The sequence below is a fragment of the Oncorhynchus keta genome, chromosome 31 (assembly GCF_023373465.1).
Source record: "Oncorhynchus keta strain PuntledgeMale-10-30-2019 chromosome 31, Oket_V2, whole genome shotgun sequence".
NCBI lineage: Eukaryota > Metazoa > Chordata > Actinopteri > Salmoniformes > Salmonidae > Oncorhynchus > Oncorhynchus keta.
Genome location: NC_068451.1, coordinates 649,757 through 714,762, shown reverse-complemented (window position 1 = coordinate 714,762; position 65,006 = coordinate 649,757). Strand labels below are relative to the sequence as shown.

General features: G+C 43.3%; 1 protein-coding gene across 6 annotated transcripts; it reads right to left on the bottom strand.

The window, feature by feature from the left end:
• Positions 1–4,534: 4,534 nt before the first annotated feature.
• Positions 4,535–62,416, bottom strand: LOC118364166 (transcription factor HIVEP3-like). Of its 6 annotated transcripts, none has more exons than XM_035745422.1 (8): positions 62,151–62,416; positions 50,520–50,608; positions 19,074–23,807; positions 18,679–18,818; positions 13,072–13,247; positions 9,066–9,167; positions 6,717–7,453; positions 4,535–6,303 (listed from the first exon to the last, which is right to left on the bottom strand). In XM_035745422.1, exons 3-8 carry the CDS (start codon positions 23,379–23,381, stop codon positions 5,734–5,736), a joined length of 6,033 nt encoding a protein of 2,010 aa, XP_035601315.1. In that variant the 5' UTR covers positions 23,382–23,807; positions 50,520–50,608; positions 62,151–62,416; the 3' UTR covers positions 4,535–5,733. The 6 variants fall into 6 exon arrangements, with proteins under 6 accessions (XP_035601315.1, XP_035601313.1, XP_035601312.1 ...); XM_035745420.1 differs by lacking the exon at positions 50,520–50,608 and adding an exon at positions 33,417–33,516; XM_035745419.1 differs by lacking the exon at positions 50,520–50,608.
• Between the last annotated feature and the right edge of the window lie 2,590 nt (positions 62,417–65,006).

Below are 65,006 nucleotides of genomic sequence, written 5' to 3'. Positions count from 1 at the left end.
AGTAAATGGTGTTTCTCTGCTAAAATCTGGGTAAAAGATTTAAAGGAATGCAAGTCTTATTCAAAACATGTAGTTATTGCCTGCTTTTCTAAAGTCTAGCAACCTTGCCAGCAGGCTTGTCAGCTATGATAGTTAGACAAGCTATTCTAACTTGATTGATAGCCTGAAATTACTTGCTAGTCATGGGGTTGATTGATTGGGAATTTATCTAGCTGGATACCTAAAAGCCAACTTTATAAAATTGCTAGGTGACTCGTTTTATAGAGAAACAAAACATTGTTCACATTTCTTCATCAAGAAGGAATGAATAGGCTTAATAGCTTAATCAAATTAATTTGCAAACATACCTCCTGCCCATCACCAGGAGCTAAAATCAAATTAGACACCGAGTGTCACGCCCTGACCTTAGAGAGCCATTTTATTTCTCTATTTGGTTAGGTCAGGGTGTGATGTGGGGTGGGCATTCTATGTTTTGTTTTTCTATGATTTTGTATTTCTATGTTTTGGCCAGGTATGGTTCTCAATCTGGGACAGCTGCCTATTGATGTCTCTGATTGGGAACCATACTTAGGCAGCCCTTTTTCCCCATCTGTGATTGTGGGTAGTTAACTTTGTTTGTTGGCACTATAGCCTTTAGCTTGTTTTGGATTGTTTATTGTTTTTGTCGGCATCATATAAATAAAGGAATATGTACACTCACCACGCCGAACCTTGGTCCTCTTCATTCGACGGCCGTGACAGAACTACCCACCACCAAAGGACCAAGCAGTGTGGTAAGGGGGACTCATGGACTGGGGAGGAAATCCTGGACGGTAAAGGACCCTGGAGGCAGGCTGGGGAACATCACCGTCCCAAGGAGGAGTATGAGACAACCTGGGAGGAGGTAGAGAGGTGGTCGGTCGACCCAGGGAGAGTGCCAGAGCCTGTCTGGGATTCAATTGAGCAGTGCGAAGAGGGATACCGGAGAATGGAGCCGGCATAATCGCGCAACCTACTGGAGACTATTCTTCTTGTTTTTAGCTGATAGAAGTGGAACCCGGTGTGGTCATCTGCTGCAATAGTCCATACATACGTGACAAGGGCCGACGACTTGCGCATTCCAAAATGGCGTTCTGCACACTGCAGTTGGACTGCGCCGTCATTTCCCTATTTGTTTCCATCTGTTAGCTTGCAAGATTCTTGCCATTCTCCTCTGACCTCTCATCAACGAGCTGTTAGCGCCCACAGACTTTTGTTTGTCGCGCCATTCTTGGTGAACCCTAGACACTGTCCTGCGTGAAAAGCTCATTTTGCCCATTCTAATGTTCAACCGAACAGTAACTGAATACCTCAATGCCTGTCTGCCTGCTTTATATAGCAAGCCACAGTCACGTGACTCACCATTTGTGAACAGGGTGGTGTACCTAATAAACTGGCCTCTGTTTATTAGGTACATTGACTCAGTATTAGTACCCCGTGTATATACAGTGTCTTGCGAAAGTATTCACCCCCCTTCGCATTTTTTTACAATTTTGTTGCATTGCAACCTGAAATATTTTTTTTTGGGGGGTTAGTATCAGTTGATTTACACAACATACCTACCACTTTGAAGTAATATTTTCTCTTGTGTAACAAGAAATAAGACCCCCCAAAAACTTGAGGGTGCATAACTATCCCCCCCAAAGTCAATACTTTGTAGAGCCACCTTTTGCAGCAATTATAGCTGCAAGACAAACAGGTTTCCCTCAAGAATATCCTTGTATTTAGCACCATCCAACATTCCTTCAATTCTGACCAGTATCTCAGTCCCTGCTGATGAAAAACATCCCCACAGAAAAACATCCCCATGGTAATTCTCGGGGTGATGTGAGGTGTTGGGTTTGCGCCAGACAGTGTTTTCCTTGATGGCCAAAACAGTCAATTTTAGTCTCATCTGACCAGAGTACCTTCTACCATATGTTTGGGGGAGTCTCCCACATGCTTTAATTCCCTCCTTGCCTGGTCCCTGAGTTTTGGTGGACGGCCCTCTCTTGGCAGGTTTGTTGTGGTGCCATATTCTTTCCATTTTTAAACCATGGATTTAGTGGCGCTCTGTGGGCTGTTTAAAGTTTCTGATATTTTTTTATAACCCAAACCTCACCTGTTTGGAGAGCTCCTTGATCTTCGTGGTGCCACTTGCTTAGTGGTGTTGCAGACTCTGGGGCCTTATACCACCCACAACTGCAACCTGTATGCTCTAGTCGGCTGGCCCTCGCTACATATTCGTCGCCAGACCCACTGGCTCCAGGTCATCTACAAGTCCATGCTAGGTAAAGCTCCGCCTTATCTCAGTTCACTGGTCACGATGGCAACACCCATCCGTAGCACACGCTCCAGCAGGTGTATCTCACTGATCATCCCTAAAGCAAACACCTCATTTGGCCGCCTTTCGTTCCAGTTCTCTGCTGCCTGTGACTGGAACGAATTGCAAAAATCACTGAAGTTGGAGACTTTTATCTCCCTCACCAACTTCAAACATCTGCTATCTGAGCAGCTAACCGATCGCTGCAGCTGTACATAGTCTATCGGTAAATAGCCCACCCATTTTTACCTACCTCATCCCCATACTGTTTTTATTTATTTACTTTTCTGCTCTTTTGCACACCAATATCTCTACCTGTACATGCCCATCTGATCATTTATCACTCCAGTGTTAATCTGCAAAATTGTAATTATTCGCCTACCTCCTCATGCCTTTTGCACACAATGTATATAGACTCCCCTTTTTTTTCTACTGTGTTATTGACTTGTTAATTGTTTACTCCATGTGTAACTCTGTGTTCACACTGCTATGCTTTATCTTGGCCAGGTCGCAGTTGCAAATGAGAACTTGTTCTCAACTAGCCTACCTGGTTAAATAAAGGTGTTCTCAACTAGCCTACCTGGTTAAATAAAGGTGTTCTCAACGAGCCTACCTGGTTAAATAAAGGTGTTCTCAACGAGCCTACCTGGTTAAATAAAGGTGTTCTCAACGAGCCTACCTGGTTAAATAAAGGTGTTCTCAACTAGCCTACCTGGTTAAATAAAGGTGTTCTCAACTAGCCTACCTGGTTAAATAAAGGTGTTCTCAACTAGCCTACCTGGTTAAATAAAGGTGTTCTCAACTAGCCTACCTGGTTAAATAAAGGTGTTCTCAACTAGCCTACCTGGTTAAATAAAGGTGTTCTCAACTAGCCTACCTGGTTAAATAAAGGTGTTCTCAACTAGCCTACCTGGTTAAATAAAGGAGTTCTCAACTAGCCTACCTGGTTAAATAAAGGTGTTCTCAACTAGCCTACCTGGTTAAATAAAGGTGTTCTCAACTAGCCTACCTGGTTAAATAAAGGTGTTCTCAACTAGCCTACCTGGTTAAATAAAGGTGTTCTCAACTAGCCTACCTGGTTAAATAAAGGTGTTCTCAACTAGCCTACCTGGTTAAATAAAGGTGTTCTCAACTAGCCTACCTGGTTAAATAAAGGTGTTCTCAACTAGCCTACCTGGTTAAATAAAGGTGTTCTCAACTAGCCTACCTGGTTAAATAAAGGTGTTCTCAACTAGCCTACCTGGTTAAATAAAGGTGTTCTCAACTAGCCTACCTGGTTAAATAAAGGTGTTCTCAACGAGCCTACCTGGTTAAATAAAGGTGTTCTCAACTAGCCTACCTGGTTAAATAAAGGTGTTCTCAACTAGCCTACCTGGTTAAATAAAGGTGTTCTCAACTAGCCTACCTGGTTAAATAAAGGTGTTCTCAACTAGCCTACCTGGTTAAATAAAGGTGTTCTCAACTAGCCTACCTGGTTAAATAAAGGTGTTCTCAACTAGCCTACCTGGTTAAATAAAGGTGTTCTCAACTAGCCTACCTGGTTAAATAAAGGTGACAAAAACAACAACAACAAAAAAACTAATTCAGAACAGGTGTATATATACTGAGGTCATGTTCATGTGACACTTGCACACAGGTGGACTTTATTTAACTAATTGTGTGACTTCTGAAGGTAATTGTTTGCACCAGATCTGATTTAGGGGCTTCCTAGCAAAGGGGGTGAATACATATGCATGCACCACTTTTCAATTTTGTATTTATTTTTTGAAACAAGTAATTTTTTTCATTTCACTTCACCAATTTACTATTTTGTGTATGTCCATCACATGAAACCCAAATAAAAATCTATTTATATTACAGGTGGAAACGCAACGAAATAGGAAAAACGACAAGGGGGAATGAATACTTCTGCAAGGCACTGTAACCAAGTAATCGTTACACATTGTGTATTTATTCCTCGTGTTAGAATTTTATTATATTATTTTAAATATTTTGTCTGCATTGTTGGGATTGTTGTTCTCTGCATTGTTAACTAAGCATTTCACTGTTAGTTTACAAAGCAAGTAACAAATGTTTGTTTTTGTTGATTTTAACTCCAATTGTTATTGTGTGGAATTCAAACAGAAGCATTCTATATGTATTAATCAATTGTTATTTTAGTTTATCTATAAAAAAAAAAAACATTTTTCAAAAACAAGAACCAGTAAAACAGCCTCAAAGAAGTATGGTGCACTTTTTATTGGTTCAGAGACAAAACATTTGCTGTGTGTGGAAATCTTTAGGGCACTTGTTCCTCCTTGTACCATATCCAATCTTAAAGAGACCTTCCTGTCCATCTCCATTTCAAGTTGTGAGAACATTATGAAAAAGACAGACATGTTTTTTTCCCTCCAAAATTAAAGTAAAAGAACTTAAACAAGGATCACTTTCATAGTTAAACAAAATAATAAATATGGAGCACTTCTCTGTTCATAGGCATTACATTGACAAATCTTGTTTTATAAAAAAATATGACTTCAGTGCATTTTCTTTGCAAAGCGCTCACTGTTCCTTCTATATACCACCTCATATACCATATTTTAAAATACCCTGACATCAATGCAATGGCCTTAAAGGGATAGTTTGGGGTTTTGGCAATTAATTTTCATGTCTCTGCATCCAGTATGAATGAAGGTAGAGGTGCTGTAGTTTCGCAAGCCAATGCTAACTAGCTTAGTGCAAAGACTGGAAGTCTTCGGGTACAGCTGGTTAGCATTGGCTCGCAAAACTACCTCTAATCCTTAACTATCCCTTTAATAAGGATACAAACAGTCATCACGTCACACAGGAACACCCTTCCTGGAAACACAGAGTGCATATCACAGCCTTTTATCTTTGTCATCATCTCAAGACACAAACCCAGACAGAAAAGGCACAAGTAACTACAGTTTGAGTATTACTGGACAAAGAGACAAAACAACATGTGCATTTATTGTTGATTAAAGATTTTGGTCATTTACAAATGTATTCATATTTATTTTACATATATTCAAATATATATTAAGATAGCAGTATCAATAGAGATACAGAAGGTAAGATCGAGAGATTTAAAGAAATCGTCAAAAAGTAAAAAGTGCATTTTATACCAAACCTGAATATTGCAGAACTAACATTTAAGTTAACAATTGTATTGAAAACTGTATAAAAACAAAGCAATACAAAACCCAAAAACAAGAGTAGCAACAAAAAGCGTAAAGGACGCATGACGTATCAAAGGGTGGAGACTAAGTGCTCTGGCCTTGATTGGTTGAGTCTCCGCCTTTAGCTCCTCCCTCTACCAATTCTGAACCAGTCGCTCTGGACCCCAACCCTGGTGGCTCCTGCCTCTCAAACAGCTGTCCAATCCTATGTGTGGGAGGGGGGGGACTGGCTGACTAGGGGGATGGTCCTGCCTGGCCATGTGAGGGCCATCGTTCTCTGGTCTCTGCCTCAGACCTGTGTGAGTGGGAGGAGCTGTGTGAGCTGTCGTATTGCTTTGTGTTTATCATCCTTGGGTCCATCCTACCTTGCTGCGAGGTGGAGGGTTTGGAACGTATGGGTGGGGTTAAACTGGGAATGCACAGCCCTGATTGGCTGGCTCCTACTACTTCCTGGCTGTCTGACCAGTGGTCCTCAGGAGTTCTGAGCCCTTGAGTACTGGGGGTCCTGCACCAGGGGGCTTCCCTCCTGATCTGGCCCAGTAGAAGCCCCTCCATCGGGGGAGAGGAGGCCGAGGTGGGGGTAGTGGGGTGGGAGCGGGGACGAGCCTGCACCATCTGAATGCCCCCAATGGGGATCATCAGGTAGGGCACCCTGGCCTGCTGTGAGTGCAGTGGCAGGTGGCTGAAGATGCGGTCCATGGACTGGGCTTTAGGGCTGTCACTGGGGGACAGACGGAAAGCTGGGGGGAATGACAGGCAGGGCTCTGGACCAATCTGCCCTTCACTTGGTGTTCCTATCCTCTCCTGTTGGGGGAGCAAGGACCACATCATTACTTCACACAGTAGAACAAAACACTGAACTTGTTTTCACATTGCCTTTGGCTAAACTGGGCTTCCAATGCAGGTTTTAAAATGCAGGGGAGGGAAGCAACAAGACGCAACCACAGGCATTAAACACCATCAGCCATCAAAAGTACAAAGTATAGCATAGTTATGTATTTAGGCCTCTGCTATTTTCATATAGTGAGTGTTAGCTTAGTACCAAAAGGGAAATGAGTCTGCAATAAGATTTACGTTTACTACTGACCATTACTGACAATGTAGTTACGTGGAGGGATGGCTAATTACATCTCATTTTGTAACTGACAAGAATAACTGTGGATTAAAATAACATGAAAAACTACAGGATCAGAAAGTGAATTAAATACATAACTTACCATTGAACCCACCTGTCTGCGATCGCTGGCCATCATACTGGGGATGTCCCATGGCAAACGACTGGGTGAGCATCGAGGTCTATGCTGAAGCCCCAGGGGCGAGGGAGAGGCCCGGGCCCACAACACCCGATACTGGCTAGGGGACATTGGCCGGAGAGGGGAGAGAGGCCGCATAGGGTTCAGGGGGGATAGAGCTCTGATGGGGGATGGTCCTCTCTTGGGGGAAGGCGAGAGGTGTCGGTTGTGGGAGGCCAGCTCCCGTCTGGGGGAAAGGCTTCGGATGAGAGAGCAGCTTTCACTGCTAGGGGAGAATGCCCTGGGGGAGGCGTCCCAGCCCCGGCGGGAGAACAGTGCTCTCCGGCTTTTTGGAGAGGAAGCATGCCCGCCGGGCCACAGTCTGCGGGTGGGAGAGAGCTCCTGGCTGGGACAGGGGCTGGGATCTGGCTGGGGTTCTGGGGCTGAGGGGTCAGGCGTGCCCTGCTGGGACTGTCTTCCGCTGCTGGAGTGCCCCCTTGCAGACAGACTGCAGTTGGAGGAGCAGGATGAGGGCGGCTCATCGTGAGATGAGGACTCTTCTTCTTCCTCATCATCGTCCTCCTCTGAATCATCCACGTCAGAGAACTGGTGCTCATCCTGGTCCTCGGAGCCAGACAAATGCTCTTCAATACCTCCTGATGAGAAGAGGGGGAAACTTACACAAAGCCCAATTCTCCAAACTTCAGTCCTCCAGGCTACACCTAAATTAACACAGTTGTGTTCAGTAGTCACAAAATGGAAGAAAGCAGTCAGAAACAGAGTGAAACGGGAGGGTACTATCAGAACTTGTCCAATACGAAACACTTGGTCTAAACTAGTTCCAGATTGAATGGCAAGACTGAAAACCAGCAGACAATTCAGCTCTCCAGATGCGGTGTTCATCTAAGTCACTCTGGACTTACAGTGAGGCTCCAAAAGTATTGGGACAGTGACACATGTGTTGTTGTTTTGGCTCTGTACTCCAGCACTTTGGATTTGACTATGAGCTTCAATAAAAATACAATATGTTTCTAAACTCTTCTACATTAATGTGGACGCTACCATGATTACAGATAGTACTGAATGAATCGTGAAAAATGATGAGTGAGAAAGTTAGACGCACAAATACGCTAACCTCCCCTTCCATTGTAATGGTGAGAGGTTAGCATGTCTTGGGGGCATAATTGTTGTGTCTAACTTTCGCACTCATCATTATTCACGATTCATTCAGGAATATCCATAATCATGGTAGAATCCACATTTACGTAGAAGTGTTTAGAAAATTATATTCTTATTTACAATAAAAGTGACTCCAAAATGACAATACATTATTTACCATTCATTACTATTGGGAAAAAACATTTTGTTAACACAATCAAAAACTTAAAATGCATTCAACAAGTTTGTAGAGTGATGTAATCATTGCATGCTAGGAATATGGGACCAAATTCTAAAACTTTGACTACTTTAAAAAACACATAACTAAATGTGTCCCAATACTTTTGGTCCCTGAAAATGAGGGGACTACGTACAAAATGTGCTGTAATTTCTAAACGTTTCCCCAGATTTGGATGAAATTACCCTCAAATTAAAGCTGACAGTCTGCACTTTAACCTCCCAGTCATTATATCATTTCAAACCCAAATTGGTGGAGTGCAGAACCAAAACATAAAAACAATTGGGCACTACCACAATACTTGGAGCTCACTGTATATAAACACACATTCATACACACAAACACATGAAATGGGCACAAGGACCAGGACAGGCTGGCTTCCTATCCAACATAACATTCTATCAACCTGATGTTATAAATAGCAAGCAGACGGACAAGGTTTGATTTAATGGAATCGTGCTGCCGTTTCCATTCATGAAGTCTAACAGCTGGCTTTTGAATGGAAGGGTTATTTGAATGGGCTGTCCTCGGCTCAGTGTTGACTGCAGTCTGCTACCGGGAGGGATTGAGAGAGGGATGGGTGGCATTGAGCCTGCACAGAGAGGGGGTGGATGTGAATGTCTGGAATGCTGTTCTTTAAAGGCCAGGACTGCAAGCCTTGAAAACAACACTGTACATCTCTCCCATCCTGCACCAGAAACAGACTCTATGGAATGTATTTGGCCATGTATTTTTTATGTATTAATTTAATATTTTTAATGTCTCTTTAGCACGACAGAGGAACGAGAATAGCAACATATTGCCTTACATATCCAACATACATGTCATGCCCAGTTCCAGTTTCTTTAGAGGAGCAGATATAGCTACGAGGCTAGCTATCGAGTCAGGTTTGAGGAAAGATGTTTGATGGGTGAAGTTTCCTCCCTATGTTATTGTACCTGCTTCCTCGGTCTCTGGCTCGTCCAGTGAAGACCCAGACGTTTCCATTGACTGGCACTTCTTCCCATGAGCCTTGGACTTCATGTGCTTGGTAAGGTTCCCTATGAAGACAAGGAAAACAAGAACAGCAAAGCCACATTTGACTGAACCGGAGCAGGGTAGATGAGAAATAATTGATGGTGCAGGGAGAGACCAGAGTACAACCAAATAGTCGAGCATAGCTAGGTTTGCAAAATTCTGGGAACTTTCAATAAATTCCCTGTTTTTTCCAGAATCCCAGTTGGAAGATTCCTGGAATCAGGAGAGAATCCAGAAACCTCCAACCAAAATTTCTGTAATACCAGGGAATTCATTGAAAGTTCCCTGAATTTTGCAACCCTAAGCCATTTCCCAGTCATTTTTAGATGGAATGTCACAGCCCGCCCGTGAGGAAAACCACCTCTTGTTATCTAGGTTACCCCATTGGCTCACAGCAAAAACGTGACCTTTTTAAAACGGAATTTTCTTGTCTGCTTGTTTTAGTCAACTACAAAATGACACTTAAGTACAACATGTCTAAAGATTACTTTTCAAAAATTCTCATTACTAAAAGTAATATTGTAGGGCTTCCCTCATGCCCCTTTTCGTGACGCATGAGGCCTTCTGTCTTCTGGTAGGCCATCATTGTAAATAAGAATTTGTTCTTCAATAAGGTTCATATGTTTTTATACATTTGCAAAAAAAAAACAACTATTAACTAAATTATTGGGTATTGTGTGTAGATTGATGAGGGATAAAAATAAAAAAAACAATTTTAGAATATGGCTGTAATGTAATAAAATGTGGAAAAAGGCAAAAGGGTCTGAATACTTTCCGAATGCACTGTGGCTATGTGTGTGTTAAACTTTTCATCACAGTTAAGACATTTAACATGTTTAGTGTAGACCGTTTATAACTCCACTCACTACTGGTATAGTCTGTTTGTTTATGTTGTTGGTTTTGGCTAATGTTCCAGTCGGTAGGTAGCTTGCACTCACGTGGCTGCTAGCACTGTCATTTTTTTTTTTTAACTAGGCAAGTCAGTTAAAAGACCATTAGCTATACGACTTGAAACTGAGCTCAGGTGCATTCTGTTTACGTTCATCATCCTTGACATGTTTCTACAACTTGAACTAATTAAATTGATTGGACATGGTTTTGAAAGGCACACAACTGTCTATATAAGGTCCTACAGTTGACAGTGCATGTCAGAGAAAAACCAAGCCATGAAGGTCGAACGAATTGTCCGTAGAGCTCCGAGACAGGATTGTTTCAAGGCACAGATCTGGGGAAGGGTACAAAAACATTTCTGCAGCATTGAAGATCTCCAAGAACACAGTGGCCTCCATTCTTAAATGGAAGAATTTTGGAACCACCAAGACTTTCTAGAGCTGGCCACCCAGCCAAACTGAGCAATCGGGAGAGAAGGGCTTTGGTCAGGGAGGTGACCAAAAACCCGATGGTCACTCTGACAGAGCTCCTGAGTTCCTCTGTTGAGATGGGAGAATCTTCCAGAAGGACAACCATGCAGCACTCCACCAATCAGGCCTTAATGATAGAGTGGCCAGACAGAAGACACTCCTCAGTAAAAGGCACATTACAGCCTGCTTGGAGTTAGTCAAAAGGCACCTAAAGACTCTCAGACCATGAGAAACAAGATTCTCTGGGCTGATGAAACCAATAATGAACTATTTAGCCTGAATGCCAAGTGTCACATCTGGAGGAAACCGGACACCATCCCTACAGTAAAGTATGGTGGTGGCAGCATCATGCTGTGGGGATGTTGTTCAGCAGACAATGCAGGAGTAGATTTGAGACAAGTCTTTGAATGTCCTTGAGTGGCCCAGCCAAAGCCCGGACTTGAACCCAATCGAACATCTCTGGAGAGACCTGAAAATTGCTGACAAGAGCTTGAGAGGATCTGCAGAGAAGAATGGGCGAAACTCCCCAAATACAAGTGTGCCAAGTTTGTAGCGTCATACCAAAGAAGACTTAAGGCTATTATCGCTGCCAAAGGTGCGAGTACCAAGTACTGAGTAAAGGGTCTGAATACTTATGTAAATGTGAAGTCAGTTTTTATATTTATTTTATTAATTCGCAACAATTTCTAAAAACCTGTTTTTGCTTTGTCATAATGGGGTATTGTGTGTAGATTGAGGGGATTTTTGATTTTTTTTAATCCATTTTAGAATAAGACTAATGTAACAAAATGTGTAAAAAGTCAAATGGTTTGAATACTTTCTGAATGCACTTTACGTGTAGCCTACTTGGGAACCGGATCCCATATTTTCCATGTCGAATAGCCTGAAGCCACATGTCTCTTCTCGCAGGCTCTATTTCCTTATGTTGTTTTTACCTGGTTATATGTTCATTGAACAACACAGCAGTTTTTTAAATGTATTTTTTATTTCACCTTTATTTAACCAGGAAGGCAAGTTGAGAACAAGTTCTCATTTACAATTGCGCCCTGGCCAAGATAAAGAAAAATAAGTCTATATACAATGTGAGCAAATGAGGTGAGATAAGGGAGGTAAAGGCAAAAAAGGCCATGGTGGCAAAGTAAATACAATATAGCAAGTAAAACACTGGAATGGTAGATTTGCAGTGGAAGAATGTGCAAAGTAGAAATAGAAACAATGGGGTGCAAAGGAACTAAATAAATAAATAAATACAGTAGGGGAAGAGGTAGTTGTTTGGGCTAAATTATAGATGGGCTATGTACAGGTGCAGTAATCTGTGAGCTGCTCTGACAGCTGGTGCTTTAAGCTAGTGAGGGAGATAAGCGTTTTTGTAGTTCGTTCCAGTCATTGGCAGCAGAGAACTGGAAGGAGAGGCAGCCAAAGGACGAATTGGTTTTGGGGGTGACCAGAGAGATATACCTGCTGGAGCGCGTACTACAGGTGAGTGCTGCTATGGTGACCAGCGAGCTGAGATAAGGGGGGACTTTACCGAGCAGGGTCTTGTAGATGACCTGGAGCCAGTGGGTTTGGCGACGAGTATGAAGCGAGGGCAGCCAACGAGAGCGTAAAGGTCGCAGTGGTGGGTAGTATATGGGGCTTTGGTGACAAAACGGATGGCACTGTGATAGACTGCATCCAATTTATTGAGTAGGGTATTGGAGGCTATTTTGTAAATGACATCGCCGAACTCGAGGATCGGTAGGATGGTCAGTTTTACGAGGGTATGTGGCAGCATGAGTGAAGGATGCTTTGTTGTGAAATAGGAAGCCAATTCTAGATTTAACTTTGGATTGGAGATGTTTGATGTGAGTCTGGAAGGAGAGTTTACAGTCTAACCAGACACCTAGGTATTTGTAGTTGTCCACATATTCTAAGTCAGAACCGTCCAGAGTAGTGATGCTGGACAGGCGGGCAGGTGCAGGCAGCGATCGTTTGAAAAGCATGCATTTAGTTTTACTTGTATTTAAGAGCAGTTGGAGGCCACGGAAGGAGAGTTGTATGGCATTGAAGCTCGTCTGGAGGGTTGTTAACACAGTGTCCAACGAAGGGCCAGAAGTATACAAAATGGTGTCGTCTGCGTAGAGGTGGAACAGAGACTCACCAGCAGCAAGAGCGACATCATTGATGTATACAGAGAAGAGAGTCAGCCCAAGAATTGAACCCTGTGGCACCCCCATAGAGACTGCCAGAGGCCCGGACAACAGGCCCTCCGATTTGACACACTGAACTCTATCAGAGAGGTAGTTGGTGAACCAGGCGAGGCAATCATTTGAGAAACCAAGGCTATTGAGTCTGCTGATGAGGTTGTGGTGATTGACAGAGTCGAAAGCCTTGGCCAGGTCAATGAATACGGCTGCACAGTATTGTTTCTTATCGATGGCGGTTAAGATATCGTTATAGACCTTGAGCGTGGCTGAGGTGCACCCATGACCAGCTCTGAAACCAGATTGCATAGCGGAGAAGGTGCGGTGGGATTCGAAATGGTCAGTAATTTGTTTGTAGAAAGGTCACACCTTCTCTTTCTCACCTTTGGTTTTGAAGGCGAAGTTGCAGTGTTTGCAGATGTAGGGCCGGAGATCCGTGTGTGTCCGAATGTGCTTCCTTAGCATGCTGGGCTTCTTACTGCGGATCCCGCACTCTCCGCACACGTACTTTCCTCTTCCGCGACCCCGCACATACACATACTCCTCATTAGACCTGTACCTGATGGGAAAGAGGGGGAGAGGAAGTGGGGGGAGAGAGATTGAGAAATTAAAACAAAACACATAGTAAGTTAAAAGTAGGTAAAGATAGCTCCCTGGGCCTACTCTACACAAGGCACTCTTCACATCAGAACGGGTTAGCCCCACTAAGTCCCCCTGTAGTTCGCTCTCTCCAGCCTGTCTACACCCATAGCAGGCAGGCAGGTAGACAGAGAACCCAACCTTTATCCTCAGTTTTGTTGGCTCGGCCAACAACAGCAGCAGCTATAAAGAGGGAAGCCTGGCTTTAGCCAACTGCCCCAAAACTACAATACTTACAAAATCCAACTCTACATTTAGCCCTACTCTATAAAAGACTAGTTTATATGTTGTTTTTAATGCTTACGGAAATACTATGCACTACCCAACACGATGTACACATCTTTAAAGAGAGAATTTGTCATACAGTATACTAGATCAACATGAATAAAGATCAGTATTCACATTGAGCTTTCCAATGAGGCAACAACAGTACTTTGAACACATTATTACTCAACTGAGAAACAGTCTCCAGAGTGCCATTCTATTGCATTCACTCAGTACAGCCTGTGTCTGCACACTGACACATTTCGTGCCATGGCTAAAAGTATTGCCTCACATTTCCAGCATGAGTGAGACTCAAGCTGCACACATCTGCCTTTCAATCGGGGGCACTCGCGGTGTTCCTGCAAGGAAGCTGACAAAACATTCCCAGTTGTACAATGGCATAACTGATAGAGTAAACAGATGTGACGAAGCACAACTCTTCCTATAGCTCTTTTAGATGGGGACTGTGAATTTCAAAGCAGCAACAACGGATGGTGATAATGCCATGGATGGAATGCAACAGTGTTTTCAGTCACTACTGTGAGTGCAGGCACACGGCATACACCCAAGCAGGAGAAACAGGACAAAATAAGTGAAAAATTACCTTCACGGATAATTTCAATCTGTTTCTGGTTGTCATGAATGTGACTGTGAATTATGATAAAGCCTGCATCCTGTTGAACTTCGTACAATACAATATGATAAACACACTGATCATGACCTCATAGGATAACAGTGGAATGAGCCAAAGCTGACTATGTCACCAAGGCAATGAGAAAATGTGACAATGTATTTACTCCATAAAAATGTATGTGTGGCTATGAGCAACTAGACAGTTGCAGCTGCACTAAATGCAGATTAAGGAGATTAAATCCAATGTTCCGCTGTCACAGAGGACGCCCACGGCTCCTTTAGTTTATGAGAAAAGCGACAGCGAGGAAAAAGCCTGCCATGTTACAGCATCTGTTTCTCCAACTGAATAATGTTAATGTGCTCCAGAGAGCCCCCCTCTCTCACAGACGTGACTTAATTGGATCAGGGTGGAAACATACAAGACATTAAAACCACAAAAACAGAGCTGAGCTGCCTTAATGCCGTGTATTTATAGAAAGTAGTGATGTGTGTTGTGTTCTGATGACAGCAGTTGTGGTTGAGAACACAGAGAAGAGAGGTAGAATGAATGGCACACTGCTTCTGGAGTGCTACATGCATTGTGTGTGTGTGTTTGTGTGCTCCCCAATATTTGCAAGATTTAAGTGTCCCAGACAAGTTTTAAAGAGAAGGGTGAAATATGCACGCACGAGAAACTAATTTGCGCATTCTTCTGCTCATAGTGCGAGATGGTCAACGAGCCCTGATGGATGATGTTAAGACTGGGACATCATTAAACAAAAGTTACCTTGCCAGCTACATTAGTCAACAAAATATTAGCCTGTTTCTGCTCTGCTTGCTTTTACAATTCGGAGAAAAGAGAAAGTATTGAGATCCCTTGACCTTTTCCACATTTTGCTACATTACAACATTATTCTAAAATTGATTAAATTACCAAAAATCCTCAGCAATTTACACACAATACCCCATAATGACAAAGCAAAACATGATGATTTTTTTGGTGCAAACTTATAAGATATAAAAGTATTCAGATCCTTTGCTTTGAGACTCAAAATTGAGCTCAGGAGCATCCTGTTTCCATTGATCATCCTTGAGAAGTTTCTACAACTTGATTGGAGTCCACCTGTGGTAAATTCAATCGATTGGACATGATTTGGAAAGGCACACACCTGTCTATATAAGGCCCCAGAGTTGACAGTGCATGTCAGAACAAAAACCATGCCATGAGGTCGAAGGAATTGTCCGTAGAGCTCTGAGACAGGATTGCGTCGAGGCACAGATCTTGGGAAGGGTACCAAAAATTGTCTGCAGCATTGAAGGTACAAGAACACAGTGGCCTCTATCTTTCTTAAATGGAAAAAGTTTAGAACCAAAAATAATCTTCCTAGAGCCGACTGCCCGGCTAAACTGAGCAATCAGGGGAGAAGGACCTTGGTCAGGGAGGTGACCAAGAACCCAATGGTCAGTCTGACATAGGTCTAGAGTTCCTCTGTGGAGATGGGATAACCTTCCAGAAGGACAACCATCTCTGCAGCACCCCACCAAATCAGGCCTTCATGGTAGAGTGGCCAGACAGAAGCTACTCCTCAGTAAAAGGAACACGACAGCCTGCATGGAGTTTGCCAAAAGGCAACGAAAAATCTCAGATAATGAGAAACAAGATTCTCTGGTCTGATGAAACCAATATTGAACATTTTGGCCTGAATACCAAGCGAAACCTGGCACATCTCTACGGTGAAGATTGGTAGTGACAGCATCATGCTGTGGGGGTGTTTTCAGAGGCAGGGACTGGGAGACTAGTCAGGATCGAGGCAAAGATGAATGGAGCAAAGTACAGATATATCCTTGATGAAAACCTGCTCCAGAGCGCTCAGGACCTCAGACTGGGTTGAAAGTTCACCTTCCAACAGGAAAACAACCCTAAGCACACAGCCAAGCCAATGCAGGAGTGGCTTTGGGACAAGTCTCAAAGCCATGGCCCAGCTAGAGCCCGAACTTGAACCCGATCTAACATCTCTGGATAGACCTGAAAATATCTGTGAAGCAATGCTCCCCATCCAACCAGAGAGCTTGAGAGGATCTGCAGAGAAGAATGGGAGAAACTCCCCAAATACGTGTGCCAATCTTTTAGCGTCATACCCAAGAAGACTCAAGGCTGTAATTGCTGCCAAAGATGCTTCAACAAAGTACTGAGTAAAGGGTCTGAATACTTATGTAAGGCAGACAGTCAGAAGCGTGCAGGTAATCATAAGATGTAGGCTATAGGAATGAAACCCTGGCTGGCTGTTGATGTCACGAACAGGGTTGGAGAGCCCTGTCCTAGGAAATAGATCACAAAGCAGGATCCCCGCAAAACCTTTTGGAAATAGCAAGTTCACTTTCTCATCCATAAACACGGTCAAGTGCAAATATGGTTCAGCAGCTGAAGTCAGCAGGATGGGGGGATTGCTATTAGGAAGGACGTCTACCAATCACAGGAGTCGAAGTCGACTCCAAAAAACCTGGAGTCGTGCACCACTATGTTCAACTCTCCTGTGCTGGTCCAGCCAGCCTTCCAGAAGCTTTGCCTTTCACACAGCCTGTTTGCCGCTTTGTGGTGTCCATACGGTCCTAAATCCAACCAAACACCCTACCCGTCCATTATGCGTGGGAATACTAGGGAACAGATTACCAAAATTAAAATCACCTGGAGCTGACATCCTTGTGATTTACATTCTTTCACCCCCCAAAATAAAAAAGGTTTCATCGGGGAGCCAAGTAAAACAACTGCCAGTTGGGGAACCCTGATTTATAATATCCGCATGTATTAAAACACAATAACTTATTTTCATTATATTTAACAGATTCCTTCCCTTTATATTCCATTAGTGGAAAACTGTGATCATGCCCCCAAAAAACATGCTAGCCTCTCACCATTACCAATAACAAGGGGGGGGGGGGTAGTATTTTTTTTTGGGGGGGGGCATGATATTTACTGTATGCCTCTAACTTTATCACTCGTCATCATTCATGATTATCCATAATCATGGTAGCATCCACATTAATGTAGATGTGCTCAGAGCCAACTATATAGAATTATAATTCCCCCCTAAAAGATTTAGATGCACTATTGTAAAGTGGCTGTTCCACTGGATGTCATAAGGTGAATGCACCAATTTGTAAGTCGCTCTGGATAAGAGCGTCTGCTAAATGACTTAAATGTAAATGTATAATTTTTCAGATTTGATAATTATGACAAAGCAAGCTCTCTAAATTAGAAAATTATATATGGTGATTTATGGAAAGCTCTACTCCTGTATATTATCTTAGCTGGAATTATCATTCTTCACAAATGTTATAATAAATCAATGTATAAGTAACAATTTTACAAGAAATCATTATTAATGTCCCAAAGCCACTCAATCATTATTAATATCCTAAAATACCATTCTATTAGACCAGACAGCATTGTGTAAGCTTAATCACCCCCCCCACCCCACCCACATGCACTTCTTATGTTGTCCATCTGTCATTCGTTGTAAAAACCTCTCTATCACACATTTTTGTATCAACACCTATCCATTTGCATTTCTGTCTCCTCTTTCGCACACGTCCTTGTCTGTCATAAGGAAACAAAATATGTCCAAGGCTTCCTTCTATTTTTCCCTCTCTCCAACATTTCCCCTCTGTCTTTCCCTTTCAATTCCATCTCTGTCACACTGTCTTTTGATGTGCTCTTGGCAGATCACTATCTGTTGGCTAGACTGTAGCAGCTGCCACAGGAAAGACAGCTTTGTGAGCTGCGCTCAGAGGCAACAGTGAGAGCAGATACTGCAGTGAGAAGACTGACACCCACAACTCGCAGCAATTAGCCTTGTTCAATCCCCACACCCAAATATTGCCTTTACTCAAGATACTTACAGTGACTTCTTTCCTACACATGAATGTACAGTACAGCATCTAAACTTCAGTTGCTCTCGTGTCATTGAGAGGAAGGTATACAGATGCAAATGAGAATCTCAAAACAACATCTGGAGGGATGCCTTCTGCTTGTCTGCTGCACTGCACAAATACCAACCCCATTCAACACATTCAGATCTACATTTTCTACCAGCTGTGAATGGGAAAGGCTCTGCTGTCGGTATAAATTAAGTCCCTGGGAGCTAGCTCACCTGTTTCTCTGTTATTCTGGGAGACTGAAGTGTAAAACATTCTCCACTGTCACTGCCTTTTTTCCCTTCATAATGTGGCATTTATATTTTCAGACTCTGCATTTGGTGGCAGCTCTGTGCTGCCTGGTAAGGCTACTGTATCTGAATACAGTGACTCACATCTACTGTTTTGTTACATCTCTACTGCCTTTGCCTTTATCGGTCAGTAAAGTTGAATATCTGCATGATGATTTTTGCAGAAAAATCTATCTGCTCATAGAACAAATCCACTAGTATTAGCTGATCAGAGAAGTATGCAGTACTCATGTGGCCTCTTTCTCTTACCCGCCCTCGAAGATTTGGACACGGAGAGGTTCGCTCTGTTTGGAGGTGGAGGGCCCTTGCTCTTCTCTCTTCCCCTTCTTCTCAGGCTGCTGTGGTGGCTCCTTCACTTCAACGGGGGTGCTGGGTGGGATAGCATGTACCTACACTCAAAGACAGACACAGGCAAATTCACCAACGCACCCTGACATCGTGGTTGGCAATGATGATATACAGTACATTGGAACAACAATTAATGTTTTGGTTGTAGTATATAATCTAACAGCATAGTGTCTGGTAATTTCCAGCTGTGGAATTGTGAGGTATGCATTATACTATATAATTCATAACTAAAACTAAATCAGTGGTTTTGGTCTAATTGTGTTTTCCAAGATATTGCATATTGCTGTTATATTTACCTCTGAAATGTAGGTCTTTCTGCTGCTGGCAGAGACCACCTTGCCTGTAGCAGGGGTTAGAGCTGTGGCCATGGTGTATGTCTCTGAGCTGTGCTTCTGCTTGGAGCTCAGCAGGGACAGGGCCAGCTTGGTGGACAGGCCTGGCAGGTTGGGGTTGTGCATGCTGACGCTCCAGGAGGTGTAAACGGAGGTTTGTGACTCCCTCTGAGCAGACGGGTTGGGCTTCACGTAGTTCAAGTAGCACCAGCTGACTGAGGTGGTAGTGTGAAGGCTGGTATACGAGGGGGCTTTGGCTCGCTCTGGAGTCTGGGGTACAAAGGAAGCACTCACTCCCTGGCTCGCATTCTCCTCCCTCACCTTTTCTTTCTTAGGTTCAGCCTTCCCTTGCATCTCCCTCTCTTCCCTGTGCCCCTCTGGGTCTCGTACCTTCTCTTCCTCCTCGACTTTCACAGTAACTACTCCTATCTGTGCCCTCTCCGGCTCTTTCTCTTCATCCTCCCCTGCTTCAGGTTCTCCCCCAGTACCCCTATTTTCCTCTTCCTCTCGCACCTTCTCTTCCTCCTCCTCCTCTTCCTCCTTCACTCGTTTCTGCTGGCGCTGGGCCTCTGTGCTAAGCTCCAGACTGGCTGCAGGGGAGAGCATGCGTTTGCTCCCTCCAGCCCCCAGTGGCCCGTAGCCCTCCCTGGACACAGAGCCCAGCTCCAGGGGCAGAGACAGGGGCAGGTAGCTCTTGAAGTCCGGGGTGGGGATCTTCAGATAGGACCTCTGCAGCTTGTCCTGCTCCAGCTGGCCCATGATAACCATGGCCATGCAGCAGATGGGCTCCTGGGAGCGGGCTGATGCCAAGATCTGGGATAGGGTGGTGTACAGGGCACTGGCATAGGTGGTCATGTGGGTCTGGAGGCGCACTGGAACCACCAGTGACACGACTGGCGTCAGCTGCGCCAGGCATGTTGCGATGACAGGCGGGGGATAGAGGCAGGGTAGGGGGACTAAGGACTGAAGAGATGGGGAAGGGAGAACCACAGTGGAGGGTATGGGGGGCTGTGTGGGGAATTGGATGGTGAGCCCAGGGGAAACAGGGAGGTACACAGTCTCGCCAGCCCCTGTGGGGTTCTGCAGGGAGAGCAGAGCTGAGAAAGGATGGAGGGGCAGGCCTAAGCATTCTGCCACATGAAGCTGCCCTGGGTGGACTTGTATGGTTGGAGGAGAAGGGTGTTTGTGTAAGAAGGTTCTGTGAATGATGTGGGTGGAGAGGACATCTGAGATGGCAGTGGTGACAGGGTGGAGCTGGGCTATCTGGCCAAGAGGGAACCGATCATGCCCAGTTGGTTGCATGGGGAATGGGGGTATTCGGGGCTGGTGGAACAGCTGCACAGTCTTCCCTATGGCCTCCGGGCTGAGCCTCGAGGTGCTGGCTTCAGCTGGGTGGGCAAGGTGGCTGGTGTAGGACGGGCTCGGCTTGGGGCTCCCTGGTCTGCCCGAGTGGCTGGCCACGGCCCCTTCCTCGTGGTCTGACTCGCCCAGTGTGGCATGCTTCACCAGTAGGCACTTCCTCCTCTCCCTCCAGTCTGATGCAGACTGCTGCGGCGATAGGGACCCATAGTCAAAGGATTTGCTCCTCGTCTCCACAACCTTGTCCGTATGCTGTGGGCTGGCAGGGGCCTGCTCTGAGGCTGAGCGCCGCATCTCTCTTTGGGGTTGATATTGTTGGTGGGGGCCCGAGGGCACTGCTAGCATGTGGGAGCCCTGGGTGCAGCTGGAGCCCCAGGAGAAAGGCTCAGCAGGTTTTCCCCCCTTGTCTTCAAAGGAGGCAGATTGGCTGGGTGAGTGGGAAATGTTGCTCTCCTGGCTGGGGCTCCGGGGCCCCAGCGATACCGACTCAAAGCTGGACTCCCCGGAAGACTGTTCAGCAGCCTCGGCTAGACGGAGACGCTTCTTCTTTGGTGGCAGCTTCTCGGCGGGGAGCTGAGCCATACTCTGGCTACGCTGAGGCCACTGGAACTCCTCCACCACTCTCTCTGGCTCCTTGGACGAGGATGCCGTCACCGTGGGTGACACTGACACCATATCAGTGTCAGGCTCCACCGTCACTAGGATCTCTGGCACTTGGATGTTGTGCTGACGGACCAGGCGGGACATGGAGGGTGATGATTTTGGCTGCGGCTGTTTTTGCAGTGTTGACTGGCTCTCTCTGAGCCCCATAGACTCCTGGCTCTCCATGGACATACTTTCCTGCTTCTCGAAGGAGCTGGTGTGCTGGATGACAGAGATGCCCTTCCTGTCTTGCTGCTGCTGCTCAGCCTGTGAGAGAGCACCTGAAAAGGCCTCACTCTGCTCCACCAGGCTTGGCACTGCAGTGGTGAATGCGTGGCTGCAGGTCACAACAGCTGTAGGCCCGGGGCTAGGAGGATCCTCCTCCAGACTCTCCTCTTTCCTCCTCTTCCTCACTGCCATGGCCAGTGCCCGGAACTTATAGTGCATCATCTGGGGACGGTCATCCCGGCATGCCCCATCCACCTCTCCGCTCTCCAGCTCCTTTATTGGCTGGCCTGTGCAAAGACCCCTGTGGGCCTCGTAACTCTCCCTTTGTTTACAGCGGACTCCGCAGGCCTTGCACTCATAGAGCCTTGGACATTTGCGTTGCTGCTGTTGCTGCTGCTTCCTGGTTAGGCCACTTTCTGTTACTGTGTAGGAGGGGCCAGCCTCCTCCAGGCTGAGTTCAGCCCCGACGGGCATCTCGATGGCGGGCTGGCGCCTCAGCAAACGGTGCTGCCCGCCCACCCTCATCTCAGCCACCACGGCCTGCTGCTCATCAACAGAGTGGCTCAGACGACAGAAGCCCCAGGGAGAGGTGGTGGAGTGGTTTCCCTGGCCTGCTGAGGTGGGCATTGAGTGGCTTCTCAGCAGAGGCACTGAGGAGGAAGACTTCTGGACTCCAGATGGGTCCACGTCTTGGACATGGGATGATTGGCCTGCCATACTGGGGCCTGGGCTTTCTCCCTTAGGCTCAAACATATAGGGGTCTTTGGGGAAGGAGAACTTGGGTAACTCCAGACTACTCTTCCTGGAGAGTGAGGAGCGTCTGGGCTTGACGCTGTCGATCTCGCTGGTGTCCACTACCGCCTCGTTAATGGTGATGAGTTTGGTGATGTGCTCGATGACCTGAGTCTTGGGCACGCTAAAGGGCATGCTGCTCTTCTCCTCCATCCCTGGTGAAGAAGAGTGGGCGTGCTGCTGATGGGGACCGCGCTGCCCTCCAAGCCGTCCATACTTGCCCAAGATGATCTCGGCATACGTTTTGGCGGTGGGAGGGCTCACCTGGGAGTCAGCTCGGCTCATCTCAGTGCTCCTCGAAAGGGAGAAGTAGCCTGACTCTTGGCTGCCTTTACTGCTGGGGCCCAGTGAGGAGGAGGTGGAGGAGGAGGGAGGGTCTTCTGGGGAGGCCATGGGGCCACGCTTCCTCTCACTCAGCCTCATGGCCAATCTCTGCTTCACGGCCTGGGAGTTGTCAGACCTCTGGCCCTCCTCTTGCTCTAACAGTGCCAAACTGCTGCTACTCTTCTGCTTGCTCAACCTCTCCTTCCTGTACTGACCCGACTCCTCCTCAGAGTCTGTGCTCTCCCCCTCTGTAGGCTCCTCGGGATCCTCTCCCGGGGCGCTCATCACAGGTCCGCTCAGGCTCAGCTCGTCCTGGCTGGACGCCAGGCCTGCCTTGATTCGGTGGGCGTGGGACTTGCGGTGCTTGTACAGGTTACTCTTGGTCTTGAAGGAGAAGCCACAGGGGACGCAGGGGTAAGGCCTCTCCCCTGTGTGAGAGCGGATGTGTTTCTGGAGAACGCTGGGTTTGGCACATGGACGGCCGCAGTAAGTGCACACATACTTCCCCGGTTTCTGGGGCTTCCTCTCACCTCTTTTAGACGGGCTGTCCTCTGGGGCTTCCTGACTGGGCTGGGACTGGACCCCCTGAGTTTTGTGGCCTTGGGTAGAGGAGGATTGTAGGGATGAGGTGGAGGGGGAGGGGGAGGAGATGCTGCCTCCTGAAGGACCTGGGGTGTCTGTTGAGAGCTGCCATGCTGCTGCTTGGGTCTTGTGCTGATGCTGAAGCCTGAGAAGCAGGTCGCTACGCTTGGGCTTGTGGTGGTGGAGGCGTCCCTGGCCAACGTGGACAGGGCAGGGGTTGGATGGCGGCTGCTGTGGCTGAGGTGGACGGGACCCTGTGAGGGACTCAGCGGCCTCAGCAGACAGAGGCTGCTGTTTCCTTCCGGATCGCTCACCATCAGCAGGATGGCTGTGCTCCGCTTCCATAGAGTGGGGAGGAGGCCTTACAGACACACAGGGAATGCCTCTGGGAGCAGTGTGCCACACAGCCTCATGAGGCTAGCCACAGTGCCGCAGAGATGCCTGGGACAAGGGAACATCTAATGGAGTACCTTTTTTATGAGCAGGCCAAAAGTCATTCAAGAGGATCAAATAAGACATAATTAAAAGGTGCCCCAGAGCAGCATAGAGGATGTAGGTAAACATAGATCCTCTCTCATCATGGAGTAAGCCTGTTCCCATCCGGCCTGAGCCATTGTGACAGGTCTTCACCGTGGACTGTGAGCTAGATGAGGGTTTGGCTTGGCATACTGCTGGACCGTTCTGACACTGTGGTTCTGCTGAGTAGAAACCTCTGGGTCTTCTCTTGTTCCTCTTAGGCCGTCACTGGTCAATCTAAGCAACTCACTGGATCTGCAGAAACAGAAATAAGCAGAAGTGAGTCACAGAGCTTAGGCAGACCTGACAAAATACACCTAGGCATTTGTTTCATCATTATTGGTTATGACTCGTGACACTATCAATGGCTAGGTGGCCAGTCCCTACAGACACCAAAAACAGACTGTTTGTCATGGGGTTAAGACCTAGTCAAAGCCCTGTGACCAAACACTGACTCTCACGTTGATATTACTGCCACATATATCATACCCTGACAAATAAGGCCACATTTCCTTGGCCTGATGAGTGGGGGAAGCGTTCTAATGATCACATTAGCGACGTAATTGCGGTAATACTGTTATTGCTCTGATCTGTTCTTGCCCTACCTGTATGCTGAAGGGTCTCTGCCACATACAGAACATGTCTATTTCAGTGTACTTCTACCCTGTAATATTGGTTCGGTATGCAGAAATGTGCTCGAATGGTATATCCAACATAAAACCTCCTAGTTCCAAAAAGAGATCAGACACAGTGAGAGAGAAAAGTCTACCACACCACTGTGTATCTACCTCTGACTCCAAACCATCTGGCTAGAGCACAGTCTGCACGAGACACCACTGCTCTGAGATGGCCAAGCAAGGTCAACATCCAGGGCAGCAGCGCCAACAGAGGGGGTAAAAGTGTGACACAATGTCAATGGCACAAAGTCTAAACAAACGTTTGAAATTCAGCCCTATCTTCTTGTAATGAGTAAAAATGAGTTGACAGCAATGGGTGAAGTAGCTGAAGAGAGAGAAAAAAAAGACTGAAGCAAGATGAGGAAGTGCTCCCCTCTTTTATCAAGACACATCTGCTGTTATATTTCCCACATTAGGAGAAACCCAAGTCTCAACTCCACACACAGAAATCTTGTACCGCAGCCAATCAAAACACATTCTGGGAGCAAATGTCACTGAGCTGCCGTAGCCAACTGCTGACAGTCCGAGCTGAGGCCCATCCACTGACATCCATCATCATCATCAGAGCAGAACCATCAACACACACTTCTCAGGATAGCTTTACTCTCGCTGCTCATGTGCATAGTGATCTTTGCATTTTAAACTGTGTTCTCCTCCCTACTGCAACAGGATATAAAGATATCCCTCCATAATCTCTGGTGTTCACACTATTAGGTAATCAGGTGCATAAGTATAACAATCAATAAAAGTATGATAACATCTTAATATATAATACTTCAACTTTTCAACAAGTTTTATTTTAAATCAATCGGGAGTAAATCATAATTTAGTCTGAAAAATATTTCAGAAGACAGTGTCTCCTCCCACCTTCCCTGGGTAAGGCAAAAGCAGTGGAAGAGGCAGACAAGTTGACAGGGTGAGTGTGCGAGAGAGAGAGATAACTCTGAGAGGCTGTGTGGAGTCATTCAGTGTTCCAGCGGCTGGCTAAACAGGCCTAGCAGAAGACTAGTCTGACAGACTCCAGCTTGGGCAGCGGTGACAGGTTTTTTTTAATGAGCCCGGGTTTCTCCCTTTCTCCATATGTTCCTGAAAAACACAGCACAGTCTGGGTTCATTACAGTGTGGGTTCATTACAGTGTAAAAGAAAACAGAAACACTTCCTTTTTGGAAGTGAATTGACAGATTATCAGCTCCATTTCCACGTTCCCCCCCATATGATGATCATCCATTTAGTCTGTTTCGCCAAACAGAAGTTAACTTTGTTTACAGCAGAGTACCATCAACAGTAGTGTGACGGCATTAAAATGAACTCAAATGCCTCACAGTAAGAGAGGTAGACAAGAAAATGTTCTGAGCTGTCCAGCTACATTGTGGTGTTAAGCCTTGGGAATTAGCTAGAATAGTTAGACATTTTTTCCTTGATCACTTCATAGATCGATATCTAGGCTATATATGGACCGATTTAATCGAAAAAAAGACCCAATAGTGATGTTTATGGGACATCTAGGAGTGCCAACAAAGAAGATCAAAGGTAATGAATGTTTTATATTTTATTTCTGCATTTTGTGTAGCGCTGACTATGCTAATTATTTTGTTTACGTCCCCTGCGGGTCTTTAGGGGTGTTGCATGCTATCAGATAATAGCTTCTCATGCTTTCGCCGAAAAGCATTTTAAAAATCTGACTTGTTGGCTGGATTCACAACGAATGTAGCTTTAATTCAATACCCTGCATGTGTGTTTTAATGAACGTTTGAGTTTTAACGAGTGCTATTAGCATTTAGCATAGCGCATTTGCATTTCCAGATGTCTAGATGGGACACCTGCGTGTCGGGTGGAGGTAAGAGGTTAAAGATGAAAACGGGGGTTGGGGGATTTAACCCCTAACGGCGGAGAAACACTGAAGCCCTGTGTGTGGCAGGGCTTATGTCGATAATGCGGCCTGTCCGGTAGTAGCCTCACTCAGCTCCAGGTTGACTAGACAGGAACCAGCGCGATTTCAGAAACCTGGGAACCATGTCCTAGAGATCCCGGGACGGTGGCAAACTTCAAGACCCATGCGGTTATGTAGAAATGGGCAATTTCGAGGGTTCTGGACCACGGTTTTAACACTCCGAAGGTGATCCTCCCTTCGGCGACCGTTTGGTTGTTGTTTGCTCTTGAGCCCAGTTCCCAGCTTGGTTGCGGGAGGATATTGAGCTCTGTGCTTGGCAGCTGCTCTATCCCAACGTTCACATTGCATGCATGGTTCATGCATGGGTCCGCTCTGTTGTCCAGCCAGTTTCATTCCTTCTGAACAATTGGCATCCGTTATCCACCTGGCAGGTCCCCCGTCGGCAGGATGGTTCCTCCCGCCACACGTGGATTTGCCTCTATTGGTGGAGCCCCTTTCGGAGATGGTTTACCCCGGTTTCCTGGTTTCTCCGAAACGCTCCAGCCAGAGCCCCGTCCGAGCGAGACCCAGCCGAGACCCAGCTACATTGGTGTTCCAATGCGGGCAGTGGCATGCCCAGGAAGCAATGCCTGTGGTAGGGGGCCACCCTGCTACGCACCAGGTGCCAGAGACACGCGTGTTTCTCAAACTGTGTTGTTGTCTCGGTTGTGCGGTTCCTACTAAAACCTCCAGCTTGACAAAGACCTCTCGAGCGGCGCCCCGGCTCCTGTGGAGTCGGCCACGGGCAGTGCAGGGCACGCGGTTGATTGCACCAGGACCTTCTCACCAGGACCTTCTCCCAGGGTAGACACGTGCCCCGGCCGTTCCCCTGGGAAGGCCGGAGGTTGCGCAAATGACCCGTTCTCGACCCGGGGAGGTAGTGACAAAAACAACAATACAGGACTCTTTCGAGGCCCTGTAATTGGAATGAGTACACTAAATCCTTTAACAAGGATCCATTGAAGGGCAAGTCTGATGCCAGCAGTCATGGTAATTTCCCAAGAATATTTTCATTAATCAAGAACATGTCTGAGGTTTTTTGTCCAGGTGAGAAAGGGCAGTGGAGTGCAATTGAGATTGCATCTTCTGTGGATCTGCTGGGGCGGTCAAAGCACTTCATGGTTACTGAAGTGAGTGCCACGGGGCGGTAATAATTGAGGCAGTTTACCTTCGCTTCCTTGAGTACATGTTTCTAGCAGAAACTGATTTAGGTTTCCCTGTATTAAAGTCCCGTACCACTTGGAGCGCCGCTTCAGGATGAGCATTTTCTTCTTTGCTTATGGTTGAGTTGAGTTGGTTGAGAGCGGTCTAAGTGCCAGCTTCGTTTTGTGGTGGTTAATAGACGGCTATGAATAATACAGATGAGAACTCTCTTGGTAGAGAGAGGCGAGCAATACCTTGAGACTTCTTTAATATTAGACATTGCGCACCAGCTGTTATTGACAAAGACACACACCCCCACCCCTCGTCTTACCAAAGGTAGCGTCTCCGGCAGAAGCCGGTGCATGGAAAATTCCGCAAGCTCTATATTGTCTGCCACATCTCAGTGAAACATAAGATGTTACAGTTTTTAACCTCTAGCATCGAGCAATCCCGTATCCGGGAGCGTAATCATAGCCTCAAGCTCATTACCATAACGCTATGTTAACTATTCATGAAAATTGCAAATGAAATGAAATAAATATATTGGCTCACAAGCTTAGCCTTTTGTTAACAACACTGTCATCTCAGATTTTCAAAATATGCTTTTCAACCATAGCTACACAATCATTTGTGTAAGAGTATTGATAGCTAGCATTGCATTAAGCCTAGCATTCAGCAGGCAACATTTTCACAAAAACAAGAAAAGCATTCAAATAAAAGAATTTACCTTTGAAGAACTTCGGATGTTTTCAATAAGGAGACTCAGATAGCAAATGTTCAGTTTTCCAAAAAGATTTCTTGTGTAGGAGAAATTGCTCCGTTTTGTTCATCACGTTTGGCTAAGAAAAAAATCCGAAAATGCAGTCTCTACAACGCCGAACTTTTTACCAAATTAACTCCATAATATCGACAAAAACATGGCAAACGTTGTTTAGAATCAATCCTCAAGGTGTTTTTCACATATCTATTTGATGATAAATCATTCGTGGTTTCTCCTCGAAGCAAATGAAAAATACACGCAGCTGGAGATTACGCAATAATTGCAACGGAGGACACCAAGCGGCCACCTGGTAGATGTAGTCTCTTAAGGTCAATCTTCCAATGATTTGCCTACAAATACATCACAATGCTGTCGACACCTTGGGGAAACGACAGAAAGTCTAAGCTCATTCGTGACCCATACACAGCCATATAAGGAGACATTGGAACACAGCACATTCAAAATCTGGGGCACTTCCTGTATGAAATTTCATCTTGGTTTCGCCTGTAGCATTAGTTCTGTGGCACTCGCAGACAATATCTTTGCAGTTTTGGAAACGTCAGAGTGTTTTCTTTCCAAAGCTGTCAATTATATGCATAGTCAAGCATCTTTTCGTGACAAAATATCTTGTTTAAAACGGGAACGTTTTTTTTATCCATAAATTAAAAGAGCGCCCCCTATATCCAAGAAGTTAATGTCCCGTTGGTAGGATCATCTTAATCATAGGTCATCAATTTTATTTTCCAATGATTACATGTTAGCCAGCAGAATAGAAGGCAGTGGGAGTTCACTCGCTCGCCTTCGGATTCTCAGAAGAATGCCCGATCTGCGGCCCCTTTTCCGGCGTCTTTTCTTCACACAAAAGGCGTGGATCTGGGCCTGTTCCAGTTAAAGCAGGATATCCTTCTTGTTGGATTCGTTAAAGGAAAAAGTTTCTTCCAGTCCACGGTGAGTAATCGCTTTTCTGATGTCCAGAATTAGTTTTTGTCATAAGAGAAGAAGGTAGCAGCAACATTATGTTACATTTAAAAAAGTTACACAAAACACCAAAAAATATATATTACAAAATAATGTTCTTCGGCGCCATCACAGTCCGACTGAGTCTGGTGACTTTTACTTTGACTCAAAAGATGAGTCCAGTGATGAGGCATTCTGCATAAGCTCAACAACCATACTGCCAATGGCTACCAGTCAGAAGGGAGGCACACCCTTGGAGAGACAATGGATCACCTGGAAACTCATCTCAACTGGCTCAAATATATGTTTTTTTAGAGCTTGGAACTCCAGAGTTGGTTCTTGCTGCTACACGAGACATGAATCTAACACTTAATCCTATACAGACTGTCATCATATTAAGTAAATGTATTAATAACGTTCATTTCACTTGGCTACATTGTCATTATTGTATTCCTTTCACAATTATTTGAGATTGGATAAGGAACTACACTGCTTAAAAATAATAGGCAAATTCATAATTGTTGTATTACACAGGGAGCAATCACCTTGGGTTGGGGAAATATGGCAGAGACTGTCATGTTATTTTCTTGAAAACGCACGCACCAACTCTCTCACACGTTACACTGCCCAGAACACCTTTCTGAGCCTGTCGGTCTCAAATCCATTCTGACAGTCAGATCAGGTAAGCAAACCAGACCTGCCATTCCCCAGTGGCTCTAGTTCCTCTCAATGTTTCCTCCTGTTGTTTCAAGGCTTTTCCTTCCCACTCACCCCCTTACCTTAATGCTTTACAATAACCAGGTAGAAAGGAACCATATGAAGGAAGTGAGACAGAAAATGCACAGCAGTTGAAGGCTGACAGTCCAAACACTTCAATGCTGGAATCTCAGGATAGTAATTAGAATTCTACTGTGGATGAATGCAGACGGGGAAAAGTTGCTGACTCACTCATTCACAAAGATCTATTTATAGTCTATAGGGTGTGAATGTGCTGTTAGTGAAGCCGACGATGCAGTGGTGTTCCATTTTCTTACAGTGACACATTCCTTTGAGAGGAGTTGTCACAAGCAAAACTCCAGAGCTAATATCAGTATCAGAAAATTTAACAGCGAATCCTTTACTCTGCAGAATCAGGTGCTTCAGTATGGGAACCTGTAATGGGACACACCTCTCTACTGTCTATCTTTAACCTTTGCCTGTACAGTACATTCCTTTGCTGTCATCAGTTGGAAACAGTACCAAGTAGACTTGGGGTGTGGTCGGAGTGTATTTTTATGTCTCTGTGTGCATGCGTGTGAGGCGTGCATATCATGCTGTGAAAGGGATTGCCTAGCTCCTGCCTAGCTCAGACCAGTAAGTGAGGAGGGGGGTTGTGGGTGGAGGAGGGGGGAGTGTGAGTGCGGTGCATTGTCAGCAGACACACAAACAGTGATGGCGGTACCCAGGAAGAAGCAGTCTCTCTCCTTCATGCTGCTCTTCTTGTTCCATGGAACACTTGCAGTGAGTCTGCAGACATGTTTAAAAATGCAGGACAGGTTAAATATCCCTTCACTCTGGATATGTGTCATGCATTCAAATGTCCTCACAAAGACTTGAGGGGTTACCCCTGGATTTCATCAACACAAAAGATATAAGCTTTGTAGGGCATCAGCCTTATCAATATGGCACCTTGAAGCACCTTGGCTGAAACGGTATTAACATGTGTGTGGACGACATGAGGAACAGCACTGAGTAGCTAAGCAAAATGTTCACCCAGGCCCCAGTCTAATGTTCTAACTTCTTTAGGGAGCAAGATTATTCTGACATTGGTGGGATGTTTGTAAAAGACAGAGGAAACCTGACCATGCCAATAACAGCTAGAAACATTGCGATAATGTTGTTAAAGAGTTCTTTGAGCAACCAGGTCTGCTGGAAATCCTGCTATGTTAACCTTAACATCTGAAGATTGAGACACAGCAACAAATCGAGATCTACTGTAACTTTGATAAGTTGAGGTCACATAACATGAGGCATCATTACAAGCACCATTCAGTCACTCAATACGTAAAAAGCTGTAACAGTACAATATCAGAACTGTCTCCATATTAATATGCACAGACACCAAGAACAAAGAGCAGTCTGGGTTATGAGTTTGTGCTCATTGTGGAAGGTCTTTCCACAGCTGGTAATGATGGATAAAAATATGAGCTAAACATTAAATTAGCTTGTGCCCGGAGAACCGATAAACCCTCTTTCCCGCCTCTCCTTTCCTCAATTTAGCCTAGTGCTGCTGGTTCACTGGTTCCCATGGAAACAGGTCTACTCAGAGGTACGGCAGATGGAGAGAGAGCTGGAGGGCTGCATGCCCCTCTCTGGGCACGGACGCAAGCTGACAGGAGAAAGTGGTGAAACAGCCTGACCTCTGTACTCATGCAGAACAGCCCCTAACCCCTGGGCTTGAGGGTCGCTGAAGGTAGAAAGCAGCCTACAGATCTAGGCCCAGCTCACCTTCACCAAATTGTCACCATAACCATCAGACCGTGACAATGCTACATTGCTGTAAGATCAGTGTCTCGGGGAAACTTGTTTACATTCATTACTTAGGTCTGTGGAAGTGACATTAGCTCAAACCATAGTCATACATATGTCCTGTGGAGGGATTCACCCAGTTCTTTGTATCCTTTCTCAGAGAGAGTTTAAGCACTTTTACCAGATCAAACGAATGCCCAAACCTTGAGTTCTGTTATAATCACAGACATCATTCAAACAGTTTTAGAAACTGCAGAGTGTTTTCTATCCAAATCGACTAATAATATGCATATATTAGAAACTGGGCCTGAGTAGCAGGCAGTTAACTCTGGGCACCTTATTCATCCAAGCTACTCAATACTGCCCCCAGCCCTAAGAAGATAAACTATAATAACCACGCAAATTCACAATGCAGCTGCGCTGCTGCCAGCAACAGTTTGTCTCTCAGATGGTTATGCATTGCACCTGTACTACCATTACTGTACCTCAATTCCACCTCGTAAAGTTTGCATTTCGTTCTCATTTAACTTAAAATAATTGTCATACAGGACTTTGCTGCTGATGACGTAGTGGCGGAGAGCAGACTCCAAAATTGTTTATTCCTCGACTCCGTGCATGTCGACTCCCATTTCTGAGGGTCAAGATTAGATTCCGCTAGGAAGACTGATTCATTTCCATACTTTGAAGAACACAAACACTCACATCTTTAATAGCGAGAGGGGAGGGGCACAGTATAGGCAGGTCTGCCACCAGGCAGACAGAACTGTGCACTAGGCCTGACTCTAATCGGCAATCAAAAGCTGTATATCACAATGGAATGCTGTACCTTGAAATTTCGTGGCTTGCAATGTCTTGCAACTCCAGTAAAGCTGGCCTGTCATCAATGAATAAGCTAGGATATTCAACACGCAACAGACCGAAGACTGAACACACACACTCATCATAAGCCAAGAGAAAGAGCAGGCGAGCCAGAGCAAGGGAGAGAGAGAGAGTTGTGATAATTTCTCTTAATTAATGTTAAAAATCCCAACTTCGTTTAAATGTTTAAACGTTCACAACAGTAATCTGAACCACAAGAAGAACCCAGAGGGATTTGACAGAAATTAACAAGGGGCTAGGATGAAGGTCATTGATCATGTATTCAGGTAACATTATAAACTATAAGAAGAGGAGCTCTAACCAAAGTGCTGTTCTCATATTTTCACAAAGTCTAGGGATTAATTCAACCCAATCCAGTAAGACCAGGCTGATTAGCCCGTAGAAGCTGTCAATATTTATTTTACTGCCTTATCGACGTATCAAGAAAGGCAAAGAGCACGCCCACACCAGGAAGTGGAGGGAATATGCCTGTATAACTGAATCATGCATATGTAGACCACACACACTCACATACACTGATTAGTCATTCTCTCTCTAGCCACCATTAACCCTCCAAAAACAAATGGAGAGTATTGACGACTTTGCTTTTCAACGATGCTCTTTAAAACACTCCCATTTAGCTGCACTCAACCATGAAAGAACTAGAACTCCTAGAATCCAGGTAGCTGCTACACTCACATCCAGTACATAACACACTCAAGCAAACTGGAGTAAAGAAGACCATCAGGAACGGCAACCCATTCAGAGAAAGCACACACAGATAGAAACACTACCTACGGTACAGCAGCAGATCACACAACAGACAGTTATGAGGACTATCAATCCCAATCTAACAGACTAATCCCATTACAGTGGCCATTTAGCCTCAGGGTGTATGAGAGAGAGAGAGAGAGTTGTGAGAGAGGAGAGCGGAGAGTGGGCGAAAGAGTGAGATCACGAATGAGGACAGAGAGATTGATGAAGGACGGAAAGAGAGAGAGAAAATGAGGGAGGATGGAGAACAGTTTACCTGGGAGAGAGCAGCCTGGTTTCACCCCTCAGAGGAGCTTCAGAGTCACAGAGACATGCGGGGAGAGAGCGAGCAGATGAGTGCCTGGGAGGGTGTGTTTCTTAGAGAGGGAGGGGGTGAGGCGAAAAGAGAGTGATGGAGAGAAGGCGTTAACAAGTGTTAGCCCTGTAATGGAAAGTAGAGGGATGGGAAGAAAAAAAAAGTGAGAGATAGGAGGGACCTCCGAAGTTGCCACCTTAGAATAACCATCATCATTACAAAGAATAACCATCATCATTACAAACATTATCAACATCATCATCATCGCTGTAACATCGAAGCATATTAACTAGAGATCCACCGATATGACATTTGTGGCCGATACCGATATACAATATTTTCCTCGCCAAAAAACCCAATACCAATATTTAAAAATGTAAACAGCCTTTTAAGCATTCCAGTAGTTAAATAGTTCTCACAGACACCCCAAAAAGTTATTTTGTTGGCATTTACGTATGTCCCCGTTACCAGTAAAACATAATCAAAACCTATCTATTTCACTTACTTTCTGTGCTATTTCGTTGTTCATTTGTTTAGTAATTTCATTCAACCAGGATTTCATCATACATGGCAAGCAGTGAAGTTTCAGCTCTGTCTGTCTGTGGCCTCTCTTCCTCAGTATGCACTGTCACTGTGTCCGTTTCCAACTTGTCTAGCAAGGTCTAACGTTTCTTGTCTGTATCGAAGTAGCAGTCCTTGTACTTAGCATTGAGCATGGTGGCGACACAGTAAAGAGGCTCAGAGAGAATGCCCACCGAAACGCTTGTTTCTAGCTATGTCGGCAGTTTCGTTGAGTAGGCGTTTCAATGCCATGACAGATGGTATCTTTGGTATCTCACGTCTGCTGCAGAAGTTGAGCTCATTTCTCGAGTCAGTTGTTCGAATGGAGCTAGGTGTTCATGTTTCCAAGTCTTAAACATGTTCTCAAATGCCATTGACATGGCAGCAGCGGTATGAGAACCAGCACATTCTTGAGCATGCAATACGGCTTTCCTCCGGATTAAATCCTTGTTGACCCACTGTGCGGTCAAACTCCGCATGCTCATGGGGCTGACATCGCTGGTCCAAATGTTAGCCGTGAAGCTAATAGCAGTGATGCCCATAGCAAGTAGCTCACGGATGTGCGTTTCAACAATACTGTGTAACTCCGGTAGCGCAACATCTAAAAAAATAGCACCTACTTGGTAGTGTGTACCGAGTATATATATATATATATATATATATATATATATATATATTTTTTTTTAAATTTTATTTATTATTTTATATATATATATATATATATATATATCAAAATAAATATAAATATATATATATATATAAAATAATAAATAAAAATAAATAAAAAATATATATATATATATTTATATTTATTTTGATATATATATATATATATATATATATATATTTATATTTATATTTATATATATATATATATATATATATATATATATATATATATATATATATATATTTTTTTTTTTTTTCATATATTTTTTAATCAATAAATATGATTTTTTTCCATTTATTTTACTCAATTTTTGGGGTGTGTGTGTTAGAATACCATTTTAGTATTTTGTATATAGTTATTTGTTTCAAAATGTATACCTTCATCAATTTGGCCACTTGGGTACATTTGGGCTACTTGTGTGGGACACCTGGGTGACTTCATGATAAATGTCCTGTAGCACACTCATTTTGGAAGTTATCATTCTGAAACTTTGCACAAGTACTGTTGCCCTCTTATGTTTTTCACTTAAATTGTCCCCATCATCCTATCTGAATTTTTGTTTTATCTTGTTCATTTTAATTATGACACAAAAATAACAATAAAAAATGTATGTTTTTTTTCATTGTTTTATCTAAACTAGATCTATTGTGTGTTATTCTCCTACATTCAATTCACATTTATACAAACTTCAGAGTGTTTTCTTTCAAATGTTACCAAGAATATGCATATCCTTGGTTCTGTGCCTGAGCTACAGGCTGTTAGATTTGGGTATGTCTTCAGGTGGAAATTGCACAAAGTAGGGGGGGAGCTGCAAGAGGTTAATAAAGTGGCCCAGTGGGCTGTAGATTCCATTACAAACAGGTCTTTCCCCCGGAGAGCAGGCAGGACACCGAAGGGAGACAGATGCTGCGGAAAAACCTAGCAACCCGTCATCATCGCCAACCATTATTGACTAAGTAAGCAGAAGTAGTGATGATGGCGTGATGAATTCCCAGACGATTTCACTCAAGAAACACTGGAATGCAATGACTGTGTCTAACGGTGGCCTTTTCCTGCTAACAAAACGTCAGTCGTGGTGCTCGTGTTTTTACATTTGAAAAAATCCACCTTCCAAAGAAATCTACCGCAGTCCCTGTGCACTAGTAAATGAATTCCAGAGCCACCTCATCCATTCAAGTACCCCGCACAGTTTGAAAAATATTATTGCTGTGTGGAATTGAGAATGAGAGGAGGCCCTGCTGTTCCACTGAGGCCTCATTGGTTGGGCACAGGAAGTGTGAGTCATACTCTAAAATAAACAGTCGCACACAGCGAGCTCAACCGGCACACATACAGACAAAGGGAGGGAGTGCAGTCTGCTAATTATTACCCAGTGGGACAATTACCATTCTCCTTACTGGGCAGCAGGCATGAGATACAGTGGAAGACACAGTGGGGGTCAATACGGGGGTTTCTACAGTCTCTACACCTTGGTCAAAAACAACTTTTCCCTTTCTCTCTCATATATATATATATATATATATATATATATATATATATCATTTGCTATCCTTTGTCCCCCAGCTAGTTTTCCTTTATCCACCTTCTCTTCACCCATCTCGGTCCCTCTCGCTTACTCTCCTATTTTTATCCACTTTTTCCTCAACCCCTTTGCTGTCCCACTCTCTATTTTTAGTTGTTGATGCTAACCCTATCCCCCAGCTCTGTGTAGCTGCCAGGCGTTGTGGTGCTGTGCTGGCCTGGGGCCGGTCCTGTCCTGGCCGAAAGGGCTCTATAGTATTGTACTGTATTGTGTTTGGGTTGAATGTGATCTTTGTGGCCGTCGTATGGGAGCCCTAGCACACACCTCCCATACTGTACTCCCCAGAGAGGGAGTTTCACCCATCCGTCATCCTTTTGTCCTCTGTTCTTCAAACTGGGGGAGGAGTGGGGCTTAGTGGATGGGCGGTAGGTAGCGACAATACAGCCTCTGTGGACATGATTGACAGGGAAGCTGCTACACATTGACATGATAAGAAGGGCTGGGGACCAGGCTGCAAGCTCAGTTACTCTCTGGAACATAGGATACAACAAGTAGGAAATTCAATAATTCCATACATAACAAAGGAATCAGATAGATTCAAGTTGTAAGTTCCTGGACACGAGCTTGGATTACTTCAATCCTTGTCAGTTCAATTGGACATCATGGGAATACTCCATAAGAGCACAATTCAATTATTGAATAAATGGATTGAAATGTAGATACTGACATTACTCATCTCATATGTATATACACTGTACTCGATACCATCGACTGCATCTTGCCTATGCCGTTCTGTACCATCACTTATTCATATATCTTCATGTACATATTCTTCATCCCTTTACACTTGTGTGTATAAGGTAGTTGTTGTGAAATTGTTAGGTTAGATTACTCGTTGGTTATTACTGCATTGTCAGAACTAAAAGCACAAGCATCTGCTAACAATGTGTATGTGACAAATCAAATTTGATTTGAAAAGGCCTCAGGGCCAGACGGATGACCAGGATGTGTACTCATGCACATTAAAAATCCTACAATGTGATTTCCTGTTTTTTTTTTTCATTTTGTCTGTCATAGTTGAAGTGTACCTATGATGAAAGGTACAGGCCTCTCTCATCTTTTTAAGTGGGAGAACTTGCACAATTGGTGGCTGAATAAATACTTTTTTGCCCCACTGTACATGTTTCAAGCAGACTACCATAGTCCCTGTACCCAAGAACTTCGGTGGAAATTACTATCACCCCGTAGCACTCACATTTGTAACCATGAAATGCTTTCAAATCAAATCAAATCAAATTTTATTTGTCACATACACATGGTTAGCAGATGTTAAATGCGAGTGTAGCGAAATGCTTGTGCTTCTAGTTCCGACAATGCAGTGATAACCAACAAGTAATCTAACTAACAATTCCAAAACTACTGTCTTATACACAGTGTAAGGGGATAAGGAACATGTACATAAGGATATATGAATGAGTGATGGTACAGAGCAGCATACAGTAGATGGTATCGAGTACAGTATATACATATGAGATGAGTGTGTAGACAAAGTAAACAAAGTGGCATAGTTAAAGTGGCTAGTGATACATGTGTTACATAAGGATGCAGTCGATGATGTAGAGTACAGTATATACATATGCATATGAGATGAATAATGTAGGGTAAGTAACATTATATAAGGTAGCATTGTTTAAAGTGGCTAGTGATATATTTACATAATTCCCATCAATTCCCATTATTAAAATGGCTGGAGTTGGGTCAGTGTCAATGACAGTGTGTTGGCAGCAGCCACTCACTGTTAGTGGTGGCTGTTTAACAGTCTGATGGCCTTGAGATAGAAGCTGTTTTTCAGTCTCTCGGTCCCAGCTTTGATGCACCTGTACTGACCTCGCCTTCTGGATGATAGCGGGTGAACAGGCAGTGGTTCGGGTGGTTGATGTCCTTGATGATCTTTATGGCCTTCCTGTAACAACGGGTGGTGTAGGTGTCCTGGAGGGCAGGTAGTTTGCCCCCGGTGATGCGTTGTGCAGTCCTCACTACCCTCTGGAGAGCCTTACGGTTGAGGGCGGAGCAGTTGCCGTACCAGGCGGTGATACAGCCCGCCAGGATGCTCTCGATTGTGCATCTGTAGAAGTTTGTGAGTGCTTTTGGTGACAAGCCAAATTTCTTCAGCCTCCTGAGGTTGAATAGGCGCTGCTGCGCCTTCTTCACGACGCTGTCAGTGTGAGTGGACCAATTCAGTTTGTCTGTGATGTGTATGCCGAGGAACTTAAAACTAGCTACCCTCTCCACTACTGTTCCATCGATGTGGATAGGGGGTGTTCCCTCTGCTGTTTCCTGAAGTCCACAATCATCTCCTTAGTTTTGTTGACGTTGAGTGTGAGGTTATTTTCCTGACACCACACTCCGAGGGCCCTTACCTCCTCCCTGTAGGCCGTCTCGTCGTTGTTGGTAATCAAGCCTACCACTGTTGTGTCGTCCGCAAACTTGATGATTGAGTTGGAGGCGTGCGTGGCCACGCAGTCGTGGGTGAACAGGGAGTACAGGAGAGGGCTCAGAACGCACCCTTGTGGGGCCCCGTATTGAGGATCAGCGGGGAGGAGATGTTGTTGCCTACCCTCACCACCTGGGGCGGCCCGTCAGGAAGTCCAGTACCCAGTTGCACAGGGCGGGGTCGAGACCCAGGGTCTCGAGCTTGATGACGAGCTTGGAGGGTACTATGGTGTTGAATGCCGAGCTGTAGTCGATGAACAGCATTCTCACATAGGTATTCCTCTTGTCCAGGTGGGTTAGGGCAGTGTGCAGTGTGGTTGAGATTGCATCGTCTGTGGACCTATTTGGGCGGTAAGCAAATTGGAGTGGGTCTAGGGTGTCAGGTAGGATGGAGGTGATATGGTCCTTGACTAGTCTCTCAAAGCACTTCATGATGACGGAAGTGAGTGCTACGGGCGGTAGTCGTTTAGCTCAGTTACCTTAGCTTTCTTGGGAACAGGAACAATGGTGGCCCTCTTGAAGCATGTGGGAACAGCAGACTGGTATAGGGATTGATTAAATATGTCCGTAAACACACCGGCCAGCTGGTCTGCGCATGCTCTGAGGGCGCGGCTGGGGATGCCGTCTGGGCCTGCAGCCTTGCGAGGGTTAACACGTTTAAATGTCTTACTCACCTCGGCTGCAGTGAAGGAGAGACCGCATGTTTCCGTTGCAGGCCGTGTCAGTGGCACTGTATTGTCCTCAAAGCGGGCAAAAAGTTATTTAGTCTGCCTGGGAGCAAGACATCCTGGTCCGTGACTGGGCTGGATTTCATCTTGTAGTCCGTGATTGACTGTAGACCCTGCCACATACCTCTTGTGTCTGGGCCATTGAATTGAGATTCCACTTTGTCTCTGTACTGACGCTTAGCTTGTTTAATAGCCTTGCGGAGGGAATAGCTGCACTGTTTGTATTCAGTCATGTTGCCAGACACCTTGCCCTGATTAAAAGCAGTGGTTCGCGCTTTCAGTTTCACGCGAATGCTGCCATCAATCCACGGTTTCTGGTTAGGGAATGTTTTTATCGTTGCTATGGGAACGACATCTTCGACGCACGTTCTAATGAACTCGCACACCGAATCAGCGTATTCGTCAATATTCCCATCTGACGCAATACGAAACATGTCCCAGTCCACGTGATGGAAGCAGTCTTGGAGTGTAGAGTCAGCTTGGTCTGACCAGCGTTGGACAGACCTCAGCGTGGGAGCCTCTTGTTTTAATTTCTGCCTGTAGGCAGGGATCAGCAAAATGGAGTCATGGTCAGCTTTTCCGAAAGGGGGCGGGGCAGGGCCTTATATGCGTCGCGGAAGTTAGAGTAACAATGATCCAAGGTTTTACCACCCCTGGTTGCGCAATCGATATGCTGATAAAATTTAGGGAGTCTTGTTTTCAGATTGGCTTTGTTAAAATCCCCAGCTACAATGAATGCAGCCTCCGGATAAATGTTTTCCAGTTTGCAAAGAGTTAAATAAAGTTCGTTCAGAGCCATCGATGTGTCTGCTTGGGGGATATATACGGCTGTGATTATAATCGAAGAGAATTCTCTTGAAGATAATGCGGTCTACATTTGATTGTGAGGAATTCTAAATCAGGTGAACAGAAGGATTTGAGTTCCTGTATGTTTCCTTCATCACACCATGTCCCGTTAGTCATGAGGCATACGCCCGCCACTCTTCTTACCAGAGAGATGTTTGTTTCTGTCGGCGCGATGCGTGGAGAAACCCGTTGGCTGCACCGCCCTGGATAGCGTCTTCCCAGTAAGCCATGTTTCCGTAAAGCAGAGAACGTTGCAGTCTCTGATGTCCCTCTGGAATGCCACCCTTGCTCGGATTTCATCAACCTTGTTGTCGAGAGACTGGACATTGGCAAGAAGAATACTGGGAAGTGGTGCGCGATGTGCCCTTTTTCGGAGTCTGACCAGAACACCGCCGTTTCCCTCTTTTCGTAGTCGTTTCCTTGGGTCGCTGCAAGCGATCCATTCCGTTGTCCTGTTTGTAAGGCAGAACACAGGATCCGCGTCGCGGAAAACATATTCTTGGTCGTACTGATGGTGAGTTGACGCTGATCTTATATTCAGTAGTTCTTCTCGACTGTATGTAATGAAACCTAAGATGACCTGGGGTACTAATGTAAGAAATAACACGTAAAAAACAAAAAACTGCATAGTTTCCTAGAACGCGAAGCGAGGCGGCCATCTCAGTCGGCGCCGGAAGCTTTGAAAGGCTTGTCATGTCTCACATCCACACCATCATTCCAGACACACTGGACCCACTCCAATTCGCATACCACCCCAACAGATCCATGGATGACAATCTCTATTGCACTCCACACTGCCCTTTCCCATCTGGACAAAAGGAACACCTACGTGAGAATGCTGTTCTTTGACTGCAGCTCAGAGTTCAACAACATTGTGGCCTCCCAACTCATCACTAAACACCTCCCTCTGCAACTGGATCCTGGACTTCCTGACAGGCCATCCCCAGGTTGTGAGGGTAGGCAACAACACATCCTCCACACTGACCCTTAACACAGGGTCCCCTCAGGGATGCGTGCTTAGTCCCCTCCTGTACTCCCTGTTCACCCACAACTCCTTTACCATCATTAAGTTTGCCGACAACAACAGTGGTAGGCCTGATCACTGATGATGATGATGAGACAGCGTACAGGTAGGAGGTCAAAGACCTGGCAGTGTGGTTGAACAGGAAGCGGAGGGCCGAGCATGATGGGGGCATGCTCGGCCCTCCGCTTCCCACAGCCATGGGGCTATAGTGGAGCAGGTTGAGAACTCCACATCACTATGGAATTATCATGGTCCATACACCAACACAATTGTGAAGAGGTCACAACAATGCCTATTCCCCCAGGAGGTTGATAGAATTTGGCATGGTTCCTCAGATCCCCAAAACATTGTGTGTCAAAGACTCCAGCCACCCAAGTCATAGACTGTTCCCTCTGCTAACGATGCACCAAGTCTGGAACCAACAGGACCATGAACAGCTTCTACACCCAAACCACAAGACTGCATAATAGTTAAATAGTTAACCAATAGCTCCCTGGACTAACTCTTTTGACTCATCACTTATGCTGTTGTTACTGTTTATACCCCATTAACTGAACACACAGCCCGCAAAAAGAGCCAAAACATAGCAGCGGGGGGAGCCTATTTAAGACGTGGGCGGTTACATTAAGCCAACCCTCTTTGTGCACAGACTGTGGTGTTATGATAGAAACATGATCCCTTTAGATTGTGCCCATCTAGTTTAAATTTACATAGAGGGCCACTGTGTGGGTCTGTCCCATTTTCTGCATTTGTGTAGGCTGGGGGTGAAAAACATACCACAAGAAGGCCTACCTCAACTGCTGCAGAAAGACTATACTCAAGGAACTGCCCCTTTGAGGGATGCCATAGCTTTTTCGTAACACAGGCCAACAGGGCCAAATGTGTCCTTAACTAAGTCGATAGAAAGCACAAAAGGTCAACACACACCTATGAATGCTCAAACACACAGCTCCACTCCAGTCAGAAGGAAAGAGAGGTTCAAGCCGACTAGCCTCTCTGGCAACTAATGGAGTCCTGCATGCGAGTGTTTTGTTAATACAGATCGATACTTATTCTCAGCCAGATCTGACATCTGATCCAGTAAAACACAGACTGACCACACTGCCTCTCTCTCCCCCTCTCATGCACCTCTCTCGCTACCCTTATCACCCTCTGGGGACCCCACTCTCATCTTCCTTTTCCATCTCACAGGAGCAGATCTATGCTGCAGAAGATACCTACACTGGACAAACAAGGACAGAATGGCAAACAGAAATAGGGAGAAACAGACTAATAATATATATTTTAACTCATTCGTGCTGGCCGATTAGTGCATCGATGTTGGTTCAGTAAAAAATAAATAATAATAATAATAATAATATTTTTTTATTAAACTTTATTAAACTTATTTCGGTTTCAAATATTTTCTTTTACATTACAAGCACTACAAATTGTGGGTTGAATGTTGTAACAGAATAAAACAATTAATAAAAGTCCCATGATGGAAGTGACTGCACATTACTGTTTATCACTTCCTCCCAGCTGCCCCCTGCACTGAGGCTAGGAAACACTGTCACCACCGATAAATCCACGATAATCAAGAATTTCAATAAGCATTTCTCTACAGCTAGCCATGCTTTCCTCCTGGCTGCTCCGCAACCCCCACAGGTACTTGCCCAAGCCTCCCCAGCTTCTCCACCACCCAAATCCAGATAGCAAGATGTTCTGAAAGAGCTGCAAAACCTGGACCCGTACAAATCAGCTGGGCTAGCCAATCTGGACCCTCTCTTTCTAAGATTATCTGCTGCCACTGTTGCAACCCCTATTACCAGTCTGTTCAACCTCTCTTTCGTATTGTCCGAGATCCCTAAAGATTGGAAAGCTGCCGCAGTCATCCCCCTTTTCAAAGGGGGTGACTCTCTAGACCCAAACTGTTTTAGACCTTTTTCCATCCTGCCCTGCCTTTCTAAAGTCTTCGAAAGCAAAGTTAATAAACAGATCACTGACCATTTCGAATCCCACAAATTCTTCTCTGTGCAATCCGGTTTCCGAGCTGGTCATGGGTGCACCTCAGCCAAGCTCAAGGTACTAAACGATATCATAACTGCCATCGATAAAAGACAGTACTGTGCAGCCATCTTCATCGGCTCTGTCAATCACTGTATTCTTATCGGCAGACTCAATAGCCTTGGTTTCTCAAATGACTGCCTCGCCTGGTTCACCAACTACTTCTTAGACAGTGTGTCCAATCGGAGGGCCTGTTGTCCGGATCTCTGGCAGTCTCTTTTCTCTGTATATATCAACGATGTCGCTCTTGCTGCGGGTAACTCCCTGATCCACCTCTACGCAGACGACACCATTCTGTATACATCTGGCCCTTCTTTGGACACTGTTAACAAACCTCCAAATGAGCTTCACTGCCATACAACACTCCATCTGCTCTTAAATGCTAGTAAAACCAAATGCATGCTTTTCAACTGTTTGCTACCCGCACCCGCCTCCCCGACCAGTATCACTACTCTGGATGGTTCTGACGTAGAATATGTGGACAACTACAAATACCTAGGTGTCTGGATAGACTGTAAACTCTCCTTCCAGACTCATATTAAACATCTCCAATCCAAATTTAAATCTAGAATTGGCTTCCCATTTCGCAACAAAGCCTCCTTCACTCACCCCGCCAAACATACCCTCGTAAAACTGACTATCCTACAGAGTCGTGGCCAAAAGTTTTGAGAATGACACAAATATAAATGTTCATAAAGTCTGCTGCCTCAGTTTGTATGATGGCAATTTGCATATACTCCAGAATGTAATGAAGAGTGATCAGATGAATTGCAATTAATTGCAAAGTCCTTCTTTGCCATGCAAATGAACTGAACCCCCAAAAACATTTCCACTGCATTTCAGCCCTGCCACAAAAGGACCAGCTGACATGTCAGTGATTCTCTCGTTAACACAGATGTGAGTGTTGATGAGGAGAAGGCTGGAGATCAGTCCGTCATGCTGATTGAGTTCGAATAACAGACTGGAAGCTTCAGAAGGAGGGTGGTGCTTGGAATCATTGTTCTTCCTCTGTCAAACATGGTTACCTGTAAGGAAACACGTGCTGTCATCATTGCTTTGCACAAAAAGGGCTTCACAGGCAAGGATATTCCTGCAAGTAAGACTGCACCTAAAATCAACCATTTATCGGATCATCAAAAACTTCAAGGAAAGCGGTTCAATTGTTGTGAAGAAGGCTTCAGGTCGCCCACAAGAAAGTCCAGCAAGCGTCAGGACCGTCTCCTAAAGTTGATTCAGCTGCATGTTCAGGGCACCACCAGTACAGAGCTTGCTCAGGAATGGCAGCAGGCAGGTGTGAGTGCATCTGCACACACAGTGAGACGATGAGGATTGGAGGATGGCCTGGAGGATGGCCTGGTGTCAAGGGCAGTAAAGAAGCCACTTCTCTCCAGGAAAAACATCAGGGACAGACTGATATTCTGCAAAAGGTACAGCGATTGGACTGCTGAGGACAGGGGTAAAGTCATTTTCTCTGATGAATCCACTTTCCGATTGTTTGGGGCATCCGGAAAAAAGCTTGTCCGGAGAAGACAAGGTGAGCGCTACCATCAGTCCTGTGTCATGTCAACAGTAAAGCATCCTGAGACCATTCATGTGTGGGGTTGCTTATCACACAAGGGAGTGGGCTCACTCAGTTTTGCCTAAGAACACAGCCATGAATAAAGAATAGTACCAACATAACCTCCGAGAGCAACTTCTCCCAACCATCCAGGAACAGTTTGGTGACAAACAAAGCATTTCCCAGCATGATGGAGCACCTTACCATAAGGCAAAAGTGATAACTAAGTGGCTCAGGGAACAACTTTGATATTTGGGTTCATGGCCAGGAAACTTCCCAGACCTTAATCCCATTGAGAACTTGTGGTCATCCTCAAGAGATGGGTGGACAAACAAAAATCCACAAATTCTGATAAACTCCAAGCATTGATTATGCAAGAATGGGCTGCCATCATGTGGCCCAGAAGGTTATTGACAGCATGCCAGGGCGGATTGCATCACTCCAGTGTTCATTTGCTAAATTGTAATTACTATGGCCTATTTAATTGCCTTACCTCCTCATGCCATTCGCACACACTGTATATAGACTTTTTTTCTATTGTGTTATTGGCGTTTGTTTATTCCATGTGTCACTCTGTTGTTGTTTGTGCTGCACTGCTTGGCTTTATCTTGGCCAGGTCGTAGTTGTAAATGAGAACTTGTTCTCAATTGGCCTACCTGGTTAAATGAAGGTGAAATAATAAAAACATGTTTTAAAACCATAATTAAGTCACATTACTTTAATAAAATATTTCAGTTGTGTATATTACATTTGTTTAATTTGATTACTTTATTTACTTCCAAGTCACTATCTCAGACATTATTGGACTCTCGAGTGGAGCAGCGGTCTCAGGACCTGAATCTCGGTGCGAGAGGCGTCACTACAGAGACCCTGGTTCGAATCCAGGCTGTATCACAACAGCCGTGATTGGGAGTCCCATAGGGAGGAGCACAATTGGCCCAGCGTCGTCCGGTTCTGGCCGGTGTCGGCCGCCATTGTAAATAAGAATTTGTCTCTGACTTGCCTAGTAAAATAAAGGTTACATTTAAAATAAATGTAAAACATCTCATAATAATAATAATAATAACATATGCCATTTAGCAGACGCTTTTATCCAAAGCGACTTACAGCCATTCTACGTATGGGTGGTCCCGGGATTGAACCCACTACCCTGGCGTTACAAGCGCCATGCTCTACCAACTGAGCTACAGAAGGACCACATCTCTATAGAGCTGCTGTCTGACAAAATCATAAAGCAAATAAGGCAGATCTTTAGGACTGCTGAATACCAACTATCAAGCACATCGATCCTGATTTTTCTGGTAGATACCTGGTTAAGCAACTGCTCTCTATCCATCTCGATATCAAATTTTTCAGTCTCTTCTCTCCCTCTCTGTGTCTGCACCACACCACGCGTAAAATACACCCCACACAGACCGGACAAGTAAGAGCACAATGGATTATGCGCATTGTAGTAAATTACAATGTTTTCTGTGCTAAACTATGTAGAATATTGGCCTGTTGGAAACTCCTTGCACAGTTTGGGTTTGAATGGGATTTCTCTCTAGAAAAACTGAGCATTTAACTCACAACAAAATGTACAAAATGAAATTCAAATATTTTAACCGACGTTGTTCAATATGTTGTTTAAAAACCAAAACATTGCTCAGGACTAAAACACCCTGGCTTATAACAAATATGATTAAAGTAGGTTGTTTGACTCTTTATAGATTTACACTTGGTGGTGAATGAATACATAGTCCTCCTACTGTAAGAGGGATTCTCTCTGGTGCCCTATTGGTAAGAAAAACAAGGTCTAATAGCAGACACTGCATCCCCTGTAGATTTAGTTTATCTTAGCTGTCCTAACTGCCTGAGGAACAGGAGCTGAGAAATGAGTCCCTTTTGCATCCCTATGATATTTTAAGTGGAAATTGTGCACCAATATTTAATTTGAAAAGCCCTTAAATTAAGTGCCCTTTAACGTAGACCACATGGAGAATTCAATAATTCAGCATTCACATGTCCCTCCAACAACAGTGTCAGTTCAAGGAAGACTCTAGCCCACTTAATCCCAAACGTCTCCACATTTCTAATAATTTTGTTGCTTTGACAAAAAGTAATTTCTGACGATTATGTATTTATTTCATGTGATTAGTGATACATTTACATCTGTCCCTCATTTTAAGGTCAGCCCTATGACGTGAACTGAGCACTCGTTTTAATATGGTGAAACTATTCCTTTAAAAATATTTTAAAATATATATATATTGAACATCTTATCATAGACTAAAAGCAGGTGAGCTGGTTCTACTCTTTCTGGCAATTGTCTGGTGTTTGTGGTAGAAAACAGAGAGGGTCGTTGTGTAACACATCAACCCTGTTAACCATAGATCGTGGCCCCCCCACTCTCACTCTCCCCACCACAAGTTTTATAACTTTACAATAGGTCATAAATACCTAGTAGAAACGGCCATGCAGTTTTGAAAGAGAGTCGACCAGAACAAAGAGCTTCGCTTAGTTCAAAACTCCTAATCCTCAAAATGGGAGAACTAAACTATATTTATATTTTTGAGAATGTGAGAATGGTCCGTGGACACTTAAGGGACAGTCATGACTAGTGCATTTCATTTGGTGATCCCATGACGGACAGGAAACACACAACTGTATATCTTAAAGTGTACATTTCCCAGCTGTCAGGTTTACACCTAAATATTGTGAAACATATGTAATTAAACATGAAACTATTTGTGAAAAGATGTAATGTGACGTTAATCCATACTCTCATTTAGAAGGTTTTCTTATAAAGTTGAACTAGTCAGTGGCCACACCCCCGTGAGACCAGACATCACATTGGGCATCATAGAACCGCCCCTGCTTTCAGAGTATAAAACAACATCCTACAAAATATACATTAAGTCAGAGAACGCCGGGACAGAGCTCCCATGTTGGAATGGCTAATTTCTATAGGCCATCGGAGACCATACAACTGTAGTTTTGGCTACACGGCTGAAAATTGTTAACCTTTCTAGCACAGGCGTTCTGCTAGCAGAACCCCTCGACAACATTCCGCTGAAAAGGCAGCGCGCGAAATTCATTTTTTTTTCAGAAATATGTAACTTTCACACATTAAGTCCAATACAGCAAATGAAAGATTAACAAGAAGTTTATCTACCCATCATGTCCAATCTCAAAAAGGCTTTACAGCGAAAGCACAACATATGATTATGTTAGGTCAGAGCCAAGTCAAAAACACACAGCCATTTTTCAAGCAAAAGATAGGAGTCACAAAAAGCAGAAATATAGATAAAATGAATTATCTTCATCAGATGACACTCATACATCATGTTACACAATACATATGTTTTATTCCATAATGTGCATATTTATATCCAAAAATATCAGTTTACATTGGCGCGTTACGTGCAGTAATGTTTCGATTCTAAAACATCCGGTGATTTTGCATATAGCCACATCAAATGCCAGAAATACTCATAAAAAACATTGATAAAAAGATACAAGTGTTATTCACAGAATTAAAGATATACTTCTCCTTAATGCAACTGCTGTGTCAGATTTTTTTTTTACTTTATGGAAAAAGCATAATCTGAGTACGGCGCTCAGAGCCCAATTCAGCCAAAGAAATATCCGCCATGTTGGAGTCAACAGAAGTTAGAAATAACATTATAAATATTAACTTTGATGATCTTCATCTGAATGCACTCCCAGGAATCCCAGTTCGACAATAAATGACTGATTTGCTCCATAAAGTCCTTCATTTATGTCCAAATAGCCAGTTGTTAGTGTGTTCAGCCCAGTAATCCATCTTCATGAGGCGCGAGCACAACGTCCAGACAAACTCGAAAAGTTCCGTTACAGGTCGTAGAAACATGTCAAACGATGTATATTCTATACATCGTTTGACATGTTTCTACGACCTGTAACGGAACATTGTCGAAACAATTTTTAGGATGTTTTTAACATAAAACTTCAATAATGTTCCAAGCGGATCAGAAAAGTAATCAAATTAATTGTTTACCTTTGATGATCGTCGGATGTTTTCCCTCACGAGACTCCCAGTTAGACAATAAATGTTCCTTTTGTTCCATAAAGATTATTTTTATATCCAAAATACCTCTGTTTGTTTGGCGCGTTATGTTCAGAAATCCACAGGAAAGAGCAGTCACGACAACGCAGACAAATTCCAAATAGTTTCCGTAATGTCCACAGAAACATGTCAAATGTTTTTTTAGAATCAATCCTCAGATTGTTTAAAAAATATATCATCAATAATATATCAACCGCAACGGTCTTGTTCAGCAGGAGAGGGAACGGCAATGACTGCCCAAACTCTGTTGCGCAAGCAAAACTCATGTGACCACTTGACGTGATGTTATCGTTCTGGCTCATTTTTCAAAATAAAAGCCTGAAACTATGTCTGAAGACTGTTGACACCTTGAGGAAGCGATAGGAAAGGGAATCTGGTTCATATCCCTTTAATCCATCAAAGGGAGGCTATGAAACATGGAGTTTTCAAAATAGAAGCCACATCCTGTTTTGATTTTCCTCAGGGTTTCGCCTGCAATATCAGTTCTGTTATACTCTCAGACAATATTTGACAGTTTTGGAAACTTTAGAGTGTTTTCTATCCAATACTAATAATAATATGCATATATTAGCAACTGAGACTGAGGAGCTGGCCGTTTACAATGGGCACCTTTTCATCCAAGCTACTCAATACTGCCCCTGCAGCCATAAGAAGTTTAAAAAAGACAGCTCGGTACAGTCGGCATGTCAAAACTTCTTACAAAAACAAGTGGTGTTGACGGCAATCTCTCTTCCACTTTGAGCCATGAAAGATTGACATGCATATCATTAGTGTTAGCTCTCCGTGTACTTTTAAGGGCCAGCCGTGCTGCCCTGTTCTGAGCCAACTGCAATATTCACCTGACCACACAACTGAACAGTAGTCTAGGTGCGACAAAACTACGGCCTTTAGGACCTGCCTTGTTGATAGCGTTGTTAAGAAGGCAAAGCAGCACTTCATTATGGATAGACTTCTCCCCATCTTAGCAAATTATGTATCAATATGTTTTGACCATGACAGTTTAAAATCCAGGGTTACTCCAAGCAGTTTAGTCACCTCAACATGCTCAATTTCAACATTTTTTACTACGAGATGTAGTTCAGGTGAAATATTTGTCCCAAATCCTATGCTTTTAGTCATCGGCTTATATATGCTTTACTCAAAGCCAGTGACATGTCGTTAGTAAAGATTGAAAAATGTAAGGGGCCTAAACAGCTACCCTGATCCTACCTGGATTATGTTGGAGAGGCTTCCATTAACTTCTTGCGTGGAGCCATGCCGGATCCGGTAGCGTAATCATAGCCTCAAGCTCAATACCATAACGCAATGTTAACTATTCATGAAAATCGCTAATTAAATGAAATTAATATGCTAGCTCTCAAGCTTAGCCTTTTGTTAACAACACTGTCATCTCAGATTTTTAAAAATATGCTTCTCAAGCAAACTAGCATTTGTGTACCAGTACTGATAGCTAGCGTAGCATTTAGCGTTAGCATCAGCAGGAAACATTTTCACAAAAACCAGCAAAAACATTCAAATAAATAATTTACCTTTGAAGAACTTCGGATGTTTTCAATGAGGAGACAATGTTCAGTTTTTCCTGAAAGATTTTTTGTGCAGGAGAAATCGGTCCGTTTGGCTACCAAAAAAAAAAAAACGAAAATTCAGTTATCCAAACGCCAAACTTTTTTCCAAATTAACTTCATAATATCGACTGAAACATGGCAAACGTTGTTTAGAACCAATCCTCAAGGTGTTTTTCACATATCTCTTCAATGATGCACACTTCCAGGAACGATACTTCTGTCTGTATCGCACCGGACGGGCCCCTGGCAAATGTAGTCTCTTCTGGCCAATCTTCCAATGATATGCCTACAAATACGTCACAATGCTGCAGACATCTTGGATGAACGGCAGAGCGCATAAGCTCGTTCACAGCATTTTCACAGCCATAGAAGGAGACAATGGAAAACAGAGCCTCAAAAATCAGTTCTGGGGCACTCAGATAATATCTTTGCAGTTTTGAAAACGTCAGAGTGTTTTCTTTCCAAAGCTGGCAATTATATGCATAGTCGAGCATCTTTTTGTGACAAAATATTGCGCTTAAAACGGGCACGTTTTTTTATCCAATAATGAAATAGCGCCCCCATAGCTTCAACTGGTTAAAGAACATCCTCTGTGTTCTGTTAGACAAGTAACTCTCCATCCACTATATAGCAGGACTATAACACATATGTTTTTCCAGCAGCAGACTATGATCGTTAATGACAAAAGCCGCACTGAAGTTTTTTTTAAAACAGCCTCCACAATCCTATCAATTTTTTTCAGCCAATCATCAGTTATTTGTGTAAGTGCTGTGCTTGTTGAATGTCCTTCCCTATAAGCATGCTGAAAGTTTGTCAATTTGTTTACTGTAAAATAACATTGTATCTGGTCCCCCCCCCAAAAAAATCTGAAGTTTATTAAGGGTTGGTAACAGGCTGATTAGTCGGCTATTTGAGCCAGTAAAGGGGGATTTACTATTCTTGGGTAGCGGAATGACTTTTGCTTGCCATCCAGGCCGGAGGGTACACACTTTCTAGTAGGCTTAAATTGAAGATGTGGCAAATAGGAGTGGCAATATTATCCTCTATTCGTCATTTTAAATCCAGATTGTCAGACCCCAGTGGCTTGTCATTGTTGATAGACAACAATAATGTTTTCACCTCTTCCACACTCACTTTACAGAATTCAAAAATACAATGCTCATTTTAATTTTTTTGTCAGATATACTTGGATGTATAGTGTCAGCATTTGTTGCTGGCATATCATGCCTCAATTTGCTAATCTTGCCAATGAAAAAGTCATTAATGTAGCAATATCAGTGGGTTTTATGATAAATGAGCCATCTTATTCAATGAATAATCGAGCAGAGTTTGATTTTTCCCCAAAATGTCATATAAGGCACTCTAAAGCATTTTAATATCATTCTTTATATAATTTATTTTTGTTTCATAGTATTGTTGATTTTTATTTAGTTTAGTCACATGATTTCTTGATTTGCAGTACGTTTGCCAATCAGTTGGGCTGCCAGACTTTGGCCTCATCCCTCTCAACCACACAAATTTCAATTCCTCATCGATCCAAGGGGATTTGACAGTATTTACATGAATTCTTTATGGGTGCATTCTTATTAGTAACTGGAATAAGCAATTTCAGAAATGTGTCAAGTCTGGTTGCTCCTCAATACACTCCACAGACCAGCAAATATTCTTTACGTCATCAACATAACATTCACGACAAAACTTTGTGTGACCTCAACAAGCTTCCATTCCCCCTGTTACAAGGGAATTTATGTCTGATTTAAGAAGAAATCATCAACCCCTTTACTGTCAACTCTTACTTTATTTGCACCTTGATAATCACTTTTTTTACCTCTTGATTTGGGAAACATGCTGTTTTACGAAGTGCACTTCATGTTAAAATTACGTTTAAGTTAAATTTTAAGTTACACTTGTCAAAAGTGGCAGCAGCGTAGCCTAGTGGTTAGAGCGTTGGACTAGTAACTGAAAGGTTGCAAGTTGGAATCCCTGAGCTGACAAGGTACAAATCTGTCGTTCTGCCCCTGAACAGGCAGTTAACCCACTGTTCCTAGGCAGTCATTGAAAATAAGAATTTGTTCTTAACTGACTTGCCTAGTAAAATAAAGGTAAAATACAAAATAAAAAAGGCACTGAATTGATGGAACAACCCATCTGTGAACATGTTTTTTTGTGTCTGCCTAGTTAAATGAAATAATATGTATTTCTTTTTTAAACTGTCAGAAGAAGGCCCACACAGAAAGCAAACCAAACACTCACTGTCGGTCTAAGACTTTTCAACTGCGAAAGTAGCTGTCTGAACGCAACCTTAAACAACTCAGAGCCATAGAACTGACAAGAGAGATGCACAAAGGAAAGAAAAAATGTGATGCACAATGGCATGAGGGAAAGATCGAAGACAAAAATAGAAAAAGGATGTGTCATTTTTAGACGCGAGGCCCCTCCCTCCACCCACGTTTCGCTGCTGCTGTGTGGGCTTCAGGACAGCATGCAAATATTTTTACACTTTCACACTCCTCTACTTACACTCTCTGTCTAGAGAAAACTCTCACACTCAGCCTATAGTCCCATAGAGTCATTCTAAGGCAACTATAATATAAGGTGAATGACAATTTGAAAAGAGAGAGGGAGTTGTATGAAAAATGGAATGACTCACCATACAACTCAACAACTGAGCAAAGACATCCCGTCAATTTCAACTAAAATCCAAAACATCAGGAACTGAGTAGCTGAAGCAACACCATGAAAGGCAGGGAAAGACCAATTCAAATTCCCTCCACAGAGCTTCCCCCGTATAGCAACCTCTGTGACTATGATAAACTATGCTAATGAAGTATAACCCATTGGGCGCTCCCCTGCACAAACACAGGCTCAAGGGAGTGTCAACAGGTGGGAGCTCTGTTTAAGTGTGTTCAAAAAAAGGGCAACAGGTTGCTGGATGTCAGAGAGTCTTCCAGTGGTAAACAGACCTCCCACGGCAGGCAACCTGCTGAGGAGGGAGTTTAGCCACACCACCGCCCAGCCAATCTTAGTAATAACTCTCTGCCCACAGTGACAAACATCTCCATTCAGACCCAGAGTTGGTTTACAGTTGACAAAAGCCTCCCACGTGTTCCCACTCTGCCTAGGCCAGTACACTGCATGCCATTATGCAAAAATAGTGTTGTACTGTAGGGAGAGAAACTCTATGACCTTAACACCACCATCTAGTGGTCAGAACCTGGTAATACCAGGATGTATGATGGGTTAATGTCCCAACTCTGAACATGGACAAAAAACAATCCCCAAATTCGATGAGAATACATTACATTGGATAAAGAAACAACACTCCAGGCTGCAGCTCCAACCTACTTGTCAGACATAGAGAACTGATACTGCATACTTATTGGGTTGGGATTGGAGTATCCGTGGGTGGCATTTGACTATTTCTTTAGATTCAAAGTCTTACTCATAACCACGTTTGCAGCCACAAAAGTCAAATCGTATAAAACAACAACTGTGAAACTGGAAACTGGAAAATTCGGTGCAATTTTAAAAATTCAGACAGAATTATTTTGTTCGACGTGGTGGGATGTTTTTGTGTCTGTAAACTTAATTATGCGAGAAATGGCAGTGGAAGTTCCTTTGTGCGCATATATTGAAACCATAACCATCATGTCACGCGACAATATGGTTTGTGGTCCTCCCACTACAACTCGAGACACCATACAGTTTATTAAGTTACGGATTAAGTAAGTTACGTTTCATAGGGTGGTGAAAGTGCATGGTGATGAGTTTGATGCTCCGTTCCAATACATATTGATTGTCTTTTCTGGTGATATGCCAATCAATGCTTAACTGCCGTTTGACAGATAAAAATATCATTGCTCTTATCCACAATAGTCTCATAATGTAGACTTACTTGCCTACCCGGTGTATCTGCAAGCTGTTTTTCTAGGGTGCACGTGCCTTTCTATTCTGGTTTGAGACAGTTTGCACTGTTCTGTGAAGGGAGTACTACACAGCGTTGTACGAGATCTTCAATTTCTTGGCCACTTCTTGCATGGAATAGCCTCCATTTCTCAGAACAAGAATAGACTGACGAGTTTCAGAAGAAAGTTCTTTGTTTCTGGACATTTTGAGCCTGTAATCGAACCCACAAATGCCAATGCTCAACTAGTCTAAAGAAGTTGTGCTAATTAAAGAAGCAATACAACAGTTTTCAGCTGTACTAACATAATTGCAAAAGGGTTTTCTAATGATCAATTAGCCTTTTAAAATTATAAACTTGGATTAGCTAACACAACGTGTCATTGGAACACAGGAGTGATGGTTGCTGATAATGGGCCTCTGTTCGCCTAGGTAGATATTTTATGATTTTTTACATTTTTTTTATAAAATCAGACATTTCCAGCTACAATAGTCATTTACAACATTAACAATGCTGACACTGTATTTCTGATCAATTTGATGTTATTTTAATGGACAAAAAAACAAGGACATTTCTAAACTTTTGACTGGTAGTGCGTTTCAAACGTGTGCTTGTCTGAGGTGTTGGACTCGGCAACAGTTGCTATCCATTGGCGCGCTGCGATTGGTTGCCAAAAATTCTGGGACGGGACTTAGGGAAGAGTCAATAGAATTGGCTACAATCAATGGGAAATCATAGTCGTCACAAACCACAGTTTGGTTCTCAACTTTGGACAGCACACTATGTTAAAGTATAGTAAAGAAAATAAAAGTAGAGTATAGTGCAATACAGTACTAGAGTTGAATACACGATAAAGGTACTATACTCTACTTTGATGTCCAAACTTTGATGTCCATACACTACCGGTTAAAAGTCTTAGAACACCTACTCATTGTGGTCCTTCTGTAGCTCAGTTGGTAGAGCATGGCGCTTGTAACGCCAGGGTAGTGGGTTCGATTCCCGGGACCACCCATACGTAGAATGTATGCACACATGACTGTAAGTCGCTTTGGATAAAAGCGTCCGCTAAATGACATATATTATTATTATTATATATTATTATTCAAGGGTTGTTCTTTATTTTTTTACTATTTTCTACATTGTAGAATAAAACTGAAGATATCAAAACTATGAAATAACAAATATGGAATCATGCAGTATGCCATTTTTTTTAACAAATCAAAATGTATTTTATATTTGAGATTCTTCAAATAGCCACCCTTTGCCTTGATGACAGCTTTGCACTCTTTGCATTCTCTCAACTTGCTTAATGAGGTAGTCACCTGGGAATGCATTTCAATTAACAGGTGTGCCTTGTTAAAAGTTAATTTGTGGAATTTCTTTCCTTCTTAATGTGTTTTAAAGTAACTGATTGGCTCAGACATGAACTTTGAAAGTTTCTTCAATTGCAGTCACAAAAACTATCAAGCACTATGAAGAAACTGGCTCTCATGAGTACCACCACATGAAAAGACCCAGAGTTACCTCTGCTGCAGAGGATAAGTTCATTCGAGTTACCAGCCTCAGAAATATCAGCCCAAATAAATGATTCACAGAGTTCAAGTAACAGACACATCTCAACATCAACTGTTCAGAAGAGACTGTGTGAATCAGGCCTTCATGGTCGAATTTCTGCAAAGAAACCACTACTAAAGGACACCAATAATAAGAAGAGACTTGCATGGGCCAAGAAACACGAGCAATGGACATTAGACCGGTGAAAATCTCTCCATTGGTCTGGAGTCCAAATTGGACATTTCTGGTTCCAAACGCTCTGTCTTTGAGACGCGATGTGGGTGAACGGATGATCTCCCCACCATAAAGCACGGAGGAGGTGGTATTATGGCATGGGGGTGCTTTGTTGGTGACACTGTCAGATTTATTTAGAATTCAAGGCACACTTAACCAGCATGGCTACCACAGCACTCTGCAGCGATATGCCATCCCATCTGGTTTGCGCTTCTTCTTCTTTTTCAACAGGACAATGACCCTACACACCTCCAGGCTGTGTAAGGGCTATTTGACCAAGAAGGACAGTGATTAAGTGTTGCATCAGATGACCTGGCCTCCACAATCACCCGAAATTGAGATGGTTTGGACTGCAGATTGAAGGAACTCGGGGCTCCCAAAAGGGTGGCTACTTTGAAGAATCTTGAATATAAAATGTATTTTTATTTGTTTAACACTTTCTTGGTTACTACATGATTCCATGTGTTATTGCATGGTTTTGATGGCTTCGCTACTTTCTACAATGTAGAAAATAGTACAAATAAAGAAAAAAAATGTGTAGCTGTGTCCAAACTTTTGACTGGTAATGTATATCTGACCAAATTATGAAAGACAAGCATTGTAATTTTGAATTCCATAATGTGAGTGTGGAAGAGGTGAAAAAAAATATTGTTATATAGCAACAATGACAAGCAACCAGGGTCTGAAAAGTTGGATGGAAAACTACTGAGGATAATAGCAGACAATATTGCAACTCCTATTTTCCATATTTTCAATTTAAGCCCACTAGAAAGTGTGCTTAGGCACCTTACTTCCTTAAATGAGTAAAGCCAGTGTGTATATGTATACAGATGACTCAACACTATACATGTTAACTACTACAGCGACTGAAATGACTGAAACACTTAATAAAGAGCTGCAGTTAGTTTCAGAATGGGTGGCAAGGAACTCAGACAAATTCCAAATAGTATCCATAATGTCCACAGAAACATGTCAAATGTTTTTTATAATCAATCCCCGGGTTGTTTTTAAAATATATGAATCGATAAGATATCAACCGGCACTGTCTCTTTTTCAGTAGGAGAGTGAGAGTCAATGGCTGCCCCACTGTGTTGCGCAAGCAAAACTCATGCAAACACCCAGCTATCCATGACGCGATGTTATCTTTCTCGCTAATTTTTCAAAATAAAAGCATGAAACTATGTCTAAAGACTGTTGACACCTTTAGGAAGTGATAGGAAAAGGAATCTGGTTGATATCCCTTTAAATGGAGCAATGGGAGGCTATGGAACATGGAGTTTTCAAAATAGAAGCCACTTCCTGGTTTGATTTTCCTCAGGTTTTCGCCTGCAATATCAGTTCTGTTATACTCACAGACAATATTTTGACAGTTTTGGAAACTTTGGAGTATTCTCTATCCTAATCTGTAAATTATATGCATATTCTAGCATCTGGTCCTGAGAAATAGGCCGTTCACTTTGGGAACGTTATTTTTCAAAACATAGAAATAGTGCCCCTTAACTGAAAGAGGTTAAACATTAACAGAAATAGCTTGTTTAAATATGTATTCAGACCCTTTGCTCAGAGACTCGAAATTGAGCTCAGGTGCATCCTGTTTCCATTGATCACCCTTAAGATGTTTCCACAAAATGTGATAAATGGAAACAGGATGCACCTGAGCTCAATTTCGATAAAATGTGATAAAATAAAATGATTGGACATGATTTGCAAAGAAAAACCACTGTCTATATAAGGTCCCACAGTTGACCGTGCATGTCAGAGCAAAAACCAAGCCATGAGGTCAAAGGAATGGTCTGTGGAGCTTGAAGACAAGATTGTGTCGACGCACAGATCTGGGTAAGGGTACTAAAACATTTCTGTAGCATTGAAGGTCCCTAAGAACACAGTGATCTCCATCATTCTTAAAATGGAAGAAGCTTGGAACCACCTAGACTATTCCTAGAGCTGGCCGATTGGCCAAACTGAGCAATCGGGAGAGAAGGGCCTTGGTCAGGGAGGTGACCAAGAACCCGATCATCACTCTGACAGAGCTCTAGAGTTCCTCTGTGGAGATGGAAGAACCTTCCAGAACAACCATGCAGTACTCCACCAATCAGGCCTTTATGGTAGAGTGGCCAGATGGAAGCCACTCCTCAGTAAAAGGCACATGACAGCCCACTTGGAGTTGCAGGATTCTCTGGTCTGATGAAACCAAGATTGGAACTCTTTGGCCTGAATGCCAAGATTCACATCTGGCAGAAACCAAGCACCATTCCTACGGTGAAGCGTGGTGGAGGCAGCATCATGCTGTGGGGATGCTTTTCAGCAGCAAGATTGAGGGAAAGATGAACAGAGCAAAGTACTGAGAGATCCTTGATGAAAACCTGCTCCAGAGAGCTCAGGGCCTCAGACTGGGGGGAAAGTTCACCTTCCAGCAGGACAAGGACCCTAAGCACACAGCCAAGACAATGCAGGAGTGGCTTCGGGACAAGTCTCTGAATGTCCTTGACTGGCCCAGCCAGAGCCCGGACAAGCACCCAATCGAACATCTCTGGAGAAGCCTGAAAATAGCTGTGCAGCTACACTCCCCATCCATCCTGACAGAGCTTGATAGAATCTGCAGAGACAAATGGGAGAAAGTCCCCAAATACAGGCATGCCAAGCTTGTAGCATCATACCCAAGATAAAGTACTGAGTAAAGGGTCTGAATACTTATGTAAATGTGATGTGTTTTTTTTTGTATTTGATCTTCAGGATTGGTGGGTCCCCTGCAGGACGATTGAGCTAACATAGGCCAATGCTATTAGCATGAGGTTGCATGTAACAAGAACATTTCTCAGGACATATACATATATAATATTGGCAAAGTTTAGTCTAACTACACTGTCCAATTAACAGTAGCTATTACAGTGAAATAATGCCATGCTACTGTTTGAGGAGAGTGCACAGTTTTGAACATGAAAAGTTATGAATAAACAAATGAGGCACATTTGGGCAGTCTTGATTTTTTTTAAATAACAGAAATGCAATCTTTCATTGGATCAGTCTAAAACTTTGCACATCTAGCCATCTAGCAGCCAACATCTAAATTGCACCTGGGCTGGAATAATACATTATGGCCTTTCTGTTGCATTTCAAAGATGAAATGTATTATCATTTACCAGATCTAATGTGTTATATTCTCCTACATTCCTTTCACATTTCCCCAAACCTCAAAGTGTTCTTTCAAGTGGTACCAAGAAAATGCATATCCTTGCTTCAAGCATATAGATTTGGGTATGTCATTTTAGGCGAAAATAGGAAAAAAAAGGGGGCTGATCCTTAAGAGATTATACATTTTCTAAAATGTCGAAATACCCGTTTTTGCTTTGTCATTATGGGGTAATGTGTGTAGATTATTTCATAAATGTTAGAACACGGCTATAACGTAACAAAATGTGGAAAAAGTCAAAGGGTCTGAATACTTTCTGAATGCACTGTACATGCACACGCACTCCAGCCTCTGACATTACTCCTTTTAAAATTTCAAAATTCCATTATTTTACTTCTTTTTTATTTTCTGTGCATTGTTATATATATTACTGCACTGTTGGAGCTAGGAAGACAAGCATTTCGCTACACCCGCCATAACATCTACTAAATATACTAAGTGTATGAGACCAATGACATTCTTTGATTTTAGTTACAAGAGCAACAAGATTTTTGTTTTAAAATACCATGTTTATGTTTCAATGCAGTACACATTGTAAGTAAAATAATATATTTCAACACATTATTGAAGTGACATTCTCTACTTAGCCGTTAGGAGAGGAGGCAGAAATCAATTACAAATCTAATCGAACAACAAAACGAAGCGACCAACCAATTGCAGAGGGCAATCAGAGAGCATCTTGGACACATTCCGTCAGAAAATGTCTTGGTGGTGCTAGTTAGTATTACACTTAAGCTGTAACCACACTTGTACAGGGAAAATAATAAAAGACGCAGGCAACAGAGATGACATAAAAGGGCAGGTTTTTGAAACCACTGGACCGGTCACTGACCTGATTGAAATGAGTAGATTTATTTGCTAATGAAACGGTGATGGGTTGTGAATGAGATTATTAGGAATGTGCACAGGGAAACTTCTAAACTTCCAAAAGAGCAAGCTACTTCTCTCTGAATGAAGGACAGTATAAAAAAATGAAAGAAATGTATGCAGATTTTAAAGTTATCCACACTAATGAGTAATTAATATATGGGGTAATAGAAAATATGAAGGAAATAAGGAATAGATGCAAAGCAAATGCTTCAGGATTCCATGCAAATCATATTTTTACATCATGGGCATGTCATGTAGGCCTACGGTATAGTGTAACTGTTTGGCCTAAAATGCCCTTGACGGCCGTACCTTTTAACGTGTGTAAAAAAAGAACAAAGAACGCATCGCGTCAAACGCGGACAATAAAAAATAAAAATATTGACCATGTCCTTTGACAAATGCACAGAAAATGTCATACCACCATATTAAGGAGGAGATCAAATACGATCAACATTACTGTAATGTGTGTTTTCTGACAGGCGACCCACTACAGTGCACTGACACAAGCTTTCCCAACAAAGCAACCCATCACTAGGCTAAGCGTAATTTCATTCTGGGCAGTGGGCGCTCTCCAGAATTCATAATCAACAGATGACTGGCATATAGGTAAGCCAAAACTGGATGAATGCATTCTTTGCTTTGACATTTCAAGATGATATTTCTAGAAATCGCATCTTGGCAGATGTTGGCCTATGAAGTTCTAACCTAAGCTATTATTTCACTGTATGACATGATCAACTGCAATCAAGAATATGTTGAGCAAGTTATCACATTAATTCATGTAAATGGTCAGACTTTACGTTGGTGAATGAAGGCAGGTAGACCTAACGATTTTTTCCATCCTTTTTCCCCATTGCACAAGAATGTCACCAAGACAAATGAAAAATTTAACTTTTGCCTGGCTGGAGTTTATGCACACAAATAGTTTGCGCACGGTTATTTTACGCACACAATTGACATTAGACATGCACGATATTAGGCTATATTACAACAACAAAAAAACAATTTAACAGACAGCTGCACGTATGTCAAATATATAGCATATTCTTATTTTAGCCTATGTCAAAAAACACATTAAACATTCTTAATAATAGCATAGCATTTCCAAAAGTTGATCAAAGATAGTACAGTATGAAGATGGGGATGTCTACTGTAGAAGCAGTTTCTGCCTATCGCACTTTGCGATGTCATGGCGATGTTAGCTTGCGAAACTGATGCGCAGAAACACGTAAATGGGTCAAACGGTCGTCTCGCGCCAAACTGCGCATGTGCAGGCAGTAAGATAAAGGCCCTCCTTCGATATGAAGTTGTTTCTGAATGAAATGAAAACGTGTCTGTTTGTCATCTTCCAGAGGCTGGAGTGTTCAACTACTTAAGACATAGGCTCGAATCAAGGCTGTGCCTTTAGATTTCTGAAAATTAACTGAGTAACAATTACTCTCCACTGACTTCTCAAACCTGGACTGCCTGGTCTGTTTCGCAAGCGTTCCCGAAAGTCTTACGATGTTGTGCCTCTGGGTTTAGAAACTCTGTGATTTGGCAGTCAGGAAGTGCAATTCAATTCACGGCATGTACAACAGGTCCAATACCGTTACAGTAGCAATATTATACTGACTACTTTATACTGAGATTGGGCAACTTCAATGTTGAGCACCTCAACTAATTGTAAAAAATAAACAGAGTGAGTGCCAAAGTCCGCCACTTCACATCATTAGCTTACAACTGCCAAATTTGTTAATAGTTCCTAGATCTTGGACATAATGCCATCATATTATTCACTAACCCGGTCATTCGAACGACTAAAAATACATAGCGTGAAGTTACACCGTTTAGCACTACTTACCAGCTTGCTACGGTGTGGGTGCTGCAGCCATTTAACCCGTAGCGAAAAGGCTAGAAGTCCGCATTTCCTCGGCTGTGTCACGGTGTGTGTAGCGCAGATCTTGCAGCGATGCTTGAAGGCAAGCTGAAATAAATTGGGGGGGCTTTCCCTACGCCTTGTCAAAAGAACTACGAAGCCATATTCAGAAGATTAGAACAACAAAAACATCATCTCGCGCTACACAAACATCCGCGCCGGCGCACCAGACATCAAGAGGATCCCGCCCCCTTTCGTCATCTCTCATTGGCCTGGCTTAACAGGACATTTGACATAGATGGAACTTGTGGCGCAAAGTCCCAACTTTAAATATACTACTATCTGGAAAACGAATCCATTTACACCGTTTATAATGCACTACACAGAAATCGCTCCACCATTTCTTGGGTGCTAAAATTCTAATAGTTCACCTAATTCAGTTTGTTACAAAAAAGCATGTATATTGTAGAAAATCATTGTACCATCTAAACCGCTGTGAAATATATGTTCCATAATTAAAAATATTGCATTTATCTGCTTGGAGCTGGTGTACAAAACCAAAAGTAAAAGATGCAAAAAGGAAACTTAATCAAGGAATCATAGAAATAGCGCACATAGAACATATCACTTCTTAGACTTGCTTTCAATGAGAATGACATATGCATAATTCACATTTCTATGTGAATTGGATCACCCCAAAAAGTTACATATTGCAGCTCTATGCTAGACACCTCATTCAAACTTTAAAATGTGCAGAGCGGTCAGGACCAGTGTGTGCATACAACTTTGTGATACTGTATCTTTTATACTTTTAAAACTATTACGTTTTTTTGTCCATCTTCATTCACTTTCACGGGATTTCTTTAACATTTTTAAGTTCCCATTGTGACATCAACTCCCTGACTCCCAACATTCCATTCACAGTGAACAATTTTGAACAAAGATACGCTACTCTGACCCCTTTCCCATCAATTTGAACAAAAAGTTAAAGCATATGAAATCTTCCTCTACTTCCAAACAATTTACATTTTTACAACTTTAGACAAAAACTTAGAGGGTATGACATATTGGTCTACTTCTCTGCTATTCAAATCAGGAATCATAACAAAGTTAGCTGATACCAATAAAAAAGACAGCTAAGTTACCACATTAACAACTTTTTGTCTCAACTTTTAGAAACGGACATTTTTACCACTTTAGACAAAAACTTAGATGGTATAACATATTGGTATACTTCTCAGCTATTTAAGGGTGTTTTCACATATAGTTATCTTCAAAAGAACCGATCTCAGTCCTCTTTAAAAAAAGCTAAATAATTCAGTTCACTTTGTATTCACACTGCCCTTTCCATTGAGTGAGGACTCAACTCTTTTGCCAGTTTACGTCAACAATTTTTTGGACCAAGTCGTCTTTAAATTCACATTGCTATGTTTAGAAAGGAACCAATATCTTTTTCCTACATGCAATCTGGGTTTTTACAAAGTGCAGGACAAACCATTCAATCAGAATGCGTTATTGGAAAGCTAGATATAACAACTTACATTTTGGAAGCTAATATACTGCATTTAGTTAAACTATGACATTTACAGTACTTTTGGAAAGTGTTCAGACCCCTTTACTTTTTTCACATTTTGTTATTATTATTCTAAAATGGATTAAATATTTTAAAAATCCTCATCAATCTACACACAATACCCCATAATGACAAAACAGGTTTTTAGAAAGGTCTGATGAAATCAAGATTGAACTCTTTGTCCTGTTCGCCACGCATCACATCTGGAGGAAGCCTGACACCATCCCTACTGTGAAGCATCAAGCTAAGGGGATGTTTTTCAACGGCAGGGACTGGGAGACTAGTCAGGATTGAGGGAGAGATGAACGGAGCAAAGTACAGAGAGATTCTTGATGAAAATCAGAGTGGTCAGGACCTCAAACTGAGGCGAAGATTCACCTACCAACAGGACAACAACACTAAGCGCACAGCCAAGACAATGTAGAAGTGGCTTCGGGACAAGTCTCTGAATGTCCTTGAGTTGCCCAGCCAGAGTCCGGACGTAAACCCTATCGAACATCTCTGGATAGACCTGAAAATAGCTGTGCAGTGACGCTCTCCATCCAACCTGACAGAGCTTGAGAGGATCTGCGGAGAAGAATGGGAGAAACTCCCCAAATACAGGTGTGCCAAGCTTGTAGCGTCATACCCAAGAAGACTCGAGGCTGTAATCGCTGCCAAAGGTGCTTCAACAAAGTACTGAGTAAAGGGTCTGAATACTTACAAGGTACAAATCTGTCGCAGCACTCTTTTTCTCCATGCGGGGGCATTTGAGTCTTTGAGATCAGGGCTATCAAAATAATGTTCTCTCTTGCTCACTCAAATGCTAGGCCTAGGTCCTATTACTGCAACATTCAAATGTACAAAAATGTATCTGAAATGCAGCCGTACACATAAGCAATCGTTGTTTTATATAGCTAGACCCCTAGCCGTAAGAAGTTTTAATAGTATTTTATTAGCTGACTGATATAGCCGTCTGCAGCACAGGCAAAACTTTAGCTATGAATTTTTAAGTCAAATGTTGAGTAACTGATCAGCCGTTGCCAACCTAGCTATGTGACATGTAGGACACGGTAGCTAGCTCGCAGGCGATATTATCCTGCTTATCAGCTGTTTAGTATGGAAGTCCAGAGAGAACATATGAATAAATAATTACTCCCTCGTCATGTCGATCACAATTTATGTATCTCTCATGATCACGACATACATTTTTTTTGTTGTCAATCACAACAATTTTCTCATGATCATGACATAACAAAAGTGGTTTTGTCAAGATTACAAGATAAAGT

Bases quoted from the DNA above. Each gene is read 5' to 3' on its own strand.
- LOC118364166 (XM_035745422.1), bottom strand. From the start codon at position 23,381: ATGGAAGCGGAGCACAGCCATCCTGCTGATGGTGAGCGATCCGGAAGG. The intron at 18,819-19,073 runs GTAAATATAACA...CTTTGAGTGTAG, and splicing joins GAAAGACCTACATTTCAGAG to GTACATGCTATCCCACCCAG. The intron at 7,454-9,065 runs GTACAATAACAT...GTGTTAATTTAG, and splicing joins GCCAGAGACCGAGGAAGCAG to GTGTAGCCTGGAGGACTGAA.